This window comes from Phodopus roborovskii, unplaced genomic scaffold (assembly GCF_943737965.1).
Source record: "Phodopus roborovskii unplaced genomic scaffold, PHOROB, whole genome shotgun sequence".
Taxonomy (NCBI): domain Eukaryota; kingdom Metazoa; phylum Chordata; class Mammalia; order Rodentia; family Cricetidae; genus Phodopus; species Phodopus roborovskii.
Genome location: NW_026126517.1, coordinates 30,921,880 through 30,993,968, shown reverse-complemented (window position 1 = coordinate 30,993,968; position 72,089 = coordinate 30,921,880). Strand labels below are relative to the sequence as shown.

At 41.1% G+C, this 72,089-nt stretch overlaps 1 protein-coding gene across 1 annotated transcript; it reads left to right on the top strand.

Moving 5' to 3' along the window:
* The first annotated feature begins 29,026 nt into the window (after positions 1 to 29,026).
* Elmod1 (ELMO domain containing 1) lies at positions 29,027 to 64,577 on the top strand. Its single transcript, XM_051197483.1, has 10 exons — positions 29,027 to 29,136; positions 39,951 to 40,096; positions 40,262 to 40,290; positions 41,311 to 41,408; positions 44,449 to 44,578; positions 50,105 to 50,238; positions 51,517 to 51,585; positions 54,556 to 54,606; positions 55,745 to 55,878; positions 63,523 to 64,577. Exons 1-10 carry the CDS (start codon positions 29,120 to 29,122, stop codon positions 63,693 to 63,695), a joined length of 981 nt encoding a protein of 326 aa, XP_051053440.1. The 5' UTR covers positions 29,027 to 29,119; the 3' UTR covers positions 63,696 to 64,577.
* Positions 64,578 to 72,089: the final 7,512 nt, after the last annotated feature.

Here is a 72,089-nt window from a genome sequence, read left to right as displayed (position 1 = left end):
AAACAAACAAAAACAGCAGCAGCATTTCTGTAATGTTTATTGTATGTATCTGGGATTGGGAGCCATGTGTGCCATACCCATTGATTGTTTTGTGGGGAGTAGTAGCCCTGTGTGTGATACTCATTGATTATTCGGTGTCAAGTGGGAGGCACACGATACGCATTGATTATTTTGTGGAGGGCGGGTGACATGTATGTCACAGTGAGCATGGAGAGGTCAAAGGACAAACTGTCAGTTGGTTCTCTCCTTCACTATCTGGAATTCCAGCTCCCGTGGACCCAACACATTCTTCTGGCTCCAAAGTCTCTGTCTCTTTGACTCTGCCTGTCTCAATCTCTTTCTGTCCCTCTGTCTCTCTTACACAAACACACACAATTCATAATATGTGGGTGTGTATGCATGTGTACACACATATGTGCTTGTGTAAATGTGTATTTGTATGTACATATGTTCATTCTTTTGCATGTCTATATTCATATGTGACTTTGTGCATGGCCATATTGTTTATTTGTTCATGTGTGCTTGTGTATCATATATGCATGTGTTCATATATGAATATGTTCATATAAACATGTGAATGTTTTATATTCATATATAGCTATGGAAATTTATGTATGTGTGTATATGTGCATGTTCTATGCATATCTATGTGTGTGGCATATTAATTGAAGATGTGTTATATTTGTTTATTCTATGGAACATTTGTTTAATGATGCAAAGATGTGTTGCATTCTTTTATGTTGCATTTGTTTAACTCTGTGAAGCTGTGTTCCTTTGCCTGTCCACAACACCTGATTTGTCTAACAAAGATCTGAATGGCCAATAGCTAGGCATGAGAAAGGATAGGTGGGGCTGCCTGGTAGAGAGAATAAATATGAAGAGGAATCTGGGAAGAGAGATTGGAGGAACAAGAAAAGAAGGAGAGAGGAATCATGGGTCAGCCACTCAGCTACACAGCAAGCCACAGAGTAAGAAGTAAAGAAAGGCATATAGAATAGAGAAAGATAAACTTCCAGAGGCAAAAGGTAGATGTGATAATTTAAGAAAAGCTGGCTAGAAACAAGGCAAGCTAAGGGCAGGCATTCATAAGAAAGGATAAGTCTGTGTATTTATTTGGGAGCTGGGTGGTGATTTCCCCCAAAGAACATGGAGTAAAAGATTAAAGATAAAAAATTACAACATGTATGTGTGTTTGTAATTATGTATTCATTTCTGTGTTCATATTTATACATGTATGTTTGGTTTCATATGTTCATGTGTGTGTTTTATGTGCATATGTATTCATATGTGTGTGCATTTGTGTATGAATGTCTGTGTCAGTATGTGCATGTCTGTGTTTATATATGTATGTGTATGGGAGTTAATATATTCAGATGCATTTGTGCATTCATATTCACCCGAATGTGTTAATGTGTGAATTTGTGTGTTCATATGTGAATGTTTATGTATTCATACATATGTACCTGAAGAAGTTCATATTCATATGTACATGTTCATATATTCATGTTTACATTAGTATGTATATATGTGCATAACTATGTTTATTTATATGTGTGTGATATGTGCATTGTGTGCTCATATGTGCATGTGAATGTGTTTGCATTCATATGTACTTACGTGTGTGTTCCCATCAGACAGCCTGGAATCTGGCCTCTTATGTCATTACTGGATTGGGAGTCTTGGTTCCTCTCTGCCTGTATTCCTCATTTAGATGTAAAATGAGGGCAATAACAGACTTGCCTTTAGGGCTGTTGTGTAGATGAAATTAGATAATGTGGATAGAATGTCTTGAATAAAGCCTGCCATGAAGTAAGGCTCTATAAGTATTGGGTGCTATTTTTTAAATGCTTCCCTTTAAAGCTTTAAGGCTCTTTCCCCATCTCTGTCAGCTACATTTTGTCCCTCAAAGGGAACTGTCCCAGTCCCTTGTGGCCTTACCATGTCTACCACAGCCTAATAAACATTAACGCTGCGGAGTGGCAAGCGTTTGGGGGCAGTTGGCATGCTGGCTTCCCTCCATGGGGTACCTATCAAATACTCTCACCATCGCGCTAACTAATGGCTTCAGGAAATAATGCCATGAAGCCTATGTCGAGAAGGCCTTCTTAGAGGGTTCCACCTGGGGAACATCTAAATTTCATTTCAATTTGAAGCAAGTACGCCTTGGTTGATATGTATAAAGAACTAGGCTAGAATCCTGTGTGTTTCTTAATTAGCTACATGCCCCAGAATCACCTAGGGGGAGTTTGCACACTACACAGCCTGGGTCCATATCCAAGGGCTCCCATTCAAGGGGTTCAGGTAGTGTTCTGGGGTGCTTATTGGAAGATATTTATCCAGAAAATACTGCATCTGATCTGGTCCAACCATTCCTGTTTCCTTTTTACCCATTCAACCAAAACCTGCTTCAACCAGAATATACCCTACCCACAGCTTTGATGGCATGTTCATATAAGTAGGTACAATATTAATAGCCATTTCTTCTCAAGTTCTCTACTCATTGTGGAGGGGAAACTCTCGTTTTTTGAATTTCCCATTTGACTGTGACAATGCTCCATGAGAACCTAGTGACTAGCGGAGTGTCTAGTGAATTCTCTGCAGTGTGAAATGGAGCAGCAACAGGAAGCTTTGAGTTGTCTTCTGGGACTGACTGCAGGCCGAGACTGCACCAGGATGCAGAGGACATGGTGGCATTTCGGTTGCAATATCTAGTTTTCTCTTAGATGCTTGTTCACGTCTTTAAAATTTTAGGGTAGTTGTCTACCTTCTTATTAAAGGGACTCAAGTCAAGAGCAGAACAAAGAACAAGAAAGTATAATTGGAGTCTCTCCACTTAAATAAACCATACTTTTAATGCATTTACTTTCCTTTTTAAATAATTAGTTTCTTTTTTTAAAATGTTTATTCATGTGTACCCACAGAGAGCAGAAGAGGGTATCAAACACCCTGGGAGCAGGAGTTACAGTCAGTTGCCTGATGTGGGAGGGAACTGAACCCTGGTCTTCTGAAGGAGCAGTATGTATTCTTAGCCACTGAGCCATCTCTCCAGTCCTAAATCATGCTTTTTAGTTCCATAAAAAGAACAGAAATTATGAACAAGCAAACAAAAAACATATATTAGGTCACACGGATGGCCTCTAAGCCTTCGAATCTCCCTGTACCTCCATTGGACACTTTCCTGCCTCTCTCTAAACACTGCTGATTGAGGTTGTAGCTCAGTGGTAGAGTAGTTACCTAGTATATGCAAAGTCCTGGACTCAGTGCCAGCACTACAGATAATAATCATAATCATAGTTAGAAATAAACTTGCTAATTCTGGAATTTATTGTCCTTTCTATGTGTGCTCTAAGAAAAACATGGCTGAAGTGTGAAGTGATTATCAAATGAAAAAAGGAAGGAATATATAAACATTATATACCACACATTAGAGGAATATATATATATGTATGTGTATATATATGTATATATACATATATATATACACACATATACACACACATACACACACATACACACATACATACATACTATCTCCCTGAGCTCTAACTACTTTGGGTACTGAATAGAAATATCCCCTGGAAATGAGCCTCATTTAGCAGGCACTTGAGAACTGCCTGTTGAGTTGAAGTAATGGAGGCTAACAACGCTGAGCTCCCGAAAGCCCTACTTCAGAGGTGCTTCATACAAGAAATTCTCTTCCATGGGACAAAAGAAAAGAGCAGGTACTCTAAGCTCAGCTTTTATGTGGGATTTCAAGAGCTGAAAGGTCAGACTTCCAAATGTGCATCACTCCAGGCTATTCAATATTGTAATTAATACACTTAAATAAGATGCAAAGCCACCGACTTTAACAGAAACTACAGAACGACACTGAATGAAACACAGGATGGTGCCATGGCAAACACTAAGCTAGAGTTGACCTGCTTTTGAGTGGAGTATTGTCATGTGTGTAAGAGATGCCTGTACATTCTAGAGGTCATAGACATTCCCTCTAAGGAAAATTGTCTGATCTCCAGCCCACAGCTTTGTCTTTTGCTTGACGTTGATCTCTTTCTGTTTCTTTTTATATTAGATTATGAATCTTTTAAGGGCATGTTGCATCTGCATCTTCTTAGTGCCCACCAGAGCTGAGCATATAGCATTCTCAAAGTGTTGAGCAGCAGCAGGATGTTGAAGTAATCTTCTCTTGCTTAGTTTCAGAATTAGTTCCCACATATATAGATATATAGGTAGGTAGGTGTGTGTGTGTGTGTGTGTGTGTGTGTGTGTGTGTGTGTAGGGATCCAACCCAGTACTCAGGAGACAGAGGCAGAGACAGACAAATCTCTGTAGGTTCAAGGCCCTCTGGTCTACATAAAGAGTTATAGACCAGCCATTGCTATACAATAAGACCCTGGCTAGAAAGAGAGATGGAGAGAGAGAGAGAGAGAGAGAGAGAGAGAGAGAGAGAGAGAGAGATCTAAACAGATGAGAGCTTGTCCACGTATTATCTATGTTATTCACTCATTCCTCCCTCTTCGCCTATTCACTTAGTCATCTACATCAATCTAATACTTATTTAATGTATGATACCAATCCATAGTTCCAAAAATATGGATAAATATGTTGCTTTGACTTATTAAAATAACTAAGGCTGGGGTGGAGATCATTCGGTGATTAAAATCACTTGTTTCTTTCCCAGATTTGGTTCCCAACACCCATGGGGTGACTCACAACCATCTCTAACTCCAGTTCCAGTGGATCAGGTACCATTTTCTGGTCTCATCAAGTACCTATCCCATGTGCAGCATGTATACATGCATGTAGGCAAATACCCCCCCACATTAAACTAATATATATATATATGTATGAATGTATACACACATATGTACATACATATATGTATGTATACGCACATATATACATACATATATATTTTTTTTCAAGGCCAGTGTGATGGCTCAGCAGGTAAAGGACCCACTTTGAAGCCTCAAAATGTGAGTCTAATCTGTGGAACAAGTTGTCCTCTCACTTCTACATGGGCACCATGGCCAAGGCACACACACACTTGCCATCATCACCATCATTATCAACAATATAAAGTGCAATTTAAATTTCAAAAATAATTATATAAACAAAACTGTATCTTCCTGCTCTTAGTATAATATTTTGTAGCTCATAAGATGTGGTCTTTTAATTACATTTGTGGGTATAGTTTAAAACCTTTATGAAATTTTGAACAAAAACCCAAATCAAAATTTCCTCTCCACCTAAACAACTACCATGGCAAAAAATGTATGTTCCTTATCCCATTTCATGTCTTTCTACCACAAGATGGCAAGAAAAAAGAAACTCAAGGCCCCACTATCTGTAACAAACTTGACCTTCAGTGTTTCCTCACCTGAAAGGGGATTAATTGCATAGGTATGCAAAAGAATCAGAAGTCTTCAGTTTTGAAATTTAAAAAGTCTAAAGCTCCTGATTCTGGCTAAGTTTCGAGGCTCCAGACTGCGATCCCAGTGCTTGAAAGGTAGGGGCAAGACGATGGAGCATCTGAGGCCTATGTGGGCTGCATAGGAAGACTTTATCTAAAAATAAACAAGCCAGGGGAAGTGTTTCACAGTGTAATCCTGCTGAGGCAGGAGGATTGTTTTGAGTTCAAGTCCAGCTTGTGGTGTATAGTGAGTTCCAGGCCAGGCTAGGCCACAAGGTAGGTAAAATCTTGTATCAAACAATAAGCACACAACACTTGTGTTCACACAGACACAAATAAGCTTGTGGGCTTTATAATTGTGGTGAGATAAAGAAGGCCTTCAGCATTAAAGCAAATGATACAACAATGTGTCACCAGTGATTTTAGCCTCCCATCTTCGCTCAATACCTGTTCAAAATGTTATAAATGTATAAATATTAATCTTACATGTAAAAATATTTAGAAATAACTCCCCCCACACCCGCAAAGAAATGTCAGAACATTGTTTGGAATTAAATTGCCAGTAAGTGAATGTGTATGTGTTAGTCTCCCTCAGGAATGCTCTTCCAGTATTTTATAAGACCATATATACAATTTTGCATGAGTTTTCTTTGTTCTTAACTAAATGTCCATCAGAATTCTTCCAAGAAAACTGACTTAATTTTTCATAATATCTGTGTTGCGAGACCATAAATGTTCTCCAAAGCCAACTAAGTTTATTATGACAGAAAACACAAGGGGGAAAAACAACCACAATATTCATGAAGATAGTGTGTGAGAGCAGAATTATTGGGGCTATTTTGGAATCCATTCCTGAAAAAAGACTTCATATGGTATTTTGCATTATTGATTACTGATTATTGACTCTCTTCCACAACTCCTCTTTTTCCTTTATCCCAAATGGATATCTATTTTCTTCCCAGATATGAGACTTGTCTTTTCTTTAGGGTGGAGAATTCTTCCCCAGTGGATTAGAAAAGAACTATTTCTTGCCATGCTGACCATAGCTTGCTTACGTCTCTCCTCCAAGTCAATGACAGGAGTAAATGGAGAGTCCAGACAACGGACTCAAACCTGACCATCTGGGGACCCTGGACTATTCTTGATATATTTACAGATATTAACAGGAACATTTTGTATAGCTGCCACTTTAGCTTTGTACCCAGAACCCCACCATTCTGCAGAATCCATTTTGCTACAAAGCACAGTGACTTTCTACTCGCATCTTAACCTTACACAACTGAGCAAACTTAGACCCAAATCCTTTTAAATCCATGGATTTCCTTTTTATTGACAAAACTCATCAAAGAATTATCTCCAAATTCCTAGTTCTCCAAGTCACAATACTCAAAGCTCAGGCCAGACTGAGATTGAACAAATGGGCCGTGGCATCCACCACACCTACACAATGATCCAGATGAGACATTCCTACTTGTTTATTGCCCAATCTAATCTTGCTAAAGGAAGAAACCTTGGGTGGGGACTTTCTTAGTCAAACAAATTCCTAAAGAGAATGTTCAGGAAGCAATGGTATCAAGGAAGTATATCCACTATCCCAGAGAGACCAGAACTCTGCATCCCTAAGGGTGTGTCAGCACAGAGCCTGAGTGGATGACAGAGCCTGGCAGCCTCTAGCTCTTCCCCCTTCCTCTTCAGCTCTCCAGCTCTGACTCTGGTACAGGTCCTCCTCTCTGGATTCTTTATGCATTGTTTGTAAATGATAAATCACATGATCTCAATCTCTTTGCTGTTAATTGTATGTTAACCTTCTGAACAGAATTTTTTTTTTTTTTTTTGTAACAATGAGTAACAATGTAACCTTAGCTGGCCTGAAACTCCCTATGTAGACCAAGCTGTCAAACTGTCCTCAAACTCATGGAAAGATATGCCTGCTTCTGCCTCTGAGACATGCATCACCATCCTTGGCGGCTGCTTCTCCTTCTCCTTCTCCTTCTCCTTCTCCTTCTCCTTCTCCTTCTCCTTCTCCTTCTCCTTCTCCTTCTCCTTCTTCTTCTTCTTCTTTAATCCAAAAGCAACTCATAACCCAAAGCAAAAAACAAAAACAACAAAGAAAAGAAAAAGAAAAACAAAAACAAAACATGTAGATGTATGACTAATTGGAAAGTCATAGCTCAAGCAAAGGCCAAATTAAGTTGCGTGGTGGTGAATTCATCCCATTAAAAAGAACTACAATCTGAGGAACCAGCATACCTACAGTTAATAAACTCACTAAGGATCCACTCTATATCAGCCATCTGCCTGATACTGTAATAAAAAGATGAATGAGACCTTACCCTGTAGGTGTCCACATTATACAGTGCCAAGGTGATTGATTATTAATCACCATGGATACTCTTGTACAAACATGCTTCAGGAACGCTGGTTCTCAGGTTCAGACAACAAGATCAGAAGGAAATACTTAAGTCATTCATACAGCAGGAAGATACAGGAGTCAGATAATAAATATTGTAGAGTAACTATAGCCATAAATACAAAGCATGGGTGGTAAGGAGTTTAGGGGTTAAGAGTGGTACAAGAATCTGGAAGATGTGTGGGACTCAGGAAATCTGGGACTCTTGGTTGACTTTGGCCATTTGACAAATACTGTTCCTTAAATGGATATAATAGTGTGGAGACTGAATACTCTGTCTCTCCCAGCACACACCTCATACTCATCACTTGGTGACAGCAGCTTCTTTCTTCAAGTAATTTGAGATTAGGACAATTTTAGCCGGTGGAATCAATGAAAAGAGCAAATATTGATGGCACAAAAACAACCAGGGATCCACACAGTGTGGCCAGCCTTGGGTCATTATTAATATTTTTTACCATTGTTTTCAAGGGAGGAGTCAAGTCTGTAGATTGATGGGTAATGCAAAGTCAAAAACCACTTGGCCTCTGTCCTTGGTGATGACTTCTATATCAGGTATTTATTGCCTGTTTTTGTTGTTGTCATTGGACTCACTACATAGACTAGGCTAGCCTCCAACTCAGGAAATCCACCTGCTTCTGCCTCCCAAGTGCTATGACCATGCTGGTTTGCCGGTCCTTTCCAGCAGATTGTGAGTTTGCTGAAGAGGAAATCCTTGTCTATCTTGATTGTCATTTTCTCATCACATTATTTCAGAGCCTACACAAAATAATTGGCTCAGTTGCTTTACCTTTTTATACAGCAGTAACGGACTATGTTAAGTACTGTTACAGCTGTGTGCGTGATTTCTGATAACTGGGCATTAATTAGTGTTGGAGACAAGTTTCAAAGAAGGTAGCATTGGTCACGGTGAGTAGGTCTTCATGAAGTAGAATAGAAAGAAGAACCAGAAAGAACAATATGAGCAAAAACAAAGCTTTATGAAGAATAGTCGATTTCAAAGTCCATCCTGTTTCTCCGTGTTGTCCAGAAACTCTTGTCTATTGAGATGGTTTTTATAAGAGAAAATACAACTGAGAGAAAGGGAGTGGAGATGGGGTAGGATGGGTGTTCAGGAGTTAGGCCATTCCTCTAAGCAGTGTTTCCCAAATAGCTGCAAACCAGGATGTATATAATTCATCCCATTATAATTAAGGCTGGGATAAGGTGTTGTCTCTGAAGCCCTGGTTGAAATACAGGTATGGTCCTGGGAAGTCTGACATGAGCTCTCAGTTACACCTAATTAAAGAGCTGGTTCTTTCACAACCTGACCTGACCTGTCCAAAAACCAGGAGAGGCAGGGGATGCCTGGAAGCAAAGCACACAGGAAAGCAAATAAGGTTGGGTATCTGATTGGGGGTAGGTTGACCATGAACTAAAAACAAACTTTGACTTCTGGGCAGTCCTCCGAGGAGGAGTTGGAGGAGCATGCTTTGCCCTAGATTCTTCAGGAATCCCATTGACAGGTCTCCCCAGGTTCATAGTCCTGGACTTCTTTAGGGGTGGGGGGTCGACTCCTGGACAATTAAACTGGGCCACTGCGGGCAACTCCGCAGTTTTAACCCTTTCCTCTCAGATTCAAACACCGGCTCTGCGCTCATTCCTCCCCGCCGCGCCCGCGCCCAGGGGTTCCCGGACTGAGCATGCTCAGTAGCCTCCCGCGTCTAGCTCCCAGGGAAACCTCTGCACGCCCTCCCCAGCTGCTCCCGGTCGCCTCCTCGCCGCCGGCCGCCCAGGGTGCATCCCGGCTTGCAGGGCTCCACGCGACCCAGATTCCCGCCCCTCCCCCGCCCCTCCCGCGCCCGCAGCCAGTGCGGCAGCCGCGGCCGCCTCTGTCCAGCTTCCGCGCAGGGACCAGCCGCGGTGCTCACGATTGCCAGCGCCTAGCAAGAGCGAACACGGAGATGGAGATCACACTGGCGCTCTCCCCGAGCTGCTGAGCCCATCGCTGCCCCGGTCCCGGTGAGTCGCGACCCCAGAGAAGCCCAGGGGCTAATGCCCTTGGAGAAGAGAGAGGCGTGTAGGGTGAGCTGTGTAGGGTACAGAAGAAATGCTCGGGGCTGGGGACAGTGAAGGGACGTGAATGGAAGTGCGCACTAGGTGGGTGCAGGAGCGCCAGGGTCACCCAAGACTATAAATCCTCTTTCTTATCCTGCGCCGAGAAATTAACACCCTCGGGGCTGCGGGTCAGCGCTTGAAGCTGTTTGCGTCCCAGGGGCGCGGGTCGCCTAGCGACTGATCGACACTGCAGGTGCCTAGGGAGAGATCCGAAGCAGGGGTGGGTGGGGGGAGCAGCGGGGGACAAAGGGCGGCCTGACTGGGACGACTGGAGGGTCCTGGCCTCCGGGGAGCCTTCTGTCCTGCGGGTCAGGCCCCAGGGCGGTGCCAGGCGGCAGAGTGGCAGAGCTGTTGACGGGAGGTCTCGGAGCCTGCGGGGCTGGCCCGCTGCCCCTCCTCCCACTATGGGAAACTCCACTCTTGAGCATCTCCTGGGCAGGTGCAGTTGAACAGGCGGGCGGTGGAGAACAACAACCCGAGAGCTATTAAAGCCAGAACCAGAACAGTGGAGTGAGGCATGCTGTTTTTCCAAGTGTGGGCACCGACTACTCCCCCTCTTGGTATGTCTGCTCACCCTCTAAGTGGCGAGTCCGGTAACACACCTTATGAATATTTCAGAAACGACCTCACAGACTCGCTTGCTTCAGATCAAGTTTAATGAATAGGTGTGGGAGCCTTTCTGCCCCGCACGGACAGATGGAAGCCTCAGCCACTGCTTGGAGTTTTCCGAATTTCGTTTCTTTCTCCCCACAAGCTGAGAAAAAGCTCACTAATCCCCGTGAGCTTTAGATTGGTGTCATAAACTGAGGCTGTCCTTTGGAGAGACCGATTTTAGGCAGGCAGTCGGCCTTTGTTCTGCATCTCAGCAACGTGCATGTGCTTGTGTGGGTCGCTTGACAACCATCCTTAACTGGTATTACCAATATGGTGGAAAGCAGGTAGCATGCTTACATTGGAATAAACGTCATAATTTCTTGTTGTCTTATGACAACACAGAGTAACAGCGGTCTTAGTCATTCTCTCCCTAGAAGTTTCCTTTTGCGGTCAATCTAGTCGAAATTTTGCCAAAGGCACACATTCCTGTTATTCCTCACTATTGGGAGATATTTCCTCTTGACCTCTCTCTTATGGGAAAAGCGAATGCTTTCTCTGAAAGACATCGCTGTCAAGAACAGCAGCATAATGTTTTATTGCAGGGAACTTTCTGGAGAGTAGCAGACTTACACTTTGAGCTATAGCTCTCATTGTACTATCACAATTAACCGATAAACTGACATACTTCATAGCTGTCAGTATTCTAAGATGGTACTGGTTTGCAAAATCAGTTCCCCCCCCATTCCCCCACACACACCCTCACCCCCACCCCCAGGTATGTGAGAGACAGGTAGGTAATCTTGACCCATCTATAAGGAATTCTTTTGTTGACCAAAAGCTCAAGATTCCCTGTGAAGAATGAGGTGATAATTCTCTCTCAGCTCATACAAGGAAGAGGCTGAGGTGTTTCAGTTTCTAGATATTTCACATTTAGAAAAGACTCTTCCAACAAAGACTACTGCAGTTACATCAGGGACCTGCCAGGCTGCCTCTCCCAGCCTGAGGACAGTGAGTGCTATGCTAGATTAATGAAGAAAATCAACACAGAAATGACATTTTTGCTCATTTTTCTATTGTGTCTTGTGGATTTGAGTAGCAATGCATGAATGTTAGCTTTTTAGGAGATTTTTGAAGCCAGCATTAGAGTATCTTCTGTGCTAAAATCTGTTGATGGTATTATAAAGGAATTCTATGGAATTAACAAAATGGGGGTAATATTATGTAACAAGCAACATTTCCTAAAACATGTCACCAAATCGCTGAGGAATAAAGCCAGCTCCATTCACAGATGTAAAGTCTGGCTAATTGGGAAGTTTGCAGAGCTCAGACACAAACTTCCAGGTATACCAAGGAAGCAGACCCTTATGCCCTCCAACAATTTGTTTTTAATCATTTTTAGGATTTAGAAAATAAAAATTCAGGCTGCCTCACTAAATTTAAATTTCAAATAAATGGAGAATCCTGTTTTAATTTAATTGAAATGTTACATATGATATTTGGAATTATACTTTAAAAATTATTAGTTGCTTCTCTGAAATGGAGTTTGGACTGGGCAGACTTTTCCCCCCCTGGCAACCCCATAATAAAAGCGTTTCTTTCCTCCTTTTCTGGGTCGCCTATGGGTTGAAAAAACCAAGTGGAACAGAAGTCATATGCTGCTCTGCAGACAATCTGGGGCAAGCTCAGCTCTTGAGCTATTGAGAATAACTCATGCCTGAAAGTGGGTATGCTCAGTTTTGCACATATTTGCTGAATACTTCTGCTTGTTAGGCTCTGTGGGAGTTGCCAAGAATCCAAAGATGAGAAGAAGAAGGGAGCTGGAGATGGATTTACATCAACCAATGTAGAACTTGCTTTGTCAGAAGTGTGCAGTGTATATTTGTCAGAGGTGTGTAATGTAAGAGCCTGGGGGGAAACACAGAATTCTGCTAGATATCTCCATCAAGGAACGAGATAGTCGGCTGCCCAGCAGGGTTGACAGAGCTGACCTCAAATATGAGAATGAATTCTTACCATGGGAGAAGAGGTGTAAAGGAAGTGTCATGGGGACAGAATGAAGCTGGAAGTTTTAGAATGTCTAGCTGATAGCCTCATTTAGAGAAACAGACTGGCCCTGTCATGTCCTGAATACAGTGTTTCAAAGCACTCCTCCCCATCTGCCAGCTTTTACATTGTTTTCTCCCCCAAAGAAAGACCTTTAAGTAGTTACTGACCAGAATGAAGGAGTTGAGATGAGGCAAGTATAGTGAGTGGCAAATGGCAGTTAGGCAAAGGTATCTCTGCATTAAAAGAAAAAAAAATAATTTTTTTAATGTGTATGGATGTTTTGCCTGCATGTATGTCTATGTCACCATGCATGTACTTGGTGCCTTTGGATCATCTGGAACTGGAGTTACAGATAGTTGTGAGCTGTCATGTGGGTGCTAGGAATCGAACCTGGGTCCTCTAGACCAGCAGCCAGTGCTCTTTACCAGTGAGCCATCTCTCCAACCCTTCTCATTGCATTTTATAAAGCAGGTTACCTACGTTTGACTAACATTATTGGGTTCTCTTTCATTATCCCACTGCCACCCTGGTCTCTTCAGATTTAAAAATAAAATAAAATAAAATAAAAACTGCTACACAGTATCGGAATGCGTTGTTTCTTTAAATTTTTACTTTGATATAAATGTAGATTTTTAAATGTATCATATGAGGAGCCAATCAATATTCAGCTTCCTTTGGTACACTTTCTTGAAATAAGATAAGCATATGTTTAGGTTTTAGCAAATCTGTTGCTCCAAGTGGGGAAAGACATTAAGTTGCTATCATTTTCTGTTTCAGTTAAGTTGTGTTGAAGGAAACAGATGCTGGTGATGAAAAGAAAGTATATTTTACAGAAATAGTACCATGTGAAAATGACCATATGTTTGTAGTACCAGAGAGTACCTACTTAGTGTCTAACGGAACTAATTCCAAAACAATGCCACAGCAAACACAACCATATCTGTAAAGATGCTGAAATTTCTAGCACTGAGGGTCAGTGTAGGATGCTGCATGGAAGTTGAAGGTTAAACCCATGAAATTTGTGGTGAGACCAGACACTCATTTTTTCATCATTCTAACTGGCAAAACTGCAATGCCCAGTAATAGAATGCCAATTTAGATCACCCTTCTGTCAAGAAGTCTAACTATCTTAGCAATCATCCCTCAGAAGAGCTTCAAGTGTTTAATTATCCATATGTGTGGCTAATTTTCACTTTACTGTTTTTTTTTTTTTCCTAAGAAAAAACATCCTGGGGAGTGTACCTCGGGTTTTATGGATGCCAGACAAGCACTCTAGTACTGAGCTGTATTGCATCCCTGAAAACAAAACAAAACAAAAAACAACCTTTTTTTTTTTGAGACAGTCTCACTAAGTTGTTCAGTGTGGCCTTGAACTTTACCTGTAGTCAACAACTGTCCTGAACATGTGATCTACCTGCCTCAGCTTCTTGAGTAACTGGGATTAACAGGCCTGACCCATGAGGCCTAGGTCATATTCTACCACAAATTCTCAAAATCCTAAGAATTGCCCTACACTGAAGTATCTAGTGAAATAGTCTTATCAAATAAACTATTGTCCTCCAAGATAGAGCAGAAAGCAGTCTAATTCAGGGACTTACTCCAGTCCTTTTGCAGAAGGTCAAACATCTTCCTGCCTTATAATTCTGTTTTTATGAGAAAAAAAAAAAAAAACCTATGGCCAAGGTACCTACTGAAATTATTAACGTTCAAGACAGAGCTTAGGTCTTGTTTTCAGCAAGGTTTCACGTGGACACACACAGCTTATTACAGGAAATTTTGCTGCAGCAGTCCCCAGTGACAATTTAGGTGGACTGCCACCCAGAGAGCCTCAGGTGATACCAGACGCTATTCACCATCTAAGTCCTTAGTAAACATCCTGAATCTGAACATTCTGCATACAAAATGCTCTCGCATCCCACGAGCAGGCAACCTTCCAGCCCAATCCAGCTGGCCGTGGACAAATAGTATCATATCTTACTCTAGTTTCTCTGCTGTAAGAGGGAAGCTATGAAAGTTTAAAATAATGATATGATGTCAATCTATAAACTTGAAGCCTCGCTGTGGTTTCTATAGGCAAATAGCTTTGTTCTTAAAGAAATTAGGAATGTATAGAAAGTGAGTATACTCTATGTGATATTCCCCATGCTGTTGAAATAATTACACAGATTGAATTTTTTTTTTTATTTTTACATTTTGGAAATGAAGCAGTTTGGTTGTTGCCTAAGTAGAATTTATTAAGCTACTTTTAAAGATCAGTCTCAGCTGGAAGTGGTGCTGCAACACATCTTTAGTCCCAGCATTTGGGAGGCCAGGCAGGTGGATCTCTACTCATTCAAGACCAGCCTAATGTACATAATGAGTTTCTGGCTAGTCAAGGACCCTATCTCAGAATAAACAAACAAACATACAAAAACACCCACAAAAAACAAAAACAGTCTCAAGTAGACAAACAAAACACCAAAAAGACCAAGATCAGTCCCTGCAGTTGAGATGGTTCAGATAGTGAAAACACTTGCCTTCAAGCATGATGGCCAGATTTGCATCCTGAGCTCCACATAATGGAAAATTTCAGCACGCTGTCCTCTACTCTCCACATACACTATGGTGCATGCCTGTGCAAGTCACACACACACACACACACACACACACACACACGCACGCACGCACGCATGCACGCATGCACGCACGCATGCACGCACGCACACACCACAAACTAAAGAAATAAATGCATTTTTAAAGACCGGTAACAAGCAAGTTAATGACGAAGATTCAGAGTTCCTCACATACTTTTACAATGAAGTTTCCATTTTAATTATTAGGCTGAACTTATTAATTAAAAGCTTGACATAAGAGCTTATTTAAGCCACTATAATTCTCCTTCCCATTTCCCCTTGTATAAGTAGGTGGTGAAAAGTTGACTTTTAAAACTATGTGTGTCTGTGTATACGTGTGAGGGCCAGTGTCTGTCCTCAGAGGCCAGAATAAAGACTGTTGTGTGGCCCCTGATGTGGGTCTCAGAATTGAACTGTGGTCCTCTGGAAGATCTCTGCTGTGTGCCTTGGACCACTGTGCCATTTCTGCACCCTTGCCACATGCTTTGAAGGTTTCATTCATGATGAAGCTAATCGTTCATTTATCTCATAGATGTTTTGATTTTTTTTTGTTTTAGTTTAACAGAGATCATCACTAACATGAATTCTGTTCCCTACATCTCTTTTCCCCTCCACCAGTTGGCACTGTAAATATTTGAAATGTAAATCAGTCACTAGAGTGCATTTATTGTGTTAAATACATTTCTTCCTTTTTCTCTTAAATGAACAGAGATATTCTATTCAAAATCTGAAGGAAAATTTTTCTAAAAGTTGTGTAATGTAGTAGACCCTTTACTCTTTGTTTTGTTTTTAGTTTGTTTATTGTGCTTTGTTTGTTGTTGTTGTTGTTGTTGTTGTTGTTGTTGTTTTGCCTTGTTTTGTTTTTGAGACCGGGTCTCTCTGTTATGGAGGTCTGACTGGCCTGGAACTGGCTTTGTAGACCAAACTGGCCTCTAACTCATAGTTTCTCATACTTCTGCCTCACAAGTGCTGGAATTAAAGACATGTACCACTGTCTGGGCAGCTTTGACCTCTATATTTTTAATGTAATATTTTCATTTATTTTTTGAGAATTTAACACAAGCATACAATAGATTTTATATCCTACTTTCCCTCCCTTCTCCAAGGCCTACAAAACTCCACTAATATGTCCTCTCCAAGTTCATTCTTCATTCTTCTCTCCCTCTTTCTCTTTCTCTTTCTAATAATCCAGTGAATCAAATTAGTGCTGTCCATTTGCCCATGTGTATGGGGCCTTTCATTGAAGTATGGGCAGCCTATCAGTGGCCATACCCCCCAAAAGCATGATTCATTCTCCTCTGCTAATCATTAACTGCCAGTAGCTCCTTAGCCAGAGATGAGGCCATCTGAGCCCTGCCCATATTCATCCTGGGAGTTTTGACTGTCTTGCTCCAGTGTAGCTCCTGAGCTGCTGTGAGTTCAGGAGTGCAGTGACAGTGTCATGTCCACAAGACAGCGTTTTACAACACTTTTCTTTATCCTCCAGCAATTGCATTCTTTCTGCTCCCCATTTCCTGAGTCTTGGGAGGGGAGCAGTTGATATAGCTGTCTGATTAGGCCTGGATACCCACACGACTTATTCTCAGCATTTGGACCAGTTTTGAGTCTCTGTATTAACTGATGCCCATTAAAAAAAAGAAGCTCCTCTGACCAAGGTTGGGTACAGCATGAATCTATGGGCATAACATAAATACTTGGAATGTAATTTGACAACATGACCACTTAGCAATGTAACAATAATGGGTTTCTTCTATGGCCTATGAGGGCTCAGAGACAGGCTTACAGTACTAGGTGTGAATTCCCTCTTGTGAGCAGGCTTAAAATCCAATTAGAAAGCTGGTTACTATTGTACCAGCAGCATATCATGCCTGGAGGGTTTGTTTTGTACTATGCAGGATCTGCAGGATCCAGTGCTAGATAGGACCCATGTCTTTTCTCTTCCAGTAGCTTGTATAACACCTTCAAGCACTACAAAAGTTGGTCACCAGAAAAGAAATTAGTCCAGATTGATTTTTCTAGATCCTGAAACCAAAGTGAGATACTTGGGTTTTAGTTTTAAAGTGTCTTTAGCCTAAAGATCCATTTATTAGCTTTTTAAAAATGTAATTACTTTTAGTTATAAAGCTTAATCATAGGTTCTCTTAAAATGGTAAACACTCATTAAAACTATGTTAATTGAGATGTATATTACACATGTCATTAGTCACAATTTAAAAAGCTTTTATTAAAATGCCTAACATAGACTGCCTTTATATTCTATCCTGTATTTAATGTGTGCATGGCCCAATGTATGGCCTAATAAATACAGATCAAGATTCGACAATACGAATGACTGTGTCTTAGTTATAGTTCTATAGCAGATAATTGATTAATTAATAAAAGCTACATGTACATATAGAATCCTTTTGGAACACAATTCATCAATCCATCTCTTGAATAACCTGAGAGTTTGAATGTACAACATTGTGAAGCCACAAGGTGAGGAAGATACTTATTTATTCTTTTGGTGTTCAGGAGACAAGTCACCTTGCTTGGCCTAAACTGGTGGTCTGGGGATAAGTAAGGAGAGGTAGGGACCTCAGTGGTAAACGTAAGTGGTGATGTGTGAATCTAAGAGCATAGTGATTTTAAAGATCTCTTTAGTGTGGAAATAGGCTTATATAAGCAAGGATACTTGTCAGAATAATAAATATTATGTTTCAACTATTTCAAGAGGCAGCAATTTTTTTTTCCTTTTTTAACATATAAAGTATGGAAGTCCCTAGAGTGCATCATGTCTTAATCACCCTTCTGTTCCTGCTCTGCCCATCCATATTTCACTAAACCGAGGCTGTCATTGCCATATCTTCATCACCATTCGTCCCTGCTCACCCCATCCATATTTCACTGAACCTAGGATGTTATTGATACAAACTTTCATATTCTGAGTAAAAAGTTCAATAAGGAACTGTGGAGATGGCTCAGTCTGCAAAGTACTTGCCACATAACCATGAAGACCTGAGCCTGAGTCCCATGTAAAAAGCCAGGTGCAGTGACATGTTCCTTTAGTCCCAGAGCCAAGGTGGGCAACATAAGAGGGTGCCTGGAGACAATCTTGCCAAGTCAGTGAAATCTAGGTTCAGTGAGAGATCCTAACTCAAGAAATATGGCAGTAAGCCATAGAGGAAGCCTCTGACTTCCATGGCAACCTGCATTCATGTACACACACTCATACACACATGTGTGCACATGCTTACATACCCATCCACATACATGCACACACATACCCATACACACACATGCACTATACACAAAACTAGAAATAAGGCAAGAAAATAAATGCATGAAATAAGTGGTTTATTTATACCAGGGTAGTACTTTCAAATTACTTAAGACATCACAATAGTAAGTCTTGGTACTCCAGTCCCTAGGACTCAATCCTTCTTCACTCCAAATCTGTGTGTCTCAGGAAAGCACATTTTATTTTTAATGTGAGAACTGTGTCCACATCTTTTGCTGCCTTTTACAGTTTTTTTATTTAGAATTTTAATTTTCAGAACTAATATTGAAAACATTGTATGTCAAATGAACTATTACTTTTTAAATTCTCCATAGTTTTTAAAGGTCAGAGTCATATCTCAACTGTGCTTGCCAACCGATCACTGCCTGGAAAGGCAGAAAACCATCTGCTTTTGAAGTGGGTCATAAGTAAATTTATGGGCAGCCTTGACTTCCACAGCAAACGTGGGCTGCCTGTCATTGCTCTAAATCACAAAATAACCCCAGATGAGTGTGTATGTCTGAGGAATGGAAAAGGCTTCCTAGTTGTCATGTTAGGGCATGTCAGTGGGTCAGTTTTAAAGATAATTGCCAAGGAAGGAGAAAAGACTGGCTCCGGAACGTGGCCTCAGGGAGCTGGTTATCAGTGAGAATTGTGCCTTCTGTGGGATATGCTGGATGGCGTGTGTGAACAGTAACTGTACAATTTCAAAGACTTTTTTATTCTCCAGGGTGACAACCTTTCATATTGCTAGTTTTCTGTCATTGTGTGAATACCTTAAACCCAAAATTGCACTTTATTCATACTTCAAATATTCACAGCCTTAGCATTTTTTTTTCTTTTCTTCCCTTTTTTCCCGCATTCCATTTCGTCCCTGTACCACCTTACTGACTCCTTCCATTTCCTTTCTTTAAATTCAATTCGCTATTTTATTGTGTTATGTTCTTTTAAAATCACGTCTCTCATGCTTTACATAGATTTGTTACTTCTCAGAACTTGTTCCAATATGAAGCAGGCTGAAAACTTGTTAATTGTCTTAGTTAGGGCTCCCTTTCACTATAAAACAGCACCATGACCACGACAACCCTTATAAAGAAAAAAAAAAAAACTTTAACCGAGGTGTCAGCTATAATTTCAGAGGTTCAGTCCCTTATGATCATGAAGGGGAGCGTAGTACCGCACAGCAGATGTGGTGCTGGGGCTGAGAGTTCTACATCTTGCAGGCAACAGGAAGTCAACTGACTGTCACACTGAGTGAACCTTGAAAAAAATCCTCAAAGCCTGCCCCGCACAGTGACACACTTCCTCCAAGGCCATGTCTCCTAACAGTGACACTCTATTTGGGGTCCATTTTCCTTCAAACCACTAATTTAGACCTATTTACTCGCCCAACCTAAATCTGATGCTAGGCCTATTTAATCTGAAAAGACTGATGGTGTCCTTCTTTGGTCAGCCTCCTTAACCACAGTCTGTGCTCATTTTGAATAGGTGTTTTTTTCTAATTTGTTGGAAATCATCCCCAGATAGGCATACATGCAAAACATAATAAAGAATTAATGTAGCCTGGGTGTTGATGGCACATGCCTTTAGTCCCAGCACTCAGGAGGCAGAGGCAGGTGGATCTCTGAGTTCAAGGCCAGCCTGGCCTACAGAGTAAGTTCCAGGACAGACTCCAAAGCAATACGTTGAAACCCTGTCTCTAAAACAAAAACAAACAAAGGATAAAAAGAATTAATGTGAGCTGAGTTCATCTGATCTTTAATCTATACCAGCTTCAAGTATTTGTTAGTGTGAGCCTTTCCTAGAATGCTCAAGTTTTCCCTCCATTTTGCCTTCTCTGCCTAACCCAGTCATCACTGAGGAAGGGGTGGGTAAAAAAAAAATATCTATTTCTCTTTCTAATATTTATTTTATATTTACTTTGTGTGTGGCGGGGGTGGGGCATGTTTTTACCTGTGTGTATATCTGTGTTCCAAATGAGTGCAGTGCCTGTGGAAGCCAGAAGTGGGTGCTGGATCACCTAGGGCTGGCATACAGAAGGCTGTGAGGCTAAGCCACTGTGTGAGTAGTAGGGGTCAAACCCTGGTCTTCTGGAAGAGCAGCCAGTGCTCTTAACCACTGAGCTATCTCTCTGGGCCCACATATCTATTTCTACTAGATTCCCAAATCTTTACCTGACCGAGGAATGTCATCTCTGTTCTTTGTTCATCACATTCCAGAAGGGACACAGCATAGGATCCTAAGTGTCTGGAAGGTGGTCTGTTGGGTAGCTAGCTCCCCAAGGATGCTGTGAAGCTTGGAGTACAGGCACAGACCCACACCTTGATAGCTTCCTGGCTTTGCACTTTAGAGTAAATTAAATGGAGTTTTCAGTCTTTTTCCTGTGTCTATCTGGAATGATGTCCCGGTGGCTTCTAGAAGCAGCACAGAGGAGAGCAGAGTGCCACTGCCTCCTGAATTTCGGCTCTGCCCCATAGTAACCACAGACCTTCCTCACAAGGTCCCTCAACCTCTCTAGCTCAATGCCCCAGCTGTGAAGTGAAGACAATAATTATGAGGCTGGAATTGAGTTTATATAAACAAAACCCATTGGCTTTTGCCCAACTCTTAGCAACTTGTGTATAAATATTAGCTGTCATTAATTCCACAAAACCTTAAACTGAGATTTAATTCTTCAGGTTGAATTTTATTTTTATTTATCTATTATTTATTTTGGTTTTTCCATACAGGGTTTCTCTGGGTAACAGTCCTGGCTGTCCTGGAACTCCCTTTGTAGACCAGGCTGGCCTTGAACTCATAGAGTCCACCTGCCTCTGCCCCTTGAGTGCTGGAATTAGAACTTTATTTTTAAATGTACCCTACACAACTTTTTAAAATACTGGGCTAATCACAAGTTGGACAGATGTTAGAATGAGATAGCACTCACTTTGTGGGTTGTATTTTATATGTGTGTAAGCACCACATGGTTGTTAGAGGATAGAGTCAGTTAAAATGTAAAGATTGTAGAGGAAGTAGTATCTCTCTCTCTCTCTCTCGTGTGTGTGTGTGTGTGTGTGTGTGTGTGCGTGCGTGCGTGCGTGCGTGTGTGTGTGTGTGTGTGTGTGTGTGATGTAGGGATTAAGATTTTGAAGAAAGGAGCTTCAGAGTCTTTAGTGGCATCTCTAACTCATTTCCTAGGGTGTTCAATGGCTAGATGGAAGAGATGAGGTTACACTGTCGTACTTTACAAAGAACCTCTGGGAGCTTCCTGCTCAAAGAAGGCAGGGCAAGCCCCCTGTTGTCGGGTGAGGAGCTTTTCAGAAGTCTTGGACCACTAATCACCATCCCTTCCCTCCCAGCTGGACAAAGAGATGAGGCAGGTAACAGCGAAGCCCCATACCTAAGTGCCAGCTCACCTTGGGGTATTTGATCAGCAAGCTCAACCATTTGATCTTTCTCTTTGGATCTGTTCATCTCTGCACACATGGAGACAAATCACTGCCATGCCCTGCAGAGCTTAACAAGTCTAGTTTATAACCGTATTCTTTATTATGGGGAAAGTAAGCTCTATGATTTTTTTTCTTCCAGGTGGGAAATTTAGAGTTTGTTTTACTTGTGTTATTATTGATTGATGTTTTTAAAGTGTACTTTCCTAAGAAGGGTACAGAATTCAGTCTGATGAATATGACAGTGTGTAGCATATCAGACATCATACAGTTCAGGAGCGTGGATAGGAAAGAAACATAAAACAGATCATTTGCCAGTGGGTAAAGAGATAGCTTAGTGGATAAGATGCTTGCTGCACAGCATGGGGACCAGAGTCCAGACCTTGTACCCATCACTATGCTTTTGCTGTACATAGATGCAAGCACCTGTAACTCCAGCCCTGGTAGGGCAGAGATGGGAGGGTTTCTGGGGCTTGTTTCAAGGAAATAAGAACATCCCAGAGTAGAACATTTGACATTCTCCAATGGCCTCCAGGCAAGCACATGGGCGTGTCTTACACACACACACACACACACACACACACACACACACACACTCAAAAAGTTTTTAAAATGTTTTGGAAGACTATTAAGAATACATAATACAACAAAAAATTCTGGTGCCCACTCCAGAATAATCTCTCTCTCTAGAGAAAGTCATGGTTAAGAGACAGTGCATGGAATGGCTTTTATGTCCTCCTTAATTCCCATGAAAGAGGTGGCAATAATGTCTAGCCAGAAAATTGGCAAGCTTTTTCTGAATTAAACAAAAAAACAATTGACGTCTGTATTTGCCAGTGAGTGAACTAGCTGTAACCACGCAGGTAATTTACATTTAATCATTAAATTCAGTATCCTAGTGTGTAACAGACAGTCAAGATGTATGTTACACCAATGTCCATTGTGACGATGATGAAGATGAGGAGAAACCCAGAAAGTGCTAACTTAGCCACAAAGGAGGACTATGGCACTCGGCACCCTCACTGAAAAGCAATTGATATTCCTTATCAATAGCAGATCAGAGCATCATAGACAACACCCATGACATCTGACTACAAAGATTGTCTAACAATAAATGGCCTGCCTCTTGAAATGTAAAGAAATAGGCCATATTTTTAACTAAGCATTCTTTTATTTTTCTGTACAAATTTGAACTAACTTATTAATGAGTTTCCTGTGAGCAACGAGTTAAATGGCATTTTGCTTACTCTTTAACACCAACCATTTTTGACGTCTCCTTTTCCCCTAGGGGGTGCAAATAAGTTATACCTAGTTGTTGTGTTGCCCTCTTAGTTGGAGAGCAGGTGACTAAAACTGATGATTATTTTTTCCCATCACCTTTTTCCATCCAGTAAGTGGACCCAGTTGATTCTGCCTGATAAGTACTCCTCACCTACTTACGTCTCTTGTACCACCATCATTATGCCAATTCGGGTCCCAAAAATGTACCAGTACTTATTTCTTAACACAAATTCTTAAGTGACTGTTGACAAAACAATCTTTTTATTTATGTGAAGATATAATAATAATGACAGTCTGGGGCTGGTGAGATGGCTCAGTAGTTAAAAGCACTGGCTGCTCTTCCAAGTTCAATTTCCAGCACCTACATAGTGGCTCACAACCATCTATGATGGGATCTGATGTCTTCTCCTGCCGTGCAGGTGTACGTGAAGACAGAGCACTCATACATAAAAATTGATTAAAAAATAGCAGTGTCAAAAGTAATAGTACCATGGGTGCCCAGGTCCCGGGTGCCTATTATGTGCCTGTAAGTATACTAAGCACCTACGTGCTTGGGTCCATTCAGTCCTTGGAGCTACCTTACAAGGCAGCTATAACTACCCTTCCCACTGAACCCGAGACAGACTAAGCCACTTGACTAAAGCTACCAGCTGGCTCATTGTACTTGTATGAACTTTCTCTTCAAAACGTTTGATCATAACCACCAGTACCCTCCCTACCACACTGGCGACTTTTCCCAGGTTAGTAAATATTCGTCATAGTTTCACACTGTGTTGCCCCATTCAGTGCAGTGCTGGCCACTCACACACGTGAGAAGTTTTCAGGGACTGCGGTGTATATAACACAGAAAGCATTAGTCTTGTATTTTTCATTTTTCCCATATTGTTATGAAATTGAGTCTATATATTTTAATTTTACCTTTTAAAGTTTTATTAGTTCTTTGAGCATTTCAGACGATGTGTTTTGATCACATCAACCCCTATCCCAACTTCTCCCTGATCCACACCCCCTTTCCCTCACTACCCATCTTGGGGTCCAGCCAAGAATCTATGACCAGACAGGTCATAGCCCCTAGAGCAAAACTTAATACTATTATTCTGCTAAATGGACATAAAACTTTTTAAGATAAAACTTTTTTCACCACATGAAATTGAACTACTTGAGGATAAATTGTAAGTCTGACAAAACATTCATGGCTGTAATTCATTCGGGCTGTATTTCATTCTTTGCCACCTGTATATTCATGAGAATCTAATTTAGTCTCATCTGCACAAAGAAGAGCAGTTGCCATGAACTTGGGCTGTATATCTGTTTTGCTTAGTAATTCTTTCTGCACTACGGTTCTAATTATATTCTAAATATTTATCTAGAACTTAGACTGATCTCCCAACCCCTACTCCATTTAGCTCCATACCATCAGTTGGCTCTAAAACCTTAGAATATCCTAGATTCCCAAGAGTTTAATTCTCAAAGTTCTAAGTCTCAGTGGACTCTATGTAGTTGCCATCCATAAAGGAGATGTGTTGGCTCTTCCTTTTCCTTCACCAACCCCAACATCAAACAGTCAGTTCGCAAAAGTCTTGCCAATTCCACCTGTAAGTATTTCTCAAATGCTTCCACACTGTATTTCCATCCACTGTCTTCCTATACCATTATCTCTGTCAGGATCATCACAACAAGCCTCCAAATGGTTTCTCCATCTGAAATTTCACCACGGTACAACTCATTCTTTGTACTACAACCAGTGTATGGTTTCAAATTTTGCTGTTATTTTATGTGTATGGATGTTTTGCATATACACAAGTCTGTGCACCATTTGCAAGCCTCATGTACACAGAAGCCAGATGAGGGCATCAGCTCCCCTAGAACTGGAGTTACAGATGGTTCCAAGCCACCATGTGGTTGCTGGGAATCAAATCCAGGCCCTCTGGAAGAGCAGCCAAGGCCCTTAACCATGAGCCATCTCTCCAGCACCTAGAGTATTTTTTAAACCAACAAGTAAGCTGTTACATACCAACTTTAAAACTTACAGTAGTTTCTAACCTTTTAACATCATTCACAAAGCTGCCTGATATGCCCCTATTTACCTTTCCACCTTTTGCTGTCTTCTTACTGAGGACCACCTTCAGTTACAGGATCATCCTCTCTATATACATCATGATTTCTTTCACTTCTGGAGGTTTGTGTGTGCCCTTTGGGGAGTTCACTACCTCCTATATTTAAGCTGTATCAGGACACATTTCCACTTTTAATTCTGTGCCTAAGTACCTCTCTGGTTTCCTTGTCAGCCTGTCACTCAAGACTGTTAGGTCTATGAACAAGGGGGAGTTCATGGAACTCAGTCTGATAGCTGGGAAACCAACATAGGACTGACCCAGACCTGTGGAACGTGGGTGTCAGTTAGGAGGACTGGGCAATCTATGGGGTCTCTGGTAGTGGATCAGTATTTATCCCTAGTGTATGAATCATCTTTGGGAGCCTATTCCACATAGAAGGATACTGTCTCAGCCTAGAGACATGGGGGGAGGGCCTAGGCCTAGGCTCTGCTCCAAATTATATGACAGACTTTGAAGACCCCCCCACTCTCCCTGGGGAGCAGAGAGGAGATGGGCTGGAAATTGGGGCTGGGGACAGGGGAGAAGGGGAGGGTGTGGGAACTGGGATTGACATGAAAAACAAGCTCCTTTCAAATTTAAATAAAAATTATCATAAAAAAGACTGTTAGGTCTGAAGGATGCAGCCATGTCCCTCTAATTCACTATGAAACTTTACTGCCTAACTCTGTGTGTAAGGCATAAGAAGTATTACATCTTCTTAAAAACACAAGTTTAGAATGATGGCTGCAAAAGCAGTACAGATAGTTCCTTTCTACTACTATCCAGTTTCAGTATTAATATCTTTCATTAATGCAATATACTTGCCACAACAAACAGATATGTGTTGGTATCTCATTATTAACTCAAGTCCATGTTTTCCCTTTTAAATAATATTTTATAAGTATCTTCAGCTTTATATTATTATTATTATTATTATTATTATTATTATTATGTGTATATTGCATGGTGTGTGTGTGTGTGTGTGTGTGTGTGTGTGTATGTATGTATGTATGTAAGTGCAAGCATATGTGTACGGAGATCAGAGGACAACTTTCAGGGGTTTGTTTTTTCCTTCCCTCATGACTTCAGGTAATTGAGTTCAGGTCATTTTGCGCAGCAAGTACTTTTACCTACTGAGCTACGACACTTAGGGCTGTCCTTTATTCACATTTCCTTAGCTTTTACCTCATATCCCTTTTCTGCTTCAGGACCCTGTCTGTAATACCTCATTTACTGCACCAGTCTCCTTGAACACACACCTCTTGGCTTCCATACTTCATTGGACTTTCCTTATGCCTAATTACCTTAAGCACTCTGAGAAGTCCAGTTACATATTCTGTCCCATATCCTTCCTCTGGGGTTTGTCTGACATTTCTCTCCTGATTAGGCTAGGGTGACAGCATGGAGGGGAAACCACAGGAGCAAGTATCATTTACATATGGCTATTTGCTGTCGATGGGACTTCTTGATGGTGACATTTGTTTTGAGCACCTCACTTGTGCTTGTCAAGTTTCTCTGTAGTACTTACTCCTTTCTCTGTCTTTCCTCGCTGTATTCAGGAAGATACTGGGTCTAGGCTTCCTTTGAGGGAAAGAAGGTATTTAGTCTCCTCCTTGTGTTTACCAATCCAGAACCATGGATCTTCACTATACATAGGTTCTAAGTCAAACACTGCTCTCTCTATCTTGTTGTCCAGATTGTTCCTTCTTTGGCCAGTGGGAGCTCTTACCATGTTTATCTGATGTTGATTTGTCTGTCTTAAACACATCCCTTTCTGGCACAACATGATGTTTTTCATGCCCCAGTCTTATATTGACCGTTTCTCCAAGACTCCCTGACTCCTTTCAAATGTAATGAGAAACCACAGGGTCTCTGGGGATAGTACATAATTAAGTTAAATTTTTGACTCATTTAGAAGCCACAGATGTACAAAGGATGATGTAATAGTTCCACCACCCAAAATGAACAAGTATTATTTTTAATTTTGCTTCTGATAAGTTTTAAGAGAAAAATGCTTAGAAGGTTAAAGGTCATTTCTCACCTCTCTGTCTTGCCACAATCAGTCAACTACAGTCTCCACATATAAATTCTCTTCTTCAAACATGTAGACTCTACATTGAAGAAAATACTTGCAGAAGCAAATACATGTTAAGCAAAGACTGGCCTTTAATTGTGCTGTGTCCCCAACTTCTGAGCTGCTCTATGTGGTAGCTGTGACTCTTCCCTCCACTGTTCCACTCTTCCTAAAGCTGTGCTTCCCCCTTGCCCTTCCTTCAGATCCATCTCATCCATCCTTGATTCTCCATAGGCTGCCCCATGTATCATCCTTTGCACAAGAAAGAGGATGTCTTAGTTAGGATTCCTATTGTTATGAAGAGACACCATGACCATGACAACTCTTATAAAAGGAAACATTTCATTGGGGTGTCTCGCGTATGGTTCAGAGGTTTAGTCCATTATCACCATGGTGAGAAACAAGGCATCATGCAGGCAGACATGGTACTGGAGCTGAGAGTTCTATATCTTGATTCAAAGGCAAAAGGAAGTGTACTGATACACTGGCCATGGCTTGAACACATATGAGAACTCAAAGCCCACTTCCACAGTGACACACTGCCTCCAACAAGACCACACCTACTTCAACAAGGCCACACTTCATAATAGTGACACTCCCTTTGGGGACCATTTTCTTTCAAACTACCATAGAGGATGTTATAAGCTTTGTGAAAGCTTTGGGACTTTAAAAAATTTGTTGTTTGACAATTTCATACATGTCTATATGCATTCTAATTAATTTCATACCCACTCTCTCTTCCTCCCCTGTCAACCCAGTTTCTCCCTCCAAATCCCTTTCTCACATTCATGTCTTCCTATCTTATTTTGTTAACCACTGACTTAAACCAAGGATGTCTCTTGGAACTTGGTGGTCTCACCAATGGATATACAACTGAGGATAATGAGTTCTCTTCTCCCAGAATCTATCAGTAGCCAAACAGTTCAGTGGGGGTGGGGGGTGGATTCCTCCATTCATAACTGATTGTTGACAGGACCAGTCTTGTGCAAGGCAAGTGTGTATAAGCACAGCTGCTGTGTATTTATGATTGTAATGGCTGTGTCATGTCTAGAAGATGGCATTTCACAGTCCTCCCTGTCTTCTGCTCTTAAATTCTTCTCACTCCCTCTTCTATGGTATCCACTCTCTGAGCTTTAGAGAAGTTTTGAACTGCAAAGAACTGTGCAAATGTATGGTCTTACTACTCTGCTCATTGTGGTGGTGGGGGACGACCTTGAACTTGACATTTGGTGTATCATTTGTTGTTTAGAACACCTGGCTCTTTAACAACTATTTAAAATCGTCTGTTAGCATATACTAATTGTACTGATTCTGAGCTAAGCAATATTATCAGTTCCTTCGAGTTCTTTCTGAATTGTTGCTTTTGGAAGGCTGAGGCTGCCAAGCTGGAGGTTATAGAATATCTAGAAACCATGACAGTAATTTTTATGGTTCTTTATTTTATTTTTCTTACATGCATTGTTCCTAGAAATTTAGGGGAAACATTTTCCCCCAAGGAGAAAAGACCTATTATTGAAGCTCATACAATCATCTCCAGCAAGTGATTTAAAATGGAAAGTTAATGGTAGAGTTGTATGGTGAAAGGCTGTTGCGTCCATCTCCAGCCCTTGACTTCCTTTTGTAGGTGGTTCTAGTGATAGTGTTCTGGGTATGGAGCATGTTGTCCTACCCCAGCAAAGCAGGGGGGTTTTGGAAATCCCAGTAACTCAAATTTTTTTTCCACTGTAGCCCACACTTACTTTGGCAAAAGAAAATTTGGAAGCAGTTACTTGGAGACAGTTGGCATCGCGTCTGTGAGGAAACAGCAGCACAATGAAGCACTTTCTGAGGTAAGTGACCAAGGCTTCCCCCATGAGCCCTCTGAAGTGAAGAAACTTCCTTGCCAGTTACAGAGCTATTTCCTCTGCTCCTCAGTCGTGGTCCCGAGATAGGGTCATTGGATTTGCATTTTGAATGGGGTAACGTGCATGGGGCCCCTCTCTTACTCTGTCTGCATTTTGAAGTTGAGCAAGCACTTGGAAGGGCCAAGAGAACCTGGTACCAAGAGCATGAATGTTCCTAGTGACCTTGGAGACATGTGTCCCTAAAGAATGATATGCAGCCACCTAAAAGTTGAGGTCTATAAGCCAGTTATTACGGGATCAATGAATGTGATTTGTGTAAAATCGTTGTTCTGAAATACAGAATTTTAAGTCTCCGAAATTTAGGACTTGGCTGACACACCATTCCACACTAATACTTCTCCCTGATCACAGCCTGCTTTCAGCTTGTTCCTGCTGCCCAATGATGCCTCAGCAATACCCATTACCAGCTCCCATACTGATCTGCACATATCTGTGTTACTGTTCTTTGGACTATCCTGCTGTTTAGAAACATTGGCTGAATCTCTTATGACTAACTCCAAGACTACTAATTGCCATCAGTTTTTCTATTAATGAAATATAATGAATTGCATTAAAATATGACAAAATAAAGCTAGTCTGAGTGTTAGAAAATTCAACATATTTTCCAGAGTGGTCTTCTTTTCCTCAAGATAGTGACCTCTGCCTGTTATACATTCTTGTTCTGCCCCGATTACCCTCTAAGTGAGTTGTAGGTGGGCTTGCTTCTTTAAAGAAATTATTTGACTCTATCAGAGGCAATTTAAGGCTTTCTTCTCCCCACTGGTTTTGTTTCCATCATTGCTTCTGGAGGCACAGATAGGGGAGTGGGGGATTCGCTGAGCTTGGGTATTGGCAGTGGTGACTTCTGGGTAATTATACAACACTATCTGGAGACCACAGTTAAACCATCTCCAGATGTCAGAGTTTGTTATCTTGAACAGAATAGTCACTAACCTGTTTACCTCAACCATGTTAAAAAATAGGATTTGAGATATCACTAAGGCATTTATCTGACCTGATATGTTTTCTCATTGCTATCTTTATTAACCCACCTATTTGTACAGTCAAGGAAGATGTGTGTTTATGACTATCTCCTGCATGCAACTGTGGATCTTTTAGCTGTAGAATTATGCTAACAGGAAGCTTCAATGCAATATGAATTTTAGCGTCCAGGAGCTTCCTCTGTTCTGTCTCAGGGACTGTGTGATGTGATAGTGAGACTTGTATCAAGCCTGTACTGATGAGCTTTTTCTACAGTGTCTCAGTGTGTTTCAGAAGAACCTGAGCCCCCCCCCCACCAACACCACCAACACACACACACACACACACACACACACACACACACACACACACACACACAAGTTTCCATTGATTGTTTCGGGATAACAAAAGGAAGTCCATTGCCCATTCTTGGTTGAATATTGTTTGCTGCTGGGAAACTCTAGAAACCCTTTCATTTCAGCCACAAAGAAGCCTGAATGAATTAGGTATTAATTCCTGATTCTATGTTCAGTAGCTGACTTTTACTGAGGAGAATCTCAGCGTTATTTAAAAGGCCACAGAGAGATTAATCTGTCGACTTCTGAAATGTTCTGAAATGAAAAGCTCCATGCCTAGACCAGAAGAAACTAAGTGAACTTTGAGGAATCCAGATTGTAAAAAATAATGAATGAATTTTAACTCGCATTTAAAGTATGTGTTGTCTGTCTAATCCTTTTTTTCTAACTGCCTCAATCAAAGCAGTTTATAAGAAAGGGTTTATTCAGCTCATGATTCTGGAAGCTATGAGTTCCAAGGTTGAGGGAATGCATCTGGAGAGGACCTTCTTGCTGACAGAGACCCTGAAGAATCCCAAGACTTCACAAAGTTCCACATGGTGAGAGGGGCACGTGACAGACATTCATTATATAACATTATATAACAGCCCCACTCCAAGATCATAATGGATTGATCCACTAAACCAAAATTGGACTCATCCACAAGGGTGCCACATCCATGGTCTAGGCATCTCTAGTCTTTCCACTTTACAATGGAAACCTGTGCAGACATGAGTTTTGCATGGGGCAAAGCATAGCAATAGCAGCCTCTTCTGCTGCTGCTTCTGTCATCCAGTATAGTAATGGTGGAGCTATTCCAAGCACAACGGAATGGAGAAAACGCTTTATGTGTGTTGTTTAATGCATTAGGGATAACAAATAATTGCTATAGAATGAGTACATCCAGCTAGAGGACATGTTTGTAATTGAATGCAGTCGTGGAATATTGGCTAAGTAACTGTCCGTGGCCACCCAATCAGATATCATCCACAGCTTCATAAGAAAGCAAAGGATACAGTGAATGAGAAAATGTACCTCTTCCATCTCAAAAAGAGGTCAGCATGTTTTATACCCCAAGTGAAACTAAGGCTTAAGGTTTAGTTTTTATAATATACCTTATTTATTTTAATTCAATTGATAGATAAAGTAACAAGGGGCTCAAGGCTCATACTGAAGACCTTTTTTTCTCATTAGAATTTCATTATTTTGAGACTGGATTTCAAAAAAAATCATCAGAACATTATTTTGGAAAATTCTGATAAAGGGAATTTTAAAGTTACTTCTCATAAATAATTGCCACTGACTCTTCCAGCCTCACGTCTCACTTCTCTATTGTGAACATTCCTGTGTATATATGTTCATTCTTGAGGTAACAAAGGAATGACAAGAATTTGCCAAACTCAAACCTCCAAGAGAGGAACTGAGCAACTCAATCTCCCTCCAGGCTTTGAAGTAATTGAGGGAAATATTTTACTATTCTGATTGGCTAAATAAAAGTCCTATCACTCACAAATATAACTGACTGGGGCTGTGTAAGTTTTTCCCACTTGTCTAACAGTTTGGTTCACTCATTCTTTCAATCAGCATTTGCTCTGATGACACCACATTATAGCATTTTTATTCTCAGAACAAGTGGAAGAAAGGACTTAATGGACCATCTTATAGAGGATGTTTAGCTAGTTTAGCCAGGCAGTTTAGCTAGTTGAATGTTCAAAGGCATACAGATATTTGAACCCAGAACTATTTCTAGTAGTATCCCCTTACCGTGTGCCACTTCGAGTCTTTGTGGGTGAGATGAATGGATAAGAGATGGTCTCTGCACCCAAGCAACAGAGCCACTGAAGAGGCAATGCCAAGTTAAGATATAAGGATGAGTGTGGCCTGTGGCAGGTTGCAGGCTTTTTGTCCTCTCTCCCTCTCTCTCTCTCTCTCTCTCTCTCTCTCTCTCTCTGTGTGTGTGTGTGTGTGTGTGTGTGTGTGTGTGTGTGTGTGTGTGTGTGCGTGCGCGCGCGCATGTATGGTGGTCAAAGGACAGCTCTGTGGAGTTCATTCTTTCATCCCACCTTTATATGTGTTCCAGGAAGCAAACTCCACTCACCAGTCTTTACTGCCTTACCCACTGAGCCATCTTGCCAACCTCCATATTTTGTTCTTCTTGTCCTTTTTCTTTACTAGACCGTGAATACATTAGGGACAAGGACGTTACATGACTCTCTTCCTCCTGTGCCATGATTTCCACTTCTTCATTCTTCTACATGACATTGTAACTCTGTTGTGTTTATGTTGAGTTCTATGAGGGAATAAGCCCACTACCTGAGGGTAATGTTTGCTATCCCCTGAAGTCATTCCCGGTCTCTGTCCTCCAAATCCTCTAGGCCATTAACTCGACAGAAATTGGATTATTCACAATAATGATAAGCACTAACATTACCTTTAGTTACCATGGCAACTCTTACAAGGAAAGCATTTCATTGGGGCTAGCTTACAGTTTTAGAGGTTTAATGCATTATCATCATAGTAGTGTGCCGGCAGACATGGTGCTGGCTACATCTTAGTCAGAAAGCAACAAGAAATGGACTGTGACACAAAGCAAAGCTTAAGCAAAAAAGAGACTTCAAAGCCTGTCCCACAGCAACACACTTCCTTTACAAAGGCCGCACCTATTTCAACAAAGCCACACCTTCCTACTCCTTATGAACTTATGGGGGCCAATTACATTCAAACTACTTCGTTCCTCTCCTTGGCCCCCATAAGCTTATAACAATATCATAATGCAAAATGCATTTAAGTCCAACTTCAGAAGCCCCCATAATCTATTACAGTCTCAACAATGTTTTAAAGTGCAAAGTTCAAAGTCTCTTCTGAGATTCATGGAATCTCTTAACTGTAATGCCCTATGAAATCAAAATAAAAAATACCACATACTTCCAACATATAATGGTACAAGATATACATTAGCATTCAAAAGTGTAGGGGAGGGAGCATAATGAGGAAATACTGGATCAAAGCAAGACCAAAACCCAGCTGGGCAAACTCCAAACTCTGCATCTCCATGTCTGATGTCAAAACACTCTTCAGACCTCCAACTCTGCTTTGTTGACTGCAACACACTTCTTTCTCTTGAGCTGGTCCCACTTCCTGTTAGCAGCTCTCCTCAGGAGGTGTTCCACGGCTCTGGTGTCTCCAACATCTTAGGGTCTCCAAGACAATCCAGGCTTCAGCTTCACAGCTTCATGCAATGGCCTCTCTAGGTCTCCACTCAGGGATACCCCTGGCACATGCTGGCCTCGGTGGCTTTCTCTAGGCTCAGAGGCAAATTCCATAACCCATTTCTTCTATCCTTAACTCTAACACCAGAACCACATGCTGAAGCAGGTTCTGCTGCTTGCTGGAGCTAGAACATGGCCTCCTTGTTCAATTACATCTTCACTACTTGCTGTTTTTGATTTTTACCTTTACTACCTAAGCTTGACTGTCCTTGAACTAGCTCTTTAAACCAGGCTGGCCTCAAATTCAGAAATCGAATACCTCTGCCTTCTGAGTGCTGGGATTAAAGGTATGAACCACTACACCCAGCTCTAAACCTTTCTTTATTTCTTTTCACAAGTTGGAAGCTTAGCTGGGTGGGATCTTGCCCTCAGGTCACCACTCCCTCTATTTGATTTCTTAATCCTTTTATCTCCTTGAACACAGGATTTAGCTCTATTCCACTTCCTGATGTCCTTTCTCAGTATATATATATCATTATAAACCTGCACCAGAGTTAACACTAATAGCCACATAATAGTCTAGGCTGTTTGGAGATTTCCTCTGCCAACAGAATCAACTTGAAACTTTTTATTTTATCCTTGGGCACACTTTTCAGATACCACATTCTTCACCAAAATATCACTAGACTGATCTCTAAGCAACATATTGAAATTCCTCTCCTCTGAAACCTCTTGAGGTAGCCTCATAGTTCATCAAATCGCATCAGCACCACTCTCTACCATGCTCCTACTAGTATGGCCCATTAAATAGTGCTTAAAGCATTCTACTGTTTCCCTAACCCAAAGTACCAAAGTCCATATCACTCCAAATAAAAACATGCTCCAGCCTATCACATCAAAACCCCATTCCCGGTAGCAACTGCAGTGAAGAAACGCCACTATCATGACAACTCTTACAAGGAAAACATTCAATTGGTGTGGCTCATTTATAGTTTCAGAAGTTATCATCATGGCAGGGAGCATGGCACTGTGCAGGCAGACATGTGCTGGCTACATCTTAATCAGAAAGTGACAGGAAATGGACTGTGACACTGGGAGAAGCTTAAGCAAAAAAGAGACCTTAAAGCCTTCCCCACAGTGACACACATCCTTCAACAAGGCCACACCTCCCAACAGTGCCACTTCCTATGAGCTCAGGGAAGCCAGTTACATTCAAACCACCACAGATAGCCCTACTGTATTTGTGTATCTATTTAATTTTTATGGCTTGAGAGGTATTTTTGTGTGGATGTGTTTGTGTGCACATGTGTGGTCAGGTGTTCATGTGTGTGTATGTTTATGCATATGGATGTGGAGGCCAAAGGTAAAAATTGGGTATTTTCCTCAGTCACTCCCCACCTTATTTTTGAGACAGAGCCTCTCATTAAACATGGAGCTCTCTGGGTTGGCTCCAGTAGCTGGAGAGCAAGCCTGAGAGATCTTCTCCTCTCTACCCCCTCATCATCAGTGTTGGAGGGCACAGCCCCACCCCTGGCTCTTGATGTGGGTGCTAGGGATTGAGTTCTGGTCCTCATGCTGGTGAAGAAAGCACTTACTAACTGAGCCACCTCCCCGACCCTAGTTTTAAAAAAATACTTTAATTTACTAGTAAAAGTTTACAGTTGATGTGACATTTAAGTATTTCTAAATGCCAACAAATAGTGTTTGCTACTCTCCTCATACATGGTATACACAGAAGAAGAAAAAAAATGTGACTTTCAGAAAAATTAATCTTGTAAAAGGAAAGCTCTTAAGCATCAGATTTTTAACTTGATTAACGATGCCATCCCTTCTCCTTGGATGGGAAAGGATGAGCCACTAATTAATTAATTATCTCACTGACCCATGATCACTACTTGTTCTCTAAACCCACGGACAAAATTTCTCTGAATGTCAACATGATGCCCGTCACCATGGCAGCAGAGTTAGCAACAGCATCAAAACATGGAAGATAGTTACCCAGAAGCCCCTGTAATTTTTTACTTTTCAGAAGACAGGATGGTCTCTTTGGACAAAGAATGTTGGGAAAGACTGTAAGCTAAGCCCCTCTCTAGCTAGGGCTGGGGACTCTTTCCTGCTCTGTAGGAGGGGAATCTTTTCCAAATGTGAGTTCATATTCTGGTCACATTTCAAATCTTCTGAATTTCTCTTTCCCTTGGGAAGCTTACATGGGAAAGGGTCCCCGTCACTAGGTCAAACACCTTTTGTCACATTAATTCCACACTAACTGCCTAGTGCCTCTACTAAGATCTTCAGGAGGACAAACATAGATTTCTGCATTCATGCTAGTGTGTGTGTGTGTGTGTGTGTGTGTGTGTGTGTGTGTGATGCTGGGAACCCTGAGTGGCTCACTGTGCTCAATGCTCATTTCCATGAGAAGTATTTCATTTGGAGAACTGTGGTTTGAGCCAAGCACTGATTTTCCTTTTGGATATCTCTTTTTCTCATCAATAGTCTGCTTCTTGTTTATTGCAGGATTCCTCCAAGCAGGGTTCTCCATTCACTACTGATAAAGTCCGTTAGATTTTATAGGAATTCTCAGGATTAGAAGGCAAAGCCTCTGACAGTCACCCATGCACAGGTAGCAAGGTTTTGTACTTGTTTCTGATTTTCAGTCTTGCCTGGTGTTCCAGAATGAGGATCTGCAGCCTCTGAGCAGGGACACTTTGCTGAAGCATAGGGGGACTTTGACTCAATAATAAGAACTAGTATACAGCTCCCATTTCCAACATTGTCTGCTACTGCTGATTATTAACACACTGTATAGTTCATAGCAATATTCTTCCATAAAACAGTTATAACTACGTTTAGTATTGAAATTCACTCTCTAGCCTAAACAAGAATAGCATCCAGTGTAAACTGTTGAAAATGAATCATATCCTTGTCACCAAATAAAAGTGAACTCTTGTCTAGTCTGCTTCATTAGAGGAACACTGTCAGTGGGAACAGGGTCTCAGAAAACGGGGGATTCAGCTAGAGCTAGGTCATCTGGTGATTGTTTAAAGATACATAGTACTTAGCATGGCAAGCTGTTCTTTAGATGAAATGAGGCTGGATGTTGGCTCATTAGAAAAATAAGAGAGGGACTGGCTCAGCAGTTATGAGCACTTACTTGTAGCTCTTACAGAGGACATGGGTCTGGCTCCCAGCACCCACACTCACAAATATCCCTAACTCCAGTTCCAGGGGATCCAACTCCTTCTTCTGAACTCCCAGGTACCAGGCCACATGTGGTATATATGCATGCATGCTGGCACAACTCTTATACACATAAAAAGTAAGTCTTTAAAACAAACTTTGCTTCCTTCAAAACATCAGGAAAATAAGGGGAAATTTAAATTTATCTTGGGTAACAAAATAGTGTTACAAAGTCTACAAGTATGAAGCTTACAAAAGAGCAGGTAGTATGTGAGTGACAGTTCATTTCATTTAGGAATTTTGTCATTTGTATTTTGTGGTATGGTTCATGTGACTATGGGCTGTCACAGTCTCCTGCACACCTTCAGAGTGATGCTTCTGTCCTAAGCCCCACCTTGGCATTTCTACTGTATTTCATTACTTTTGACAGTGTAAATATCCTTGTGAGTATGAAAAGATAGAGAGACAGAGAAAAGCAAACATAATAGGATGTCTTTTATCTGCTTATGAAACCCATATGTTTTTTTTTTTTCTGAAGGAGACCTGGGCAAGATATAATACCCAGGCTCTAATCCACTCTACAGATAGACACTTCCTGACACCTAGGATGACAACTAAGTCTCAAGCCACACCTCTATGTAGGCCTGTTGCAGCAGTTATAGGAGAACCATCCTGGAGCTTAATTTAAGCTATGAAATGGCAGGTGCCTTTATCCTGGGTAGAGTGATGGTGAAGGAGCTCCATGTGTTAATAAACTTCGTTTGCTATGATCAATACCTTAGAGAAACTTCAATGAGATTTACTTGACTCATAATCCTGAAATTACAGCTGTGTCCTGTTACTCAAGGAACAAAGCTTGTCACCTCATGGCCACACAGCAAAGGAGGAGGAGAGAGGTAGAGGGACAGGCTCCCACAGTCCCCTTCATAGACAGGCCCCCAGTGCCCCAAAGCATTCCTGCTAGGTCCCAATAGTACCTTCCTAGGGACCAAGACTTTAACCATGGGCCTTTAGAGTCAGAAACCATCGCATTCCATAAGCAATTCTCGGAGCATTCTAACTCTTGAGAGATTTAGTTCTTCAAGGACCCAAAGATCATGTGGTATAGAGTCCTGATGCATGGACTTGAAAGGGGGCTTCGTCTGGACCTTGACCCACATGCTGAGGCCATTTGCCATTGAAAACTGGACATAGAACAGATATCATGGTTTTCCTTCTTTACTTTATAACAGGACAGTACTTTCCAATATTACTGTCATGGGCATTTGGTTGGACACCAGTCAACAAAGATACAACTTAATCTTTTTTTCTGGAATAGTCATCCAACAGATAGAAAATAGCATTTATTTTCCAAATGAGGTAATCCTACCAGAGCTCAGCTTATATTTGACTTGAACACTTAGGTGTCAGGCTTGATTAACACAGTAAATACAGCATTCAATCAATTTCATAGTAACTGGCTGCACACAGAAAAAGCATGACTAATAATAACTTTTGGTGATCACTTTACACATATTAGGGCTTTTTCATTTTCATGTTAAGATAATATTTAGGAAAAAAGAAACTGTACTTAGTAAATCAAGAAGAAATTCCTGCTGATGACTCCCATAATTAGCAGTGCCATTATTAACATTTCAGCAGGTAGCTGGCCAGCCCCCTCCTGTTGTTTATATATCACTATTAAAGTTGTTCTACTTCTTAGAGGAAATCTAGGTCATGACATATACATTTGTGTGCGTTTTTATTTCCTATCAAGTATGTATCATAAGTGTTTTCATGTTATTTGCTATCCTGGCTGTGGCTTTCTTGCCTGTAGACTACTCCATGGTGTCTTCTTTGTGGGACAATTTGAGCGCTGTGTTTTCTTGTCATCGTTTCCTTTGTGTTTGTAAAATCTAAACCCTATGACCTTATACACATTAGACTCCAGTTTTAACACAAGACTGTTGACGGTATTAGAACTAGAACAATTCAAAGACATGAATATAACCAAATTAGTTGACTAATTGGCCAACTAAATGAGACACATTGTTGAGAATGCTAACCACTGTAATTGATCCAAATAGCCCTAAACACCTTATTTTGGAACATGAGAAAATCAGAGAACGTTTGAGAAAAAAAAAAAAAAAAACTTTCAGAAATGACATCAGTGGAAAGTAATGCGTATAACTCTGTCTCCTAGGAACACAGTGTGAAGAGGGGCTTGAACATAACATTCTGGGTGACAGGTTGTCATTGTCTCCAAAGTCCGAGTCACCATGAGATTCTGAACAATAGCAGAAAGTAGCAGGCACTTCCGTTTTTAAATCAAAAATCTACATAAAAAAATGAAGTCACGAGTTGAGTTACATGTGAATACACGCATGCTTGGAGACAAGATGGTTTGCTGAGGTGTTGCTGGAGTAAGATGAGATATATGTTACACATGAATACACATGTTTGGAGATGTGACAGTTTTCTGAGGTGTTGCTGGACTGAGTTGGGAGGTGTTGTAAAGAACTTGGTGCTTTGTGGGAGCCCAGAAAAGATGCCATGGAGAATCAAAGGTCAAAAATCCTGCCTCTGCATATTGATGATGAAGCCTTTGGGCAGAAGCAGGGCATGCTGGGAGTGAGTGGTCAGCAAGGAATGCAGTAGCCACACAACCAGAGGAGAAGAGCAGAGACAGGAAAGGATGGGAGAAAGGAAAGGAGAAAATGCTGGCAGCGGAGCATGAGTAGAGGGCATTAAGAAATTAAGACTGGAGGCAGGGTGGGCATGGGAGGTTGGGAACGGAGTGAACAGCCATTCATCCGGGCAAGAGGCCATATTAACACCAATTGATTGCCAAAATATTTAGACAAGATGGGAGAAAACAGAATCCCAAGGTTTCCCCTCAGCTTTTTGGGGTTGTGTAGCCATGGTAACTGTCCCTCTCAGGAGTGGAGTGATGAGCACCTGTGGACACTGAGAACTAATGGCTGATTTTCTTCCCCGGCTGCTTTTCTTGCTGGTGGTGGTTGCTTTCTGTTCTCTCCCAGCTTTCTATCGGAAGGGCGCTGTCTTTTGTTCCCTGCAGGATGTTGATCCAGGTTTGCCTGTATTTTTACTGTAAATTTTTGTGGCGCTGCATGAAGTTTGTGATGCGGAAGCTCACAGGAAGGTGTGAGCTGCAAAGGATTTGCTACAGCACCAAGCCTGGAGCTTCTAGAACCATGAAAATCGGTGAGCAGGGAGTACAAGGGAGGGCAGAGTCCACAGGGGGAGGGTGAGAATGCCGTGTAATATTTAAGTAAATAATATTCAAACACTCATAATAACCCGTTGTAGCTAATGATGTGTGTGTGTGTGTGTGTGTGTGTGTGTGTGTGTGTGTTATTGCTTTAACAGAAACATCACTGCGGGATTCGAAAAGTAAGGTTAGTAAATTGTTTCTTCATTTTTCAGTAGCTTTTCACTGGGGTGGGGGGCTTACCTTGATCATAAAACATAAAAATTGTGACATGACTCAGCCGGTAAAGGTGGCTGCCACCAAGCCTGGGTTTGATCCCCAGACCCCATGTGGAGGAACTGACTCCTCAGGATGACCTCTGACTTCCATACATGTTGGGTAGTGTGTGCACCCCACACAGCTGTATACACAATGGAATAAAATACTTTAAGACAATAAAAACTAAAATTAGAATTGCAAGGACAAAAATATATCACTGACAAATAGCTAATGTAAAAAACAAGTAATACACATTTTTACATATATAACAGTTTCTAGGCAGACTTGTAAAGTTTAGTGTTGCAATAACTCATTTTGTACCACCTCTTAAATCATAAACTAATAATGTAATAGCCAGCGGTGGTGATGCTCACCTTTAATCCCAGCACTTGGGAGGCAGAGGCAGGCAGTTCTCTGAGTTCAAGGCCAGCCTGGTCTACAGAGTGAGTTCCAGGACAGACTCCAAAGCTACACTGAGACACTCGGTCTCAAAAAACCAAAGGGGGGGGGGAGGAATGTAAAGGAATGTAATAACAGCACAGAGCTGGAGAGAGGGTTCAGTGACTAGAAGCCCTTCAGAGGACCCAAGCTGGATTCCCGGCACCCATGTGGGCTCACAACCATCAGTAACTCCAGTCTGGGGGGATTCATTCTATCAGGTGAAAAGGAAACCATACCAGTGTAATATAAACAGCTTAAAACAAATGACAACGTAAAGAACAAAGCAAAGCATAAACCTTCTATGTGCCTGCTTTATGTCAAATACCATGCCTGGGGAGATGGCACTACCCCAGCTGTGAACACACAGCATGCACTGGGATTCATACATTCTCCATCAGTCTGCTTTTAGCCCTACTTTCATGCAGAAGTGTAGTACCTGAAGCCTCCATCAGGTATTGTTTAAGCCACTGATGCTAATGAAAGAAACTGACTGAAAGATGTTTTCCAGCTCTTGCAGACATCAGTGAGTGTTCACCCCGATGCCATCGAAAAGACTATTGATGACATCATGGAACTGAAACAAATTAACCCTGACATCAACCCACAGTAAGAATTGGACTTGCACGTGAAAAATACAGAACACAAATCAGATGGCCGTGTCTGTCTGTCTCTTTCTCTCTCCCTCTCTCACCTCCCTCTCCCTCCTCTTTAAAATAATTATCTGCAGTGTTTTGACTTTCAGAGGTGCTTCATGTTTGTAAATGGCTTTGGTTTGTAAGCTTATGGTCCTCTTGCCATGAATGAAAAAAAGGGATGTGTAAGCTGATAACAAAATATGAGATCAAGAAAGCCCATTCATCAGCAGGACATTACTTGATTTCTATGTTTTACATTAATTTCATATGCTCAAATCATATCTGCTTACACTGATTCCAATCCATCTAGAATAATCCTTCAGTTCCCTCATGAATATTCCATCATGCCGGGTTGATAATCTTGGAGACAGTTCCTACCTGCTTGACAAGAAGACAGGCATGTGTGGGAGGAAGAGATGGTTTTATATGACTACTTTAGAACTTTATAATGTATTCCTCTCATCTTGGAAGTATTAAAATGCATTTGGCAATGTTCATGACATTTAAAATTAGCTTTATATTTTCCACTGGGTGCAGCAATTTTTCAGTAAAATTTGGGCCTTAAAGGCATTAAGGAGAATTAATTCTAAATGCAGGTATCTTAGAGACAGCTTGAGGCTGGTAACAAACTGTCTCAGAGATCTCTGTGCATGAGAACTTAGGATGTCACTGCTGGGAATGACTGTTAATAACAAAGATGGACAACAAAGATGGATTCCAGAACAGCCAAGGCAGTTACACAAAGAAACCCTGTCTTGCTAAATTAAAAAAAAAAAAAAAAAAAGGAAAAATTATTTTAAGTTTTCCTTTAGATAGAATAGACAAGAGTCTAACTGTGAATAGCCTGGAAGTCTTCATGTAGACCAGACTAGCCTGGAACTCTAGCACTGTACCCCAAGTTCTGGGATTAAAGGCATGTTCCATTTTGCCTAGCAACTTTTTTTTTTCTGAGTTAAATGTCTCATTTAATCATCCAAGGAAAAGATCCTCATTTTATAGATGTGAACATTTAACAAAATCCTCAACCAGGCCCCCTGAACATGGATGTCAGTTGGGAGGCTTGGGCAGTCTATGGGGCCTCTGGCAGCAGAACCAGTATTTGTCCCTCATGCACGAATAGGCTTTGGGAGCCCATTCCCTATGGAAGGATAATCTCTCAGCCTAGATACACAGAGGATGTGACAGAAGTTGATGATCCCCCATGTGAGGTTGGGAGGGAAAGGGAACTGGGGTTGGTATATAAAATAAGATTGTTTTTAATTTAAATAAAAATTAATAAAAAAATAACAAAGATGGAGACAGAGTTGAAGGGAGTTCAGAGTATACTAGGCACTACTCTTTCTCTCCATCTATCCAGGAGCTCACTCAAACTCCATTTCCTCCGGTCTCTACAGCATCTTTCTGTAGGCTCATGAGCTAGTAAACTGTACCTTTGCCTCATTCAAATGTTAAGGTTGATTTAGTTATGTAGTAAATATAGTTCTATAATCTTCTCTTGGGTTGGAGAGATGGCTCAGCAGTTAGGAGCACTTAATGCTTCTACAGAGAATCTGAGTTTGGCTCCCACGACCCAATTGCAAACTCACAGCTACCTATAACTCCAGTTCTAAGAGATCTGATGTCCCCTTCTGGCTTCTACAGGCATCTGCATGCACATGGTGCACATAAATTCACACACATAACACACACACACACAAAATAAATAAATATTAAAATTTTAAAACTGGCTTTTATTTTTATTTTTTATTTAAATGTAATTACATGATTTCCCTTCTTCTCCTCCTTTCTATCCCTCCCATGCTCTACCCACTTATCCCTCTCAAATTCATAGCCACTTTTTCTCAAATTATTATTCATATACATATATTCACAGATATAAATATATCCAACATGCTATGCATTCACAGCAGAATGCTGTACTATATGAATCAGAAGCCCCGTGAGAAGGAGTTGAAGGAATAGGGCTTTTGTTTTGTTTTGTTTTGTTTTCTATCCCTGGAATTGAGACTAGAACACTGGTTCTCAGCCTGTGGGTCTTGACCGTTTGGGGGTTGAATGACCCTTTCACAGGGGTCACATATCAGATACCCTGCATTTATGACATTATGGTTCATAACAGTAGCAAAATTACAGACATGAAGTAGCAACAAAAATAATTTTATGGCTGGAGGTCACCACCACATGAGGAACTGTATTAAAAGACCGCAACATTAGGAAGGTTGAGAACCCTGGACTAGAGGGATAAACATCATAAAACAGTAGGCCCGGAAGGGGAAAGGTGGAGGTAAATCTGTTTGGAGCACGGGATCAGATGTGCAGAGTGGGTGGGCTGTGGAAGGAATGATGTGAAGGAGAGACGTCTCTCATGGCATTCCCTCCCCTCTCGGGACACTCTTCACAGAGGTGATGCCACCACTGCCACCTCCCCCAAAGCCGTCACCACTGCCATTTTGTTGCTCTTATTTTGTCTAGAAAAGTCTCTTGTTCTGAATCCCCTGAGGGCTCCCTTCTTCTCTCCTTCTCTCCCTCTTGCACAGACTTTTGAAGTTGATGTAATATACCCACCTAAATGGTCCCTAAGACTCTGTCAACCCTGTTTTTACATCTTTCAAGCTACCTTCTTGAAGGCCTCCCTTGTTTGTTTTTAAGCTAAACAGTTAAACTTGCACTTAAGGAAAGACTACAATGAAGGGAAAGGATTTTCACAGTTCAACAAAAAGTGTGCTTCTAGCCAGGCCTGGGGAGAGGCTGAGGCAGGAAGACTGTCTAGAATCTGGGGCCAGCTTGGGCTACAGAGTGAGTTCTAGGCCAGCCTGGACTACAGCATAAGGCCCTGTCTGGAGAAACTGAACAAAGAAGGAGAAAAGGGCAGGATGAATATATTCATGAATGTGTACTCCGGAACATGTACATGAAAACATTTACACAACTGCTAATGCAGGTATCAAGTGAGCAAATGCCAACAGCACACAGGCCCTCTTCGTCTCACACTCGGTTCTTCTGTGTTTTAGGTTGGGAATCTCTCTCCAGGCTTGCCTTCTGCAAATCGTGGGTTACAGAAACCTCATTGCAGATGTGGAAAAACTGCGCAGAGAGCCCTACGATTCTGACAACCCCCAGCACGAAGAGATGCTTTTGAAGGTGAGCTCTTCTCTAACATCAGTTAATGACTGCCCAGCTCTCAGGCCAGGCATCTTCCTGTCAAAGATACAAGATGGGTGCTGTGGCAGATTGGCAAGGTGGCTTCTCTTGCTGGTTGAGGGTAAATTTTTTCATAAGAAAATTCATCTGAGATATTAACATTAAAGCCAGTAGACTTTCATAATCTGAGAAAACTTCAGAGGTGATTTCTTTAGGGGAGGGGCACCTCACACTTGGAAGATTGGATTGCTTCAAATGTGTTGAAAGCTGTAGGAGAAACAAGACAGTGTTTGTCAGAGTGTTGTGGGGTTTTTACTTACGACTCCAATACACATCAAAGACAATAAGGTTGATTTCTGCTTCAGCAATAGCTCTCTGGGGAAATTACCCAAGATCCTCACGCTGATTACTTATTCATGTGACTTGGCAAACATTCAAAGAGCAGGTTAAAGGTTTATATTCGACACATTAAAACTGCCAGGAAGGTCATGTGAGTACTGCTTGTAAGTACTCCTTGCTTCAAATCTTACAAACTCTAATGCTGCAGCATCATCAAATATCCATAGAACTTTCCACAAAACAATGAAGTATGAGGGTAAATAAAGCCCCAAGAATAAAATCCAGAGCAACATTTGGAAGTATTAACTCAATTAAAATGCTTTAGACAGTCACTTCTGAAAATAGATACTCTACTGGCATCAAGTGCTCCTCTGTTTCTTCCTAAATTTCAAATAGCCAATGACAAAACTAGAGGAGGGGCTGGTGAGATGGCTCAGTCAAGAAAGCATGCTGCTTAAAGCTCTTGGCTCTCAACTGCTGGTAACTACAGCGCCAGGGGATCTGGTGCCCTCTGCTGGCCACTTCAGGCCACCTGCACTCAGGTGTTTGTAATACAGTGATACATATGTACATGATTTATTGAGAGAGAAGGAAGCATTTGTTTATCTACCTCGCCTTTATTTAACTGAAAATGTCAACAGATGTAATTTTTTAATGGGTCTTGTGTTTTGTGTGAAAGAGTGTGTGTTTTTGTGTATGCAAGTACTTAAGTTGGTGAATCATTTGTCTCTCTCTGCTAATTAGTGCTGGATCTGAGGTGATCATTAAAAACTAAAGAAACCTCATTCTTGGCAATAGCATGCCTTTTTCTCTTTCTTGTTAATTTCAGCTACCCTACTAGCTGAGTTCTGCCTCCTCCTATTGCCCATCCCCCCTGACCATTTTCTGATGGAGGTTATCAAATTCAACAACATGATATAATAGCTAGGATCAAGGCAACTGAAAATGAAATGAATCAGCACAATTAACAGCCTGGTTATACATAACTGAAATGCTTCACAATGGCTGAAATAAACACAAAATTAGCTGAAGGTATTTGGATGCCTGCTATGTGGCTTGTCTGGTATGTGAACTGGCTTATAATAGGTGTTCAGCAAAAAAGGGGAATGGGAATGGGGTGAATGCATGATTTACTGAAATTTCTTAGTGCATAAGTCAGGGTATTTAGAGTAAAAGAACTAAATATATATATATATATATATATATATATATATATATTTTATGGCTTACCAGCTATTGTTCAAGTAATCCAATGATGGCTGTCTCCTGATGGATCCCGTAGTTGTATAATCCACACTGAATGTCTCATCTGCTCCAATCTGGTGCTGGAGTCCCAGGGAATTCCTAGAGAGCTGTCAGTTTTCAGTCTGTATTGAAATCCTGAAACAACTGATAGAATTGGTGGTTCTAGCACCAGCAAAGGCCCAGGAACAGGGCAGATGAGCTCACCAGTGAGAGTGAGGAAAAGCAGGCAAAAAACAATAATGTTCTTCTCCCATGCCCGTTTACATGAGCTGCCACCAGAAGGTCTGGCCCAGATTTAAGATGCTCAAGTGCTCCTGTCTGAGGAAAATCCCTCAGAGAGGTACCCAGCTGCTAGAGTTTCTGTTAATTCCAAGATTAGCCATCACACTTAGCTATGTTAAGAACAGCTAAAGATGGCACATAGCAGGCATCCAAATCCTATTTGTTAATTTTGAGTTTATCTCGGCTAGTGTAGTGCACTCACTTCAGACCCATGTGACGACTTTAGTGGTTCTCAACCTGTGGGTCACAACCCCTTTTGGGGTCAAAAAACTTTTTCACAGGGATCACATGTCAGATATTTCTGACATTACAATCCATAACAGTAGCAAAGTTACAGTCATGAAGGAGCAACGAAAGTATTTTTATGGTTGGGGTCAGCTCTACACAAGGGACTGCAATACAGGGTTGCAGCGTTAGGAAGGTTGAGAAGCCCTGGATTAGTCTGTTAACATTTATCAGTGGTTATGATTTGAGTGTGTACATACTCTCATTCTGATGCTGTGGCTAAGGAATTTTCTTTGTTTAGAGGTTAGAAAACTGCATTATTTTCATTCATGCTGACTGTCTGACTACCACATATCTAGTAAATAATAAAGCCAGAAGTGCTTACCATCAGGTTTGGCCCTTTCTGTTTTTATTGTTTTGAGACAAAGTCTCACCATGTTATTGTGAGTTGGTCCCAAACTCACTATGTAGCCAAGTAGTCTGTCTTTGTCTTTGTGGCAATCCTCCTGCCTCAGCTTCCAAAGTGCTGAGGTTGCAGGTGTGAGTCACCACGCCTGGCTCTGAGTTAGACCCTTTGGGGATAGGCTTTTCACTCTTATGTGATTTGGAATCTAACAGGACGTGTTCTGCATCCCTAATTCTTATCCAAAAAGCATACCAAATATGTCTCCAGTGGGTCTGTGCCCATTCTCTTATCTTGCCATCATCTCCAGGTTGGCTTTTACAGTCTTTTAATTCTGAACCTGACTATCAGACTCTTCCCTCCCATCTTCTAAGTACTGACAGAGAGGTTTTATGACAAGTCTAGCCATTAAGATGGATTACTATCCCTAGACACCTGAAATCCCAGCACTGGGGAGGCCGAAGCAAAGATGACTGGGACTTAAAGGCAGTCAGGGCTATAAGCAAGATTCTTTCTCAAACAAAACAGAACACCTTCATACTTCCTACATACTATAGCAGAGTCCACATTGCTCAGAGCAGCATGTTAGCCCCTTCCTGATGTACTCTCTCAGCTCTAGCTGTTGCATCCCCATCCATTAATACAGTGCATTTCACCATAGCATAACACGGGGTAAGCTGTGACAACCAAGTGTCCAGGAATTTGCGTATGCTGTTCCTATTGTTATTCATTGTTCTCACAGAAGAAGCCACCTGGCTTTCTTAATCCCTATTCATTGGATTTTGAAATAATATCTAGCCTTCCCAAATACACACAGATCTTTATTCTGCCCTTCTGGGTATTTACATTCCAAGTGTAAGAGTAATAAAGTCATAATATTGAAACACTGGATGTTTGCTGTGTTCTGGTCACTACAATAAATCTTGCACAAAGTTCTCCGTTTTATTTGTCACAATGACCTTGTGCTGATGTACTGGTATTTTCTCCATCTGGAGAGGGCGGTGAGAAAACCAAGGCTGAGCAGTGACTGCAAACTCACATTGTTAGAGAGTGCTCCACCCACTGCACCGCACTGACTCTTCAGAGGAAACCATACCTGGTCTACCTTTGTACCTGCAGAGCCTGGCCAGTGCTGGTGTATAATTGCCCGGGTTCAAGCTTCCTCTTTAAGATGGGTGATGAATACCCCTGCTTCGACATCACAAAAGTGTTTAGCACAAGAGTCAGCAAGCAAAAGTCATGGGCCAAATTTAGTCTACCTAAATTTGGGGTTTTATGGTCATATAGCCATGTGTGCGTGTTTCTGTTGTCCCTGGCTGCTAATAAATTGCAGAATTTCGCCTCTCCATCCTCAGAACTGGAATTAAAAGCAGAAGCCATTACTCCAAGCTTCTGTACAGTATTCTGGGAATTGACCTTGGGCCCTCATGCTTGTGTAGCAATCGCGTCCCCTACTGAGCCATCTCTCTACCTCTGAACTGCAGATCTCCACCTCTTTGTATTTTCTGCCATTAAATATTAGACTTTACACTATACCCAATACCTGACAATTCACAACAAAGCAAGATAATGTTATATTACTGTTTTATTGAAGCTTTAAGATTCATATAATATGAAATAAAAATTCAGAAACTTAACCATTTCTGAGATAGTCGGAAGAAAATACGATCTTTGGGCCAGAGGAAAAGGTTATTGGCCAAGTGCTTACTATACAAGCATGAGAATCTGCAGTTTGAATCTGCAGAACCCTACAAAGCCAAGCAGGATGGCATGTAGCTGTAACCTCCAACCCAGGGGAGGCAGAGACATTCCGGAGGTTCCCTGGACCTCATTAGCCAGCCACACTAGCTGAATTGGTGAACTCCAGGTTAAAAAAGTAAAACAAGATAAAGTGCAATTGAGGAACACCCTCAATACCAAAGTCTGGTCCCATTCAAATGTACAGACATGTGCACACATGTACACACACACACACCACCACCACCACACAAAATGCACATACAAGGAAATAAAATATAACTTATAGTTTATTTATGGATATGTGAATATATGGATTTATATAATATCTGTGGGGCTGGAGAGATGGCTCAGCAGTTAAGGGTGCTCTCTGTTCTTCCAGAGGACCCAAACTCAATTTCCAGCACTCAAGTCAGGAGGCTCAGAGTGGCGTTTACCTCTAAGCATTCTATATTATATAGTACCATGGATCACAATCCTTGCCATCTGTCTACCTATCTCTATCATTATGATGTGTGCTAAATCTAGTTTTCTACTGAAAATCTGGAAAATAAACTAAAATTATAAAGCGGTGAAGAGTGTAATGTTCTGAATTTATATTTCCCACTGTTCTATTGTTGATTTTAAATGAAATTCTTTTAGACAACTCCTCAAGACATGAGGCTTACTCATGAACACTGCTAATGTTTCTTTATTTGGCTGTATGATATTTACTCTCACTCCGGTCACAGGTAAGACCTGAGAAATGAAACTTGAGCCGGTCCCTATTGTTTTTATTAATGGTCTTCATGCTAAGCATGTTGATGGAATGTTAGAAAAAGGTTTCTGTGGAGTTGAACAACAGGTGACCTCAACATTTTCCATTTTCCTTTTCTTTTGTGGTCTTAAATATTTTAGAGACCCCCCAAAAGAGCATTTTTTTGTAGAATGTTACTTATCTATTTACCTCATTGATTGGGAACAAAAATATGAAGATTAAAACACTAGGATCTCCACTTATGCATTCCATGCCTTCAAAGCAACAACTCCATAACAGCATTCTACAGTTCGCTTTTGAGATAAGAGTAAAGGCTTAGAACCTCTTGTTCTTATTATGAAATAACATTTTTGCCTATTTATTGTCCAACCCTGGAAGATGTTCGGTCACCTTTAAGAGCTGCTATTGTAATATATGTGCATATACTCACCTTTGCAAATCCTCTTGTCAAAAAACAGCTCATAGCATCTGCACCGCTAAGACAGGGCACTTGTGTGCACACATCCAAAAGTGGCTCTCTTTTTTTTCCCCACTGCAGCTATGGGAGTTCCTGAAGCCCAACACACCACTGGAATCTCGGATTTCTAAGCAGTGGTGTGAGATTGGTTTCCAAGGTGATGATCCAAAGACGGATTTTCGAGGAATGGGTCTCCTGGGACTTTATAATTTACAGTGAGTAAAATAAAGAATAGTTGGGCATTGGAGCAACGCGCTGGTCTGCTGGTATTGGAATGGCGAAGAAGCATTATCACTTTCAGAAGTCATTCCCAAAGATGCCAGGATCCTCTAAAGATGATTCAGATCCTCTAAGAGGAAACTCAGGTTCATACAAACTTGCCAGCACCTTGCTTATATTTCAACAGACTTCATAAAAATATTTTAAACCAGCTCTTAGCTATGTCTTCTTATTATGAAAAACTTCAAGTATTTGCAAAATACTTACTCATATTGATGATCTGGATTCAGAAATTGCAACATTATTTTTAGACAAAAAAAGTTAATGAACCTGGGTTTGAGCCCAGGAACCTATATAGTGAAAAGTGAGAACTGACTCCGCTAAGTTGTCCTCTGACTTCCACATGTTCACACCCACATGTCCACATCCACATGTGCATACACGTGTGCATATCCACATATTCACAGCCACATGTTCACAGCCACATACTCATATCCACATGTTCACACCCACATGTGCACAGACACACAAAATAAACAAACAAATCTAAAGGAGCTGTTTTGAATTTTTCTGTACCCCCCTTAGATTTATGTAATAAAATATATAGCTATACATTAGTAATTTTGGTTTTATAATACAATTTTATCATTGCCCCGCAAAATGTTCTTTATAAAGTACTTTTGAGGTTGTGTAGTTTTTATGTTTATTATGTTCATTGACAGATCCCCCCAAGGCAGAAATTTCATTTTGTTAACATCCCTAAGTTCTATGAGATGTTTTCTAATCATCATGAATTCAAATACAGCATGATTACTTTCTAAGAAAGATGCATTTGATCTGGGCATTGTGGTTCATACCTGTAATCCTAACTCTCGGGAGATAGAAGCAAGAGGATCAGGACTCATCCTTGACTGTATAACCGGGTCAATGCTAACCTGAGCTGCAGAGTACTGTCTCGGAGGGAACAAACAGGAAGACAGGAAGGGGAGGAGGGGAGGGGAGGGAGTTCCCTCTCTCTTTTGCCATGTTGCTTCTCTCAGACTTCTGGTTCTAGGGGTCTTCAATCTCTGAGACACCCACCCCCAATGCTTGACTATATACTTGACTCTCTGAGCAGTAACGAAGTTTACAATTAAGTTTTCAAGTCTGCTGGCTCTGGAAGAGTGGTGACTTCATGCCAGTGTCTACCTCTGGATGCCCGGTGGCCTCCCACCAAATGAGGGTGGCTGTCTTGCAGACAATACAATCATGGTGTTCTTTCCCTCTGCCTGTAGATATTTCGCAGAACGGGATGCCACAGTGGCTCAGCAGGTCCTCTCCGACTCTCTTCATCCAAAATGCAGGTAATTGTTTCAAATAAAAAATGGGTTAGTGGTTTTTGCATCAGTAAATATCGTTTCCCACATGGACCTGTAGAGAAATGTTGTCAGGAGAGCCTGCTCACTGGGGGTCGAGTGGAAAGTGTGCTCACTAGACCTTTTGACAGATGCTAAACAGGAAGGTTAGCACTTCAGATACTCATTTCAGGACGTAGAAGGTAGACTGGAGTCCTTCAAGCAAGATGTATGTCAAGAGTGTCTAGGAAAATTGAAAGGTGAGCATGGAGGAACGGATATGGAGAAAAGAATTCAAAGACAAGGGGATGTGTTGTGGCATAAGGGAGAGCGGAAGTCAAAGCCCCACAGAGAAAGCTGGACTTTCCAAGACTTTTTGTTTTAAAGTTCAATGCTGTACTTGCATTTACTTGATTTCTTTCCTTTGACTAAACACATGAAGGGATGTCACTAAAGAAGAAATAAGGTATTTTTCTTTGCTTTTGTGTTTTGTTGTTTTTATTCTGTTTTAGAATGAGTAGATTTGTATAAAACACTTTCAAAGGCAAACATTCACCAGCTTTTAATCTGCTAAGGATGGTTACTTGTGGGATACATTTTTAGTAACGAAAAGAAAAATTATTCTAAGCTAATGAAAGGGTCAAGTAGCCAGAAATACACCCAGTTTTAGGGACATTTAATCCCTTCCTCTAAAGAGGTGACCATCTCACACACATGACCAAATCCCCTCCAGGACATTTTATTTGGGAATTTTCTTGCATAGTGAAAATTTGGTCTTCGATTAGTAATTTTTTTTTTTTTTTGGAAACACAGTCTCAGTACTTAGCCATGGATAGCCTGGAGCTCACTCTGTAGACCAGGCTGGCCTCAAACTCACAGAGATCCACCTGCCTCTGCTCCCTAGAGCTGGGATTAAAAGCATGTCCCACCACTTCTGTCCTTGATCAATGTATTTCTAATTTGATCATTATAAATAGTAGTTAATGTGTGAGTTAGTGGCTTTTCTGAGAATTCCTTCTGTTTTACGGTCCTGGCCCCATTAGATTTTTTTTCTGTTTTGTCCTCCACCTAATAGCACTTAGTTGTTACTGGCTAAGTAAACCTAAAGTTTTATTACATCAGTCTTAAAATTCAGGAACCGGTTGGCTTGGGTTTACTTCACTGATGTTACTACTATCCTCTTCCTAGCTCCATTTGGCTAAGGTTCATTAAATTACATTACTTTCCCAAACTTACATTTGTAGTCTTTTATGAGATTAAAAATTTATCTTCTTGACTTTTATTTATTTCAAGAAAAACATTAAAATCATCTAGCTGTTTCTTGATAGATTGCAGGTTCAACCTCAAGCTACTTTGGCTTTTAAATGTATCTTCTGGATTGCATGGCTCTACATTATGGAGCCTCTGAACTTCCTCTAATCAAAGATGACTGAGAGTCTGTGTTTCCAAGTAGTGTTTCCTACATCAGAACCGGGATTCATGGATTCTCTGTGATCCTGGGGAAGTAACAATAAGCTTAAAATAGTTTTTGAATGACCATTGAAGGGAGATTAATTTTGTCAGTGAGTCATCCTCAAACAAAGAGAGGGTAGAGAGAGGTTCTGCAGTTGTGGCTCCTTTATTGGTTCTCAGAGAGAGAGATTGAGAGATTGAGGACAACTCTTAAGGAGAGTGGCCTTCATATGTGTGCTGTGAGGAACCTAGTTTATCCCCCAAGCTACAATCTAGTCAAAGAGAAAGAAGCTTGTGTATTCATTGCTTCAAAGTGATGTTGAAGGTCGCCAAGTATGAATCAAAATGTCTTGAAAATGCTAATCTATTTCTTACATGATTGTCTGAAAGAGGTATATTTTGACCAGTTATGGTATCATCATAGCTTCTATCAGACACTACACATTTCAAAAATTCAACAGTGAGACATGAGCATATGTACTAAGGACATGTTCCCAGCTGTCCTTCAGCAAGCATGATGCATTGTTGCCTTGTGACCATTCATAGGGTCCTGAAGAAACTTGAGGGACAAAAGTAGATGCAACTTTAAGAGGAGAAAGGTGCTTCTTCACTCTTGCTTGTTTACTTGGGGGCCATCTTAAAAGTTATTAAATGAGTGGAAGCTACTGGGCCTTTTATTAAATTTCAAACACAAAGATTTCATTTAACAAATATAGACACAAGAAGTCAACAAATATAGACATACTGTGGACTTTTCAAAGCTTTGTTGAAGATAAAATGAACAAAATCTTTAAATTCCACATGCAATTCAATTCATTTTGAAGATGAATCTTGTAGAGGCAAAACTCTCTTGGTGCCTCTTTAGTTTACTTTGTTGTTAGGAAATTATAAAAATAGATGGAATATTTTACCATGAATTCCAGTAGGTACTTGGCATCATAGCCAGTCATTCACAGAGTACAAAGCACATTTGTGTATTCAATGTGTACCATGTTTCTGTGATTGTGTGCTGTGGTAGTACATGAGTGTTTGTAGTGTGTCATTTGCCATCTGTTCTAGAAAATTCTCCTTTTTCCTGCTTAGATGGATTTAAACTTGGATGTAGCTCCAATGCAAAAGTTTGTTTGTTTTTGAGACAAGGTCTTACTGTGTAGCCCAGGCTGACCTAAAACTCAAAATCTTCCTGCATTGGCTTATGTTAATTAACACTGTTACTATCTAACACTAATCAGCTTGGATATATCCAAGCTGATTTATATATATATATAAATTTATATATATATTGTTGCTACTATATATATATATATATAGTAGCAACAATACAAGTGGGGATGATGGAATTCCAGGTGTGTGCCATCATGCTTATGCTCCTTCCTTTGGCAGTAATATATCCATACTGACTAGTGTGATAATAGAGTTAAATGTATCTCTACATGTAGTTAATGATTTAATATAAGCATACAAAGAGAGCAGGAACAAGTTAAATGTTAGATATTCATTTATTTATTTATTCATTCTTTCTGTCAGCAAATTCAGCAAAGCAGAATGGGAAAAGAAAAGGATGGATAAAGCAATCGGGTAAGTGTGGGGTCATACATGAGGACTCTCAGCCATGACTCAGGGATGGCAAAACTGTGTTTGATTCCCAGAACCCACATAGCTCACAACCATCTGTAACTCCAGAGTTCCAGGAGATTCAACACCCCTTTCTTGTCTCAATGGGTACCAGGAACTCACATAGTACAAAGATATACATGCAGATAAAACACCAATACTCATAAAATAAGGAAATAAAATTTAAAAATTGTTTTGAATTTTTACATTAGATACTTGACAGGTATCTAGCAGGTAAAGGAACTTGCCACCAAGCCCAATGACCTGAGTTTAATCCTCAGAACCTATATGTAGAAGGAAAGAATGCTCCAATTGTCTCTTGACCTCTACACACACATGCTGAGGCACATGCACACACACAAATAAACAAATTAATATGTTCTTAATTGCCTATTCCATTCAGAAATATTACTATGCTGGGTTTACAAGAATAGGGAGAATTTAAGAATTCTGTTCTCTTTTCCGTAGAAGAGGGACATAAAATACTTTGTGGTAATACCTTAAGCCTTTCTCACATAAAATTCAAATGTAGAAAATGCAAGAATGTATCCCAGAAGTCAGTCCATCAGCCCATCCTATCAACTTTGCACACCCACAGTAAGGACTCATAGCTTTTCATTCTAGCTGTTCTCCATGCACACATCTCCATCTATGCTAAATCTAGGTTTGTTCTACACATGTGTCTTGCTTTAAAGTCTCTAAGAATGCAATTTCAGTTAGCTATAAATGTACCATAATTTAGTTAACACAAAAATTACCATAATTAATTTCTATAGGAATCTTTATAGCATATTTGAATGGTTTCTACTTGACATGAAAAATAATGCTGTAGCAAATATTCTCATCTATAAAAAACTGGTCCACTTCAGACACTGACCTACAGTATGTTTGGAAATGGAGTTACCAAGTCTGAAGTCTCTCAGGTCTCTCAGCATGTGTTATCAAAACCTTGTGGCAGAGTTAGAGGACAAGACATTGATAGGGTAGAGGTGGATAGCTGGCTTGCCACCCTGGTGGTTTAATAGGAATTTAGGGCTCAGGTTTTTGAAGTGCTTATATCCCATAATGCAACGCTATTGGTTTTTGTGGGTCCTACCTGCAGGTACTCCTTTGCAATTGTGGGCATCAACATCACTGATCTGGCATATAATCTGCTTGTGAGTGGTGCTCTGAAAACTCATTTCTACAACATCGCCCCGGAAGCACCAACGCTGTCTCACTTCCAACAAACATTCTGTAAGTGCCCTGCTGTTTAATGATCAGTATGGGTTTCTATAGAGCAGACAAGGGTCAACACTAAGAAATCACTGTGATGGAGCTATGTTGGGCCCTTGGAAAGAGTTTCTTTGGGTTTAACTTCACTGTCTGATTATTTTATCATTTAAACACTTACACTTATATTTCTGGGCTTCATGGATTTTTCTTTTTCTCATCTCCTATGTGATATGCAATGTGTCAACCTCAGATATGATTTTGTCTGTCTCTTTCTGATCTAGCACAGTTTAACACTGAAGAATACTAATCTAAAGACAGCCTGAGCTGACCGCCAGGTTTGACAGAAATGAAATTCACTAGAAGATTAGAAAGTAAGGTTGAAAGTCTTGCCTAGAAAGCAAATCAAAAAGGTATTTATGAAAAATAAAAAATAAAGCTTGAAACGTGAAAAGGCCATTGAGGGAAGTCTCCTACCTGAATGGGGAGGGAGCTTGTCACAAAAAGGAGAAATTCAGGGAAAGGAAACAAATCTATAAATCAAGGGGGAAAAAAATCAGGCCACCAAGATGACTCTGTGGTGACACTGACTGCTAAGCTTGAAGATGTGAATTTGAATTTGATCCCTAAGACCTACATGATGTGATGGAAGTGAGGACCGACTCCTACAAGTTGTCCTCTGACCTCTTCACACATGCTTTCTCTGTGTGTGTGTGGGGGGGGCTAATAAATAAGTAAATAAATAATGTGATAAAATTTTAGGCCTAAAGAACATATTTTCATATTTTAAATTCCAAGCACTCACATAACAGATAAAAATCTACCAAACCAAGGTCTACATCACTGTGAGATACTATGACAATATGAAGAGACGATTCTGAAAATTTCCAAAACTTTGTTACTCAAAAGCTTTGGAATCAAGACTACACTAGGTTTCTCAGAAACAGCCTTTTATTAAAAAAAATGGATAATGACAACAAAACTTTGGATGGCATAAAGGAAATATGATGTAAAAGCTCAAATTATATTATTCCCAGTCTAACTTATCAATTGAGTATTGAGTATCAAAGTAGGACAGACTTTTTCATATATATATATATATATATATATATACATATATATATATATATATATATATATATATAGTCTTAAATTTTACTTCCCCATAACTTGATAAGGAAACTCCTGAAAAATATGATGTTTCTACAAAATAAGAGAGTAATTCCAGGAAGGGTAAATAAACCCAGGCAACAGGAAGTCTTTCCAGGAAGAGAGTGAAGGGAATCCTCAGGTGAAGGAAAGGGGCCCTCCCAAGGTGGACCCCAAACAATAGGCTGAACAGATCTGGATCTTGACCAAGCTCTGGAACTGAGCAAATGTCTACCAAATTTGAACACATCAAGAGTGCATTTGGCCCCTTTAAGGACAGTGGTCTGTGGTTAAATTAAATGGAAAACTAAGTAAATGAACAAAGTAGGCAGCTGGTCCAGGTTAAAAACAGTAAGGAATCGAGTATGGCTGGGTCTGCAAACAGGGGCTAAACCTGTATCTTCTGCAAATAGAGGTTTAAAAAACAATCCAGAAAAGGAATGCAGAGTGTGTGGTGGGGCTGTAGAGTTTGGCAGTCAGAAGGCTTAGCCGGAGTGAGTATAGAGCATGGATTAGGATAGGAGAGGCTACCACATTCATGGTTCTTCGTTTTCCATCAAAATATGTGAAACTATCTGACTCCAAACGATGCAAGTATAACTGGCAAAAATGAGGAGGACATTTAAAGAAGTGTTTATAGTGTGTTAGTGGAAAAATCTGACATCTATAGCTCCCGTTTTGACCAATGGGTGACTATAGTCACTCCTGTAACAACTCTATCCCCAAAACATATTTCTGGGGTTTTACTGAAGATCGGGGTCTATACTGAGGAAGACTGGCATCGGAACACATAAGTACAACATACTCAGAAGTAAACATACTGTTTTAAAATGCTGCAAAAGCATATGGCCGTCATCACCCACTGAGTCTGAAGCAGAGAGAGAGCTCCCTGAAGCAAATGCCATTTCCAGAGAGAACCCAAGGCTGGGTGGCAGAAGGTGGAGGAGTGGGGGCTGAGTGACCCAGCCAGCAAAGTGGAAAGGACACAGGCCACAAGACAGGAGTGTACAGCAGATCCCAACAGTATAACACAGAGGGTATGATTGATTGGATATGATACAAGAAACTTACGAAGAGAATTTGGAATGGACCCTAAAGATCTTGGAGCCTTGTTAGAGAGCACAAGCATAACTAATAACAAATAAATTCTCTTGCCCTATGTTTTTGTTAGCCTTTCATACATTGCCCTGTTCTATAGGTTCCATCTTTCTTGGAGAAAATCAGGAAAGCTCTTGTAAGGTAAAATAGACTGAGTTTAATTTGAGGCAAATTGAAGGTAAATTCCTTTGGGGAAATCCATTTGGAGCCACAAATTGGACATTCCTATGAGAAGCCTTGGGGCTCTGAAGGGTTAGAAGGGCTCTGCCTACAGACTTTTAATTCATCTGCTTGGAATTAAAAATCAGAAACATGCAGCAAATGACATCTCCTAGGAAAGAATCAAAGTTAAAAGCAAGAATTGGCATGTAAGAGTAGGAGGAGATGTTTCGTTCATTGCTATATGCTCAGCCTAGTAGAGTGTTTAGTAACTCTGTATTGGATGGGTGGATGGATGGATGGGTGGGTGGGTGGGTGGGTGGATGACAGATAAGATAATGCAATATTGAAGGATTTTTTTTTAGTTTTATCCAGTTGATAGGTTTTTCAGAAGAGTCCTAGTCCAGATAAGTAAGCATGAAGCAGGATATCTTATTTTCCAAGACATTCCTTGGGTTTCAGAAAGAGCAACAATCACCAATGGATTAGGTTATGGTCAGAGAGACTGGGTGTCTTTAGAAGAGGTAAATTGTACCCCAGATTCATTGTTCCTCCACTGGGCATGGTCACTTCTGCAGTCTCCTCTGTAATATTCTTGCAATTATCTGTGTCCTTGCATATGCCTCTGCTCTCTACTAACAGGATGCAGTGAAGCAAAACCAAATCATATTTGAGCAGCAATAAATATGCAGCAGGCTTCAGATGGCAAGCCAAATTAGTATTCAAAACAAGTATTTCATTTAGAGAAAAGGAAATAAGAATGTAATGGCTCTATCTTCCTGACTTTACAGTCTTAGTCAGTGAAGGCTGCACTGCCAAGGCACCGTGTTGCAAAAATGCCATCCAATCTAAAGCTCCACTGAACACACAACACAACAGTAATGGGGTAAGGTTAGGTGTAGTGAGCAGAGAAAAAGACAAGTGTAGAAAAGGGGGCAGATTATCTGTTCTTTGACCTTCAAGACAGAGAAATTTTAACACAGAAATAAGCACCAGAGGCAGCAACTTGCAGCAACAATTGGAAGGTGCCTGTGTCAGCCCTGGCTTCCAAACTGTGTGAATGTGCACTGTTCAAGCCCCCTGGCTGAACCCAGTGTCCACATCTGTAAGGTGGAGAAATATAATCTGCTTGGCTACAGTGCTTGGAAATGAATGAAATTGAAGACTAGAGGCAATAGATTGACTCCATTTTCTCCCTCCCCTTGCCACACTACTTTGTTAGCTTCCTCGGCTAACAAGTCATTGTGAAATTGAATACCCACCTTTCCAAGAGACAGAGAATTAGGAAATGTGAGAACTCTGCCTTTTTCTCCATCCTCAGTGCCTAACAGTGTATCTGTTACACATATAATTGGTAGATGCGTTGAGCAGGTAACTGGCCAAATGAATATTTGAATGCTGTGCTATAATACATAAATGAGTGGAGCTTTATGATTATAATATCTACTTTGGAAGCCAGGTTACTATTTCTGTATTTTCATTGAATCATGCTATGTGGTCTCTAGTCATTTTCCCAATAAGATAGGGAGGGTCCCAAGGTGTAGGATTTGCAATTTACATTTGTACGTATCAAGGAAGTATTATGAAAATGGTGTCAGATTATGAGGGACCATCATCCTCCAAGATGGTAATCTATAGTTGTCTGTACAATAGAAAAATGAGGGAAACAACTGTGTCTGAGATAACCTAGAACTCTGTAATGTTACATCCCCTTAAGAGTGAGATGCCAGGGTGTCTGCATATTGTAGAAAAGTGGGCATCTTTATGTATAGTACAGAAAGATAAATTGTTCATTAAAAGGAAACAAAGATGCTACATAATCTGATTTGGTAGTTCACAGCATACCCATGCATCAAATTATCAGATTGTACCACATAAATACAGCCAAAAATCAAATTTAAAAAAAAAATGGTTTCCATACTACCTGCTTTATCAATGTCAATGGGAAGTAAGCTAAGGAGATAACTAATGAGATGGATGCATCATGGATGATTGTAACTCATATTAGAAATCTGACTCTCCTTGCCAAACAACTCAAGTATGTTTCTTTGAGCTCAATGACCACTTGGAACTTGTATTTGTGTTTTATATATTAAGAAAAGAAGAAACTATGAATTCTCATTCATTTCTTTTGTAACCATATCAGTTGAAACATTCCTATGAGACCTGGAGGGATGTAAAAAGATGGAGTCTTCCAGATCTTAGGTTTTAAACTTCAATGTTAGAGATTCATCTGGCTGAATCTGGGTGGATCTGCATAGCTAACAAATTACCCCAGGCTATTCCAGAGATATCTTAGGAGCTTTTCCACTCTCTGAAATGGACAGAGGATTGAGTTCTAGTGAATAAGAGGCAGGGATCAGAAGAAACAGTGCTGTCATCAAGTATTGAAACAACTAGAAGGACAAAGAGATGCCATCACTCACCACACATGAGCTATGATGGGGAGGCCAGCGGCTTAACCTGGAGAGGAGATGAGTGCTGGGCATGAAGCACACTGCAAGTCTCAGAGAAGAACTATATCTGTTCCATGAAGTACAGGCCCACAGCTTTCTGCCCAGGAACCTTCTAAGAATCTTGAGCTGAAGCAGGATTATAAATTAAAGACTAGCCAGGACTCCATACTAAGGCTTTTTTAAAAATGCATAACAAAAAAAAATCATTCCTTCATCTGTGTAACTGTCAATGTTGTTCCTAGAGATGCCCAAGCCTGGAATCAGCCTTGAACCCCCCCTCAGGGAATCCAAGGGCCAGATGAGTGGAAACAGAGAAGACAGCTCCTGGGGTGATGGTGGACCTGACTTGCAGTTTTCCTGGTAGTCAGCTTTTGTGTAGCCTCAAGGCCAGCTGGGCAAGGGGAGTAAATGCCTCCATCATAAATGATCAGAAGCAGTCTTGCCCATTGCTCTGAAAGAAATGGGACAGCGATGGGGATGGGTTCACCTAGTAGAGTGCTCTCCTAGCACACAAAGGCCCTAAGTTTGATCCCTAATAACACATAAACCAGGTGTGGAATGCACTGGGAGGTGGAGGCAGAAGAATCAGACAGGTGTTCAAAGATCTCTGCAGCATAGTGAGTTCAAGACAAGACTGGATTGCAAGAAATCTTGTCAAAAGAAAGAAAAAGAGAAGAAATGGAACAGAATAGACAACCCAAAACAAATGCAAAATAATTGTTCCCTCAACCTTTTCTCCTAGGCTTGAGTGACTGAATTCTTAAAAATATATGAGTGTGCCTGTACATGCAATGAGAGGAGTAATGAGACGGGTGCATTGTGTGAATGTGTCACCATCAAACAATGTATGTTGGGGAAGGACACCTCCAATACTGCATTACAGTAAAATATGAATGCAATGCTTTAAAACTGCTTGTAGATTGTGTTGAAACTATTTCCATACATTGTTAGTTACCAGAGGAAAGGCTGTTGGTTTTGCTTAGTTGTTCAATTGAGTAGGCTTGTTCTCTGTTCTCATCTTGTGCCCCCCTGCTCACTCCTCCTAGATTCTCTTTATACATGAAAGGAAGAGAGCTGAGAGCCCAACCAGGGTCCTCTCCAGCATTCTGTCTGTGTTTTCTTATACCCCCTAAAGTTAGAACAAAGAACTTGAATTGTGTTCACTTTTTCCTTTTCCCTTAAACTAGGATTTTCTTTTCCTAATGTATAGGGAGGGATGCAATTGCATTGGGGTTTACTACATACAAATATATAATATTGCCTTTTAAAGGAAGCATTCACATTTCAATTCTTTTAGATGTGCACAAAAACAAACAATGGAGTTGAAGGAAGGGGCAAAATGGGGAAGAAAAAAAATAAACAGATTCTTGCTTCAAATACTTAACATTCATTCCAAAACAATGTCCACTCCAGAGTGTTCATATATAACATCTTTGAAACACAAAAGCATTTGAATATGTAATTGTGCTTTGGAAATAAGTATTATTATCAATTTCATGAATCTTGATCACGAGTCTGTGTAGCTTAGACTTGATTTATAGTTCTTATTGTCTTATAATAGATGGTCAAATGCATTTGTTTGATGTGTCAAGGTAATTTGAATTTTTAGTTAAAGTGAATATTGAGAGGGAAAAAAAGATAGAGTGGAGTAACTTTGAAAGACTGGATCATTGTATAATTTAGTTGGGAGGGAAGGATGAAGGAGTCACTGCTGGCCTTTTAGAGTAAGTTCTGGGTGTAGGAGGGATGGGAAGATGGCTCACTGGGCAAGGTACTTGCCTTGCAAGTACAAGGGCCAGTGCTCAGGTCCTCAGAACTCATTTAAATACCAAGCAGGCATGATAACCCATCATCTGCAGTCCCAGTACTCAGGAGGCATAGAGGAGGGATCCTCAGAACAGACTAGCTAGCTAGACTAGCTGAAATGGCAAGCTCTGAGCTCAAGTGAGACACTCCACCTTGATATATAAGATGGAGAGAAGGCCCCTATTGTTACCCCTTGGCCTCTACAAACATTTACACCCACACACCTAAAAACAAACATGCATGAATAAATGTAATTTTATGAATTTGAAGATATTTTGAAATATTTGAACATAAAGGCATGTGGTACACACTTTAATCTCAGTGCCTGGGAGGCAGAGGCAGTTATATATCTGTGAATTGAAGCCAGCCTGCTCTACGGAGCAAGTTCCAGGCCAGCAAGGGCTACATAGAGAGACCTTGCCTCAATAGAAAGAAAGGAAAGAAGGATAGAATGAGGGAAGGGAGGAACAAATGAGCGAATGAACAAAAATCAAAGCTGAGCTGGAGAGACTGGTCAGTGGTTAAGACCTCTGACTGCTTCCTCTTCCAGAGGCTCCAGACTTTGATTTCCAGCACCCATATAGCAGCTCACAACTGTAACTCCAGTTCCAGGAGATCCAGTGCCCTCTTCTGACCTCCAAGGGACACCTCAGAATGTGGTGCACAGACACACATACGTAACAGGCAAACACTCATAAACATAAAAAAATTTTAATAAGAATATGTTCCCACTGTGATTCGTGTTCAAGAGGTGACAGAATAGAATCTATTTGCTCCCCTGCTTTGTGGAACTGGAAATGTCTCTAACACTCGCTGCAGAAGGAAAAAAAGCAACATAGGCAGCTTGGTAGCTTCGACTCCACTGGTTATACCAAACCTTGGTGTGAACTTCCTGTGAACTCCTCGGAGACTGTGGCCTTGCTCTAACTCACCCGTGGTGGTTTGCAATGTGGCTAGGGGCCATTCTCTTGCAGTCTTCTCACTGTCTTGTCCCTAACAGGCTATCTGATGCATGAGTTTCACAAGTTTTGGATTGAGGAGGACCCCATGGACATAATGGAATTTAACCGTGTGCGGGAGAAATTCCGCAAGAGGATCATAAAGCAGCTGCAGAACCCAGACATGGCGCTGTGCCCGCATTTCGCTGCATCTGAGGGTTTGATCAACATGTAGTGTCCATGCCTGTTCCAATGGACCCCAAGAACACTGCCTCATCGTTGTCTTCGATCTCTGCTTAGGTGACAGCTCACACGCCGAATGCACATAGTGATCATACGTGTATATATATATGCATGCCTTTTGGTACAGTATTTTCATCTCTTGGTCATAATTCCAAGATTCCCCCAAATACCACTATTTCTGGAGTATCTACCTTCCAGTGACTGCTCATATTGTGGCATTATGCAGTGTTAGCATCTGTCCTTGACACCCAGGTATGGAGAAAGTTTTCTATTTTTTTAGATTTTTTCCCTCCCCCTCATCATTCAATATTAAAAATGTGTAATAATTCTCTAGCTATAATTTGTATGTAAGAGATTTAACTGAGCCTCATTCTGTGTTCATATTTATTAAAATGTTTCATGAGGACTGCTGCTAGCTTCTCAAGCCAGGTTCATGCTTGGACCTCATTCTGGTAAAGTATAAGACTTTAAAATAATACAGACAGACACATGATAAGCCAAAATCATCCTGCACATATAACTGCACTTCACAAAAAATGTAACAAGGCTATAAGAAATCAGCTTAAATAGGAGCCATCCTTATGAGAAATCCTGCAGACCTGTAGCCTAACTTAACCACAGTTGCAACTGTGCCGTAGTCATCAGGATAGAAATGTGTTTTATTTCCACCACTTCAAGGCTTGGATGTCTAAGTATGTGTATGATGCTTGGAGCCCCAGAAAAGAAGCCATATCTTTCCAAGACTGTGAAGGGTTTTTCACTGCCTGTCCCTTGCTAAACCCAGAGTTGGCCCTCAGCACTACCCCAAACTGAGCATAGGGGATTGAGGGCTGACTGGTTTGTTTTCTATGTTGAGGGGCAATATTTTAAAAAAATAAATAAATTTACAAGAAAATGTATTATAACACAGGAACCTGAGCAATGATACCATGCACTATTTCTTGAAATTAGCATACTCACAACAGTGGAAGAAGGTGCTTGGAAGAAGAAAAACAAAATCATCCTCAAACTGCTAAGAATCATCTTCTTTAAAATGTGATTTAGTTTGGAATTATGATTGTAGTCTGTTGAATAGTATTTACCATGGTATTTCATAACCATGGTATTTTATACTTTGGGACTATCGATTTTAGTATTACTAGATGTTTGTGTAATCACTTGCTTACTTAAATGAATTTTGAGTACTGTCTGTCGGTATATGAATAAATTACATATCATTCTACAATAATGAAGAGTGGGGTTCATTCAAATGTCTTTGTGCCCAATAGGTCTTGAGATATGCAAATATGTGAGTGGATGGAATATCAGAGACAAACAACTGGTATAAATTACTGTTTTGCAGAGTAGCCAGGTGTAATTTAGGGTGTGCTATGGCTGAGAGATTTCCTTAAGCATGAGGTCTGACCATGCTATAACGAGTAAGCGTTTTTAAGAAAAAAAATATTAATTTTTGACAGAATTTCACTATGTAACCCTGCCTGACCTGGAATTCAGTCATCATGCCTTGCCTTCTTACCCTTTCTTCATTACTTCCTATAAAATCTGCCTTGATTATTGCAAGACATCTGAGTATTAAAAACTCTTGACTACCTATTGTTGCTTGGTAGGATGTCTCTAGTCTAGGATTGCCATCTTTCTCTTCTTCAGTCCTGGAGCCAGATGGTAGGGTTTCCACCGCCTCTCCTTCCACCTGTGCCCTTTGTTAGACAGTGGGAAGAGAAGAGTCAGTGAATGCTTAATGCATACCAAGAACAATGTTTCCAGAAGTGAGAGTTACAAGCCAAGGTAAGGGTCTCTCTTGAGCACACAGTACTTGCACCTGTAGATGCAGGTATGGTTCCGCAGGCAGGGCAGACTGTACCAACTACATGTGCATGATGCCTTTTCCTATTAACTGTTGTCCTACATCAACAATGCAGCGTGATGGCATGTGGTGCTTGGCTGCTCAGGTAGAGACAGTCCACGTTACCAAGCTAGAACATTCCGCTCCCAGCTCCCTGGATGCTTTTGGTAGTATCTAAACATAGAGGTATGGTTTTAGGATAAACAGTTGTCACCAGCTCTTTCAAGGTATTATTAGCCTTCTTATTCACACCTCATTGTAGGAGATGCACTCTACCCAGTAACACAGAGCGAGGTGAGAAAAAAAAAAGGAGGTTTCAAAAGCATCAAAGACATGTGATGTATGCTATGTGTGTATGTGGTTCCCTAGGGTATTTTTAGCTTGCCTCATATTTATTCCATTGAGCAAAGGTTGACCACAAAAAATGTAAATTGTGTAGCACAGTTCCTTCATGTTTTCCAAAACACTACTTGATATATGATTTTTAAAACATTTCCAGTTTGCACTACAGGGAAAGAAATAAAAAATACTCTTTGAAGCATCATTTCTGAAATGAGACTTCGGCTGAATTTGCCTTCTCACAGTTCTTGTTGTTGCTGCAAGTGAAAAACTTTTGCCTGGTAATCCATCCTATTTGTAAAGAAGCCTAGATAGCCGCCATTCCAAAATCAGGAAGGGATGGCTTTATAATACATCTTTCAAATCAGGGAATGTTTGAGAGAGAGAGAGAGACAGAGACAGAGACAGATGGAGAGAGGCAGAGAGAGAGAGGATGTTGTTGAATTCTTTTATGCAACAGATAAAAACAAAGGCAGTCTAGGGAAACAGAGATATTATGACTGAGGTAAACCAAAAGACAGATATAAATAAGAATTGTCTGCTCATAACTCAATGTTGCAGACACAAGTGCATCTCTTTGCTTTCTTACTCTAGCAGTAGTGCATCATGGGATCCTGTCATAAATACCGTGTATCCATCAGAGGTATGGATCTTGTCTGAGTTGAGAATTTCTGCAAAGACTGAGCCTAAAATGTGATGGGGAAATTCCATGGGCACAATCTATACTGATCTGCAAACATAGGAGGTCAGGTCCAGACTGAATGGTAGTGGAGATCAGACCAGAGTTGGAGGAGCATGAGTAAGGGAAATAGAGGGTGCCAGAGAAGAGAGGAAGAGGACAGAAAAAAATGGAAAGCAGAAATTCTTAGTTCACTGAGCCCATAGCCACATGGAGGAACCTGAAGTATAGTAATACATGCTGTGCCAAAGCATGGCCTCCAACTCTCTTAGGAGCATAATCAGAGAAGGTTCTAATTCTAAGACAAGACAGAAAAGCAGAATGCGACATCAAGCCCTGGAAAGAGATTCCAGCATGAATTCCATTTCTTATGTGAGTGTTTAGTGATCCCCAGCACCATGTGCCAGGGCCCTGCTAGCCCTGACCTTGGATGGTGTTAGCTCCTTGACAGCATCTGGTAGCTTTTGTTGCCTTCTTGTTTGCTTTTCTTTTTTTCCTTTTCTTTAATTACTAGATTTATTCATTTTTATTTCATGTGAAAGTGGGTTTGCATGCATTTATGCATGTGTACCATATGCATGCTTGGTACCCAAGGATGTCAGAAGAGGGTATCAGATGCTTGTAAACCACTATGTGGTGACTGGGAATTGATTCCAAGTCCTCTAAAGAGCAACCAGTGCTCTTAACCTTTGATCCATCTCTCCAGTACATCTTACCCCCTGCTTTCTTGAAAAGCAGACATACAAGATTTGAATGCAGTGCCAAAGGAATCAAGAGAGTGAAGAAAATGAGTAAGGCATGGTGGCTCACACCCACAATCCTGGTACTGAGGAGACTGAAGCAAGAGAATCACAAGTTCCAGGCCAGCCAGGGTTACAGAGAGGAGAAGGAAGAGGAGGAAGGGAAGAAGAGAGGATAGAAGAGTGCTAAGCAAAACCTTGAACTCCAAGACCACAGCCAATCATTATATCCTCTGTCTTAGGGTTTCTATTGTTGTGAAGAGACACCATGACTATGGTAACTCTTATAAAGGAAAACATTTAATCATGGTGGCTCGATTACAGTTCAGAGGTTTGGCTCATTATCATCATGGCAGGAAGCATGGCAGCTCACAGGCAGACATGGTGCTGGAGAAGGAGCTAAGAGTTCTTACATCTTGACCCACAAGCAACAGGAAGTGGTCTGAGTCACTGGGGGTGGCTTGAACATGTTTATATGAGACTTCAAAGCCCACCCCCACAGTGACACACCTCCTCCAACAAGACCACACCTACCTACTCCAACAAAGCAGCACACCCTAATAATGCAACTCCTTTTGGGGGCCATTTTCTTTCAAATCACCACAGCCTCTACTTAGAATTCTACCCATCTGCCTGGGCTTCTGTTGGATTGTAAACACCTTGCTCCTAAGTGACAACATGTTAATATTTCTCACTCAGATACCTGCAAGGTAAGTTCATACCTACAAATGCTATTGTAATTTCCCATTTCCCATTTGCCTTTGGGGAATTCCCTGCTTTGATACACAAACAATTGTGTCAGCATCCTAAATTCTTTCTCGCCTGCCTCCCTGGGGAAGGAAGCTGGCTTTCCTTCTTCCTGCCTGGTGGAGAGCCTCAGCAAAATGGATTTGCAGAGCCTGGGCTGAGTCATGCTCAGGTCAGCTGCTACTGGGCATGTCTGTGGAAAAAGAATAATGTGAGATGGTTAAAACGTGGACTCTCCATTAATAATATATCACACACCCCCATCTCACTGACCTGGCACAGCCTCCAGAATGCTGCTGCTTATAAACACACTAACCAGTATGATGCCATCTATCATTATCCCTGGGATACTTCACAGATACATAAGAGATATGATAAGGGAAAAAGTCAGAGTAAGGTCACACATCAACAGTTATTGTTTTATCTAAATACCTAGAGCTGTGTTATTCTTTCAGGGGAAGCCATGGGGAAAAAAAAAAGTTCATGACAATGTGGGAAGTATAGCAATGACAAGAGGAACTAAGATTAAATTTGGAAAAGCTCAGGCCTGAAAAGATGGCTAAATGGGTAAGAACCTTGTTCTCCAAGCATGAGGACTTGAGTTTGAATTCCCAGAACCCACATAAAAAGTTACATGCATGCTTGTAACCCCAGTATTGGTGGACAGAGACAGATGGATCCTGCAAACCCACTGGCCAAGTTGAATGGCAAGCTCCTGGTTCAGCTGGAATCCCTGTCTCAGAGCGGTAACACAAGACCCCAGAAGAAGACATCTGGCAGCCTGCCCTGGCTTCTGTATATTTGCATACAATCTTTACTCCTGCATACCTACTTTCTCTGTCTCTCTGTCTCTCTCTCGCTCTCTTACACACACACACACACACACACACACACACACACACACACACACTTAAAAACTGTTAACCCCTCCCTATCCAGCACGTCAACATGTCCCTTGATGGTTATCACTTACAGTACATGCAAAGGCACAGAAGAATCAGTTTTATTCAGGATATTTCTAATTCCAGAATCCAAAAATGAGGAGAGCGTAAAATCTGAATTCAGATGTAGAGAGTTCCTTCCCTGCTCCCTTTTCTTTCTTTTCTTTTCTCTTCTTCTCAAATAACCAAGAAAACAACTGTCAAAGCTATACCAAGCCAGGCAGGCAGGACCTGGTTGCCCCCTGGCTGGACTTGGCCCATCCTGCCTGCAGAGCATGGCATCTGTGGGATGCTGTTCTGGGCAAGGAAATACATCTCAGGGCTTGGGAGAAACTGAAAAGAGATGTAAGTGTTCTGTTAGGATGGAGAAGGTTTGCCCAAGTCTCCCAAACAGAGCTCAATAAAGTTTTTGAGAAACTTCCTCATATCATACTACACTGCGTTTCTGTGATAGTGGTGCCACTATGCTGAGTGTCTACCAACAACAGAGAAGTGGAGACAGCAGCAGTCTCAAGCTGACAAAGAGTTACTTGTGCTTTTACCTTTTCTAGAGTATAGCAGGAAAAATCCTGGTGCCTGGAAGGTCAATTTTCTTGTGTCTGTGCTGCTAGCTTTCCTTAGGGCAGTGACTTATCTGACTTCACTTTTATACCCATAACAAATTAATAGTGACCATTCCTCCTGGGAGGATTATGGGAAGCATGAGAATCAAATAAGTTATTATTAATTAAAGCACTTGGAGGCTTCAAAGTAATAAACACATGTCTGATTGTGGTTTTGTTTGTATCTATTTGAGTTTTGGCTAGGAGCTAACACCAAAAGAAGAATCTATAAGGTTTGTCCTTATAGCCAATATCCCCAGCAAATATTTGTTGAGAAATTATTTCTGTGCTGGGCATCAGACCAGGTCTGAGGATCAAACAGGAAGCAAGATGATGGCTTTGCTCTCAAGTGCACCAGAGTCTAAAACTTCCACATCGAATTGGAGGAGCCCAAGCGTTAGCACTGAGAGAGATGAGCATCCTGCCCCCACCCCTCAAACCCACTGAATGACACTGTCATGTGTCACAGACCATGGGAGGCCAGCTCCCAAAGTCTGCTTCCGGAGTAATAAAAAGAAGTGTAGTGTAGTGACGGTAGGAAAAAGTTCTCATCTACCTCCAAAGGCCTTTAGAAAAACACAGGCTCACACAATTTGAAAGTAACCTTCTTTACTCCTGCTTCTTCAGAGCTCTCTCTAGCCTTGCATTGTTGCCCTGCTGCCTCTGCCCTTTGCTCTCTCTGCTCCCTCCATTGCTGCTCTCCCCTCCTCTCCCTGGCTCACTGCCTTCCACCTCTTCTCTGCTGTCTTTCCCAGACTGTTCTACAGGGCCCTTACCCAAGCTCAAAACATAAGTAAAGTCAAATAGTTTCTCTCGACCTAGGAACGTCCCAATGACCTATGCACATAGCTAAGTTGGTGAGGGTTCCCAGGCAGAAAATGACATTGGAAATCAATACTTAATAACAATTCATTAGCTGGGCCTTGAGCCTGAGCCTGTGACTATGTACAGACTAAAGTTGCTTCTAACTCTGGCTTTGAATCAGTAAACAACACCTGGGAGAATGACCTTGTGTATTTGTCTCCAGGAGCAACCAGATATTATCTCCAGGGACAACCAGCCTGCTTAGAATCTGCTGAGGTCTTGGCTAAATGTGTGAAAAGCTGTCTTTGTAGCTGTCCTATGTCAGTCTGAGTTATGAAAAATATCCTAGTATTACTTCTGTCCATCAGTACCATATAACTTACGCAGAATCATCCTCTAGATCATCCACAGCTATATATGTGCCCAACAAGTGTAAAACACATCACCAAAGGGGTGTGGAAAGAGCCGCACAGCTGTTGTTACTAGGGAGGCATAGCAGTGGTACCCAAGAAAGTTACAGCCAGAAAACAACCAGTCATTCACTGTCAATAGTCCCATGGCTTTACCAAGTGGGTTTCCCCCAACAATGTCTGGCGAGTCAGCTTTGCCAAGTCTAGTGAGTCAGGTCGATAAATGGCAGTTGCAGCTGCGGTACAGTCCCGTGGCCCTCTGCAGTCTTGTTAACTCCCTCGCCGAGTGATTTGTATGCACACAGCTGAGAAGCTGCTCTGGGGGTATTGATCCAGTGGCTCTCCACTGAAACCTGACAAGGTTTGGCTTCAAATGCGAATGACCTGGAAAAGGAGCAAGCGTTCCCTTTGTTTTCCCTCCACTCTTGTCAGTACAACTTGACATGGTGTCTCCCTCAGCAGTGTGGCTATTTCCTCAGACATGGCTATTTCCCCAGATCCCTGGGATCAGGGAGGGGGCTTCATAGGACTTATCTGGCAAAGGAGACTTACTAGACTCCTAGTGTGGAAGAAATCACAACATTCACACGGCCCCTCCTCGAGGGTATATAAGGTTGTATTCAGTAACTAACTGAGTAGAAGAGGCCGAGCAGGCTGAGCTGCCTGCAGGTCCATACACGGAGCTCCAGCCTTGCAGCTTCCTGGGATTCGTACCCATTCTGGGGTGGGTTTTTGGTGCTTCCGCTGTCATTGAGTCACCATGTTCTTGCAAGTAGCCCCCACCTCTGACCCTGTAAGTAATATCAATAAACTCCCCAGTTCGCTAAGCTAATTGGGTCTGTCAGTAGACTTGGCTCGCGTCACACAGGAAAAACTCACACAACAACCGCTATCATAAAAACATTGTGTGTTCTGTCATCACTCGTCCCATGGTACAAACAAGTGGGCGTGGTGAGGGCTGGAGAGGGCCATCACAGAATAAGTACTGGCTTTCTTTCCATTGGCCCCCATAATCACGAATCTCATCTTAAAGGAAATAAAAGAGTTTTTTGTTTTGGTTTGTTTGTTTGTTTGTTTGGGGTTTTTTTTGGTTTTTTGTTTGTTTGTTTGTTTGTTTGTTTTTCTGGAGCCATTTTAAGTGACCATGGTTCCCCCCCCCCAAAGTTCCATGTTCTAATGTGGAAGCAGTTTCACCTAGTTTTCCAGAACAAAGAAAGTTATAGATCATGGTAAGTTTGAAATACCTTGTTGGGTATGTTAAAGAGACAAATATAGTGAGAT

Coding starts and splice junctions, on each gene's coding strand:
- Elmod1 (XM_051197483.1), top strand. Junction 40,291..41,310: donor TGCGGGATTCGAAAAGTAAG/GTTAGTAAATTG, acceptor GATGTTTTCCAG/CTCTTGCAGACATCAGTGAG. Junction 51,586..54,555: donor TCTCTTCATCCAAAATGCAG/GTAATTGTTTCA, acceptor TCTTTCTGTCAG/CAAATTCAGCAAAGCAGAAT.